The sequence below is a fragment of the Pseudophryne corroboree genome, chromosome 3, assembly GCF_028390025.1.
Source record: "Pseudophryne corroboree isolate aPseCor3 chromosome 3, aPseCor3.hap2, whole genome shotgun sequence".
NCBI lineage: Eukaryota > Metazoa > Chordata > Amphibia > Anura > Myobatrachidae > Pseudophryne > Pseudophryne corroboree.
In genome coordinates, this window is record NC_086446.1 from 767,654,102 (window position 1) to 767,726,190 (window position 72,089).

Sequence of the window (72,089 nt, forward strand, 5' to 3'; positions counted from 1 at the left end):
TGTGTAAGAGTTCATTCTGTCTCTTCCTCCATTCTGGACTCTTTGGTTCCAATGTCCTCTTTGTATCGTATCTCTCTCCTCCATGTTTGCCCTTTCCTGGTTCCAGGTCCTTTGTGCTTGCAGATTCCTCCTCTTTGGTAATTTTTCTGTGGATCTATATCCTTCTCTGCAATCCTGAACATCTCTCCTATATTTTCTTTGTTTTATTTGTATTACCTCATCCTCTATAGTGTTTAAATGTTTCTGTGTCAATTCTTCTAAGTTCTTGTACTCCTCCAAATGTTGGACCGGTAATAGTTTATCCTGTACCTCTTTGATCTCCTTTTCAATTCCCTTTATGGTCCTTTGTCTGTCTTTAATAATCAACTCCATCAATTTATAGGAGCAATTATCCAGTATTTGGTTCCATTGAGTTTCAAATGAATCATCGTCTGAGATAAACGAGGCCTCCTTTTTGATCCGCAGTCCTCTTGGAATTAGTTTTGCTTCCAAATATTTTGTTAAAGTGGTGGCGTCCCACCATTGCTTTATCTCAGATATGAGTAATTTCTCATATCTGAAAAAAAGAGAACATACATTATCCATTTGGATAATAGGTTCCAGTGATTTTTCCTCTTCACTGAAAATATCCTTTAGTTTACCCATTCTTTCTTGCCTTAAAATGAGCATTTTTCCGTGATATATTTGTTTCTCGGGGTGCAGCTGATAGTGGTTAGGGTTAAATGATTCAATTGTAGGGACAAATACTATCTGCGCAAACCCCTTTTGTTTAGGAGAACGTAGGTTTGGAAAAAGTGGGGAAGGGGATAGTGTGAAGGACAGAGAAAAATAGAAAAGTTATAAAGAATAGATAGTGAGAGAGACAGTGGTGGTCAAGTGCAATGGTTTGTCGAAGTGGTGCAGCCGACAGATAAACTAGTACCCTTACTAAACAACAGCAACAAAATCCCGGCGCCTTTATTGCCCAGAAAAAATCTAGCAGCCTTCCCAGGGGTGACTGGTTTAAAAACCCCTTATACCAGAAAAAATAGAAAAAGACAATAGGAAAGCGCAAATTTAATCTGTTTGTAGATTTTATGAAATGATTATTATTTAAAACAAACATTCATACCGGCCAGTATGCATAAATAAATTACATATATTTAAGAATATCTATAAAGATAATAACCTAAAAGAACATAGTATAGCTCCACATCAAATCTCTGTTAAGTGTATTTTAGGTGATACTTTGTATTACCTCCACTGGTAACACACTTGCTGTCTAGTGAACATATACCATGTAACCAATTAGATATGCACTTCTGAGACTCCTTCCTATATATTTGGTAATAGCCTGTAATTTATATACTGCGGTTAATGGCTTGTTATTAGACAGTTTAAATGTCACATGCAATGATTACATGTATTCCTGCATGGCCATGCAATAAATTTGTAGATAGTTCAGAGCTCCTATGCACCAATCCAAATCACAGCGTAATGATACTCAGTGGGCAAACCTGTCACGACTCCCAGCAGGGTCAGATGTTCGTCCTCCCGGCTATTGCTCTCACTTTCAGCCTTGTCTGGAGTTTATAAGACAGCTCACTTTGGGTGATGTTCCTCCCGGCTGTTTGTGTAGCCTCAGCCTTATCCGGAGTATACGTGCACTCCTCCTCCTCTGATCCCTGTTAGCAATGGGGTCTATTCTCAGCCGGCCGGCGAGTTTGGAAGGCGTTTCCCCGCCTTCCAAACTCGGCGGCTTCCTCACTGAGGAAGCCACCGAGTTTGAAAGGCGGGGAAACGCGTCTGTGTTTTCTTCTCCCACTGACGGGATCGAGTGCTGCATACCTACTAGCCGGCCGGCTGAGAATAGACCCCATTGCTAACAGGGATCAGAGGAGGAGGAGTGAACGTATACTCCGGATAAGGCTGAGGCTACACAAACAGCCGGGAGGAACATCACCCAAAGTGAGCTGTCTTATAAACTCCAGACAAGGCTGAAAGTGAGAGCAATAGCCGGGAGGACGAACATCTGACCCTGCTGGGAGTCGTGACAGGTTTGCCCACTGAGTATCATTACGCTGTGATTTGGATTGGTGCATAGGAGCTCTGAACTATCTACAAATTTATTGCATGGCCATGCAGGAATACATGTAATCATTGCATGTGACATTTAAACTATCTAATAACAAGCCATTAACCGCAGTATATAAATTACAGGCTATTACCAAATATATAGGAAGGAGTCTCAAAAGTGCATATCTAATTGGTTACATGGTATATGTTCACTAGACAGCAAGTGTGTTACCAGTGGAGGTAATACAAAGTATCACCTAAAATACACTTAACAGAGATTTGATGTGGAGCTATACTATGTTCTTTTAGGTTATTATCTTTATAGATATTCTTAAATATATGTAATTTATTTATGCATACTGGCCGGTATGAATGTTTGTTTTAAATAATAATCATTTAATAAAATCTACAAACAGATTAAATTTGCGCTTTCCTATTGTCTTTTTCTATTTTTTCTAGTACCCTTACTAGCATTAACTGGAATCAAAACAAGGAAATATCTTGGCGCACCAGGGGTTACAGAGAGAATACCAGAAAGAGTAGGTCAGACTGATTAAATCTAAATTTATTTATTTATTTAAAACATAATAAAAAGATCATGAAATTCCATTCAGAGCGTCAACATGATTCTATCTTTGCATCATCTAATAAACAAAGTGGTGCATAAATTATGTCAATTTACTGCCGTTCACAGACAATCATATATTGGTGCTAATGTACCAATGCCTTATACCGACATGATTCAATAATCGCCCCAGAGGCGTGGAAAAAAGTCCCGAGACCTGCTCATCCCACGTAGATGAAACTTAATGTCCCTTAAGAGAACAGTCTCTATTTGTGTGGACTTTTTTCGCCGTGTGCCGCCTTGTCCCCGCAGCTCAATTTGGTAGCTCAAAAACCTTTTAAAGCAGTTTCGGGTCACTTCACCCTTCTACTGCAGCCGTTCTTAATGTACAGGTAGCTCCCAGCACTCTCCTATATTGCCCACTGTAAGTGTGTGAGCTGGCGCTTGTTAGGTGATGGTACCTGTAGGTTATTTAGTTTTGAGTCCTCCGTCCCCTCCTCTCCCGAGTCCGTGCCTTATTTCACCTCGTGGACCTCCGGTGGGGCCGGCCAGCCGATTCCCAGAGCTTCGATACAACCTGTATCGCCTGGCCCGCATGCGTGGAACGCAGGCCAGTGGCTTCCGGTTTCGCGGCTTCCGGGGATACGTCTCGTCAGCAGGTCAGCAGCAGGTCAGATTAGGCTCCGGCTCCTGTGGTCAGCATGCAGCGACCAACGCGTTTCTCCCATAAAGGGCTTCGTCAGGGATAGATGCCATGCCATAGAGAATGTCTTATATACCTAGAGCTTCCCAGTGATTGGTCCTCACTATGGGATCCTGTTTTGTATACATTAACTCTTTCCTCCCTTGCAAGGGTGAAGTTCTCATTGTATATAATAAGAGAAACTCATGTTGTAAAAATATATTAAACTTATAAAACAAAGAGAACTGATCATATATAAATTTTTCACAATTGTATTTATATAAAATATATAAGGTTATAAATATTCATAAATTATCTGTATTTAAATGGTCATAAAAAATCATGAAAAATCAGTCTGACGAAATGATGAATAAAAAAGAAGAAGAAACAAAGTGAAAATGAAGAAGAGAAGAAAAGGGGGAGGAGATAGGGGAGAGAAAGATGGAAAAAGGGCAGAAAAGGATTTCTCCCTTTATCCTATCTATAAGGAGGTCTGAAAAATCTGTGCTTATATGAGATGTGGAGCTGCTCATATAAATCATCTGGACAAAGTGTAATTCCAGAAAACTCGCCAAGTCGAAGTCTATGTTGAGGCCCTTTGGAGTAATGGTGTCCATTTGGTAAATCCACTTCGCTTCTTCCTTTGAGATTTCCACCACTTTATCACCACCTCTCCAGTTGTTTTTGATTTTCTTTATACCAATGAATTTTAGACATGTGGGGTCACTATTGTGGTGATGTGCGAAGTGTATTGGGATACTGTGGGTCTCCACTTTGTTTCTGATCTTTCTAATATGCTCTGAGATGCGATTCTTCAAAGGCCTGATGGTCCTCCCTATATACTGTAGTCCACACGGACACTCCAAGAGGTACACTACACCTTTCGTGTCACACGTTATTTGTTCTTCTATCCTGAATTCTTTCCTGTTGGTCTTGGAGGAGAAGGTTTGGATATTTTTGGTACTAGTGTGTTTAGTGTTTTTGCAATTCTGGCATCTCAGACAATGGAAAAATCCCTTTGTTCTTTTTCCTTTTTCTAACCAGGTAAGTCTCTCTTCTTCCTCTGTCCCTATTTCTATTGGAAGGGCACTTTTTACTAATGATGATCTGATATTCCTCGCCTTCTTGTATATCACCTTTGGTCTTCTCGGAAGGATTTCACATCATTTTTCATCCTTTAGTAGAATAGGCCAGTATTTATTTAGAACTCCCTCCATTTTCTTCGATTGTGAGCTGTATTGAGTGATGAAGGTTATCTCATTCTTCATTTTCTCCATATCCCCCTTCTTTGACTCTTTTGGGATCATGAGGGTGTTCCGTTCTAGATTCAGGATCTCTTCATAATCGTTTCCAAGACTTATTTCATCATATCCTTTTTCAATGAATCTACTTTTCATCTCCTGTGCTTGTTTCTCATAATCTTTTTTCTTCGAACAGTTTCTTTTTATTCGCTTGAACTGTCCCTTTGGGATGTTCCGAAGCCAGTTTGGATGATGAGCACTTGTCTTTTCAATATAGGTATTGCAATCTACCTCTTTGATGTGTGTCCGTGTTTCAAGTGCATTTTCTTCCACATAGATCTCCAGATCCAAAAAGACAATTTTATCTTTACTGTAATTCACGGTGAAGTACAGATTGAGTTCGTTCTGATTCATATATTCAATGAAAGTGTCCAACTCCTCTTTGCTGCCGGACCAGACAAATAGAACATCGTCTATGAACCTTTTCCACAATCTTATCTTCTCCAACATTGGATTAGTGTTCCATATCTTCTGGTTCTCCCACTCCGCCACGAACAGATTCGCATACCCCGGTGCGAATTTCGTGCCCATCGCGGTTCCACGCACCTGTCTATAATATTCTCCTTTGAACCAAAAATAATTGTGGTCTAGGATAAACTTGATTGTTGCCATTATAAAGTTTATTTGGCGATGATGTATGTCACTATCCTCACATAGGATTTTCTCCACATATTCACATCCTACTGTGTGTCCGATCACACTGTATAGGGAAGTGATATCACAAGTTACCAGAGTGTATCCTTCTTTCCACTCGAAATCTTCCAGGATGCGTAGAATGTCCATTGAGTCTCTTAGGTAGCTTTTTTGTTTTGCTACTACTGGTTGGAGGAATCCGTCAATGTACTCTGACAGATTGCACGTCAGAGACTTTATTCCGGCCACTATTGGCCTGGCCGGAGGATTCGTCTTATTCTTATGGATCTTGGGCAGGATGTAGAACACCGGCAATGTTGGGTATTCCTTATTCGTATACTCAAACTCTTTCTTGTCCAGGATTCCTATAAGGAGTGCTTCCTTTAGTAACTCCTCCATTTCTGCCTTATATTCTTTCGTGGGGTCCTTGGATAGTCGTTCGTAGGTTGTGGTGTCCTGTAATATCCTATTCGCTTCCTTCACATACTGTGACCTATCCATCACCACCAGGGCTCCTCCTTTATCTGCAGGTTTAATACAGATCTCTTTGTTGGCTTCTAGCTCTTTCAGCGCTTTATATTCCTGTTTGGACAGATTGTGATATGTGTTTTTAGTACTCATATCCTCTATTTCTTTTTCCACCATTCGTTGGAATGTTTCCACAAAAGGACCTTTCTGATGGCTCGGATAGAACTTAGACTGTTTCCTCAAGGCTGTGTGTTGATATATTGGAACTGTTTTCTCATTATCCTTTACTGTTTTTGTTCCCATGTAGTGTTTTTTCAAGGTTAATTTTCGTATGAACTTATGAAGGCTTATATACGTCTCAAATTTATTGAGATTTTTTCTTGGGGCGTATTTAAGCCCTCTGCCTAGTACTTTTTCCTGTTCCTTTGTTAAAGCCACACTACTGATGTTGTATATTCCTTCTGTTCTTACTTCCGTATTTTTGGTCTTGCTCCTTGTGAGAATTCCTCCTCTTCTTCCTCGTTTTGTCTTAATTTTCTTTTTTGCGTTGGGTTCATTTTCCAGTCTGGTTTCTTTATGGTGACATCCTGTTTTGCAAGCCCTAAAAAATGGTCCATATTTTCATCTGCGCTGCCGTATTCCTCTTGCTCCCCTCTCCTTTTTGAAACATCCATTTCTTTCTCCTTTCCTTTAGTGTATTTTTCTATATTTGAAAGGAGTTCTCTTCTTGTTGTTGCGCTTTCTTTTTTCGCGTCATATACTCCTTTCCGATAGCCCTCCAGTGCCCTAGTAAAATGTTGTTGGTAGCTAGTTCTTTTCTCCTGATCATTCCTCTGGTATTTATAACCCGATCTTTTTCTATTCCTTCTATATCCACCCCATCTTGTGTCTTTGTTTCCCCATTCATTCCGGTATTGACGCCCTCTCATTCTGGAGTGCTGTCTTCCCCAATTATCCTCATAATCATTTCCGTTCCTGTTCCAGCGCTTCTCATTTCTTCTGGGGGCATTTCTTGTGTAAGAGTTCATTCTGTCTCTTCCTCCATTCTGGACTCTTTGGTTCCAATGTCCTCTTTGTATCGTATCTCTCTCCTCCATGTTTGCCCTTTCCTGGTTCCAGGTCCTTTGTGCTTGCAGATTCCTCCTCTTTGGTAATTTTTCTGTGGATCTATATCCTTCTCTGCAATCCTGAACATCTCTCCTATATTTTCTTTGTTTTATTTGTATTACCTCATCCTCTATAGTGTTTAAATGTTTCTGTGTCAATTCTTCTAAGTTCTTGTACTCCTCCAAATGTTGGACCGGTAATAGTTTATCCTGTACCTCTTTGATCTCCTTTTCGATTCCCTTTATGGTCCTTTGTCTGTCTTTAATAATCAACTCCATCAATTTATAGGAGCAATTATCCAGTATTTGGTTCCATTGAGTTTCAAATGAATCATCGTCTGAAATAAACGAGGCCTCCCTTTTGATCCGCAGTCCTCTTGGAATTAGTTTTGCTTCCAAATATTTTGTTAAAGTGGTGGCGTCCCACCATTGCTTTATCTCAGATATGAGTAATTTCTCATATCTGAAAAAAAGAGAACATACATTATCCCTTTGGATAATAGGTTCCAGTGAGAGTCAACATGATTCTAATTTTGCATCATCTAATAAACAAAGTGGTGCATAAATTATGTCAATTTACTGCCGTTCACAGACAATCATATATTGGTGTTAATGTACCAATGCCTTATACCGACATGATTCAATAATCGCCCCAGAGGCATGGAAAAAAGTCCCGAGACCTGCTCATCCCACGTAGATGAAACTTAATGTCCCTTAAGAGAACAGTCACTATTTGTGTGGACTTTTTTCGCCGTGTGCCGCCTTGTCCCCGCAGCTCAATTTGGTAGCTCAAAAACCTTTTAAAGCAGTTTCGGGTCACTTTACCCTTCTACTGCAGCCATTCTTAATGTACAGGAAGCTCCCAGCACTCTCCTATATTGCCCACTGTAAGTGTGTGAGCTGGCGCTTGTTAGGTGATGGTACCTGTAGGTTATTTCGTTTTGAGTACTCCGTCCCCTCCTCTCCCGGGTCCGTGCCTTATTTCGCCTCGTGGACCTCCGGTGGGGCCGTCCAGCCGATTCCCAGAGCTTCGATACAACCTGTATCGCCTGGCCCGCATGCGTGGAACGCAGGCCAGTGGCTTCTGGTTTGGCGGCTTCCGGGGATACGTCTCGTCAGCAGGTCAGCAGCAGGTCAGATTAGGCTCCGGCTCCTGTGGTCAGCATGCAGCGACCAACGCGTTTCTCCCATAAAGGGCTTCATCAGGGATAGATGCCATGCCATAGAGAATGTCTTATATGCCTAGAGCTTCCCAGTGATTGGTCCTCACTATGGGATCCTGTTTTGTATACATTAACTCTTTCCTCCCTTGCAAGGGTGAAGTTCTCATTGTATATAATAAGAGAAACTCATGTAAAAATATATTAAACTTATAAAACAAAGAGAATTGATCATATATAAATTTTACACAATTGTATTTATATAAAATATATAAGGTTATAAATATTCATAAATTATCTGTTTTTAAATGGTCATAAAAAATCATGAAAAATCAGTCTGACGAAATGATGAATAAAAAAGAAGAAGAAACAAAGTGAAAATGAAGTAGAGAAAAAAAGGGGGAGGAGATTGTGGAAAAGGTTCATAGACGATGTTCTATTTGTCTGGTCCGGCAGCAAAGAGGAGTTGGACACTTTCATTGAATATATGAATCAGAACGAACTCAATCTGTACTTCACCGTGAATTACAGTAAAGATAAAATTGTCTTTTTGGATCTGGAGATCTATGTGGAAGAAAATGCACTTGAAACACGGACACACATCAAAGAGGTAGATCGCAATACCTATATTGAAAAGACAAGTGCTCATCATCCAAACTGGCTTCGGAACATCCCAAAGGGACAGTTCAAGCGAATAAAAAGAAACTGTTCGAAGAAAAAAGATTATGAGAAACAAGCACAGGAGATGAAAAGTAGATTCATTGAAAAAGGATATGATGAAATAAGTCTTGGAAACGATTATGAAGAGATCCTGAATCTAGAACGGAACACTCTCATGATCCCAAAAGAGTCAAAGAAGGGGGATATGGAGAAAATGAAGAATGAGATAACCTTCATCACTCAATACAGCTCACAATCGAAGAAAATGGAGGGAGTTCTAAATAAATACTGGCCTATTCTACTAAAGGATGAAAAATTATGTGAAATCCTTCCGAGAAGACCAAAGGTGATATACAAGAAGGCGAGGAATATCAGATCGTCATTAGTAAAAAGTGCCCTTCCAATGGAAATAGGGACAGAGGAAGAAGAGAGACTTACCTGGTTAGAAAAAGGAAAAAGAACAAAGGGATTTTTCCATTGTCTGAGATGCCAGAATTGCAAAAACACTAAACACACTAGTACCAAAAATATCCAAACCTTCTCCTCCAAGACCAACAGGAAAGAATTCAGGATAGAAGAACAAATAAAGTGTGACACGAAAGGTGTAGTGTACCTCTTGGAGTGTCCGTGTGGACTACAGTATATAGGGAGGACCATCAGGCCTTTGAAGAATCGCATCTCAGAGCATATTAGAAATATCAGAAACAAAGTGGAGACCCACAGTATCCCAATACACTTCGCACATCACCACAATAGTGACCCCACATGTCTAAAATTCATTGGTATAAAGAAAATCAAAAAGAACTGGAGAGGTGGTGATAAAGTGGTGGAAATCTCAAAGGAAGAAGCGAAGTGGATTTACCAAATGGACACCATTACTCCAAAGGGCCTCAACATAGACTTCGACTTGGCGAGTTTTCTGGAATGACACTTTGTCCAGATGATTTATATGAGCAGCGCCACATCTCAAATAAGCACAGATTTTTCAGACCTCCTTATAGATAGGATAAAGGGAGAAATCCTTTTCTGCCCTTTTTCCATCTTTCTCTCCCCTATCTCTTCCGCCTTTTCTTCTCTTCTTCATTTTCACTTTGTTTCTTCTTCTTTTTTATTCATCATTTCGTCAGACTGATTTTTCATGATTTTTTATGACCATTTAAAAACAGATAATGTATGAATATTTATAACCTTATATATTTTATATAAATACAATTGTGTAAAATTTATATATGATCAATTCTCTTTGTTTTATAAGTTTAATATATTTTTACAACATGAGTTTCTCTTATTATATACAATGAGAACTTCACCCTTGCAAGGGAGGAAAGAGTTAATGTATACAAAACAGGATCCCATAGTGAGGACCAATCACTGGGAAGCTCTAGGTATATAAGACATTCTCTATGGCATGGCATCTATCCCTGACGAAGCCCTTTATGGGAGAAACGCGTTGGTTCGCTGCATGCTGACCACAGGAGCCAGAGCCTAATCTGACCTGCTGCTGACCTGCTGACGAGACGTATCCCCGGAAGCCGGAAGCCGCGAAACCGGAAGCCACTGGCCTGCGTTCCACGCATGCGGGCCAGGCGATACAGGTTGTATCGAAGCTCTGGGAATCGGCTGGCTGGCCCCACCGGAGGTCCACGAGGCGAAATAAGGCACGGACCCGGGAGAGGAGGGGACGGAGGACTCAAAACGAAATAACCTACAGGTACCATCACCTAACAAGAGCCAGCTCGCACACTTACAGTGGGCAATATAGGAGAGTGCTGGGAGCTACCTGTACATTAAGAACGGCTGCAGTAGAAGGGTAAAGTGACCCGAAACTGCTTTAAAAGGTTTTTGAGCTACCAAATTGAGCTGCGGGGACAAGGCGGCACACGGCGAAAAAAGTTCACACAAATAGAGACTGTTCTCTTAAGGGACATTAAGTTTCATCTACGTGGGATGAGCAGGTCTCGGGACTTTTTTCCACGCCACTGGGGCGATTATTGAATCATGTCGGTATAAGGCATTGGTACATTAGCACCAATATATGATTGTCTGTGAACGGCAGTAAATTGACATAATTTATGCACCACTTTCTTTATTAGATGATGCAAAGATAGAATCATGTTGACTCTCTGAATGGAATTTCATGACCTTTTTATTATGTTTTAAATAAATAAATAAATTTAGATTTAATCAGTCTGACCTACTCTTTCTGGTATTCTCTCTGTAACCCCTGGTGCGCCAAGATATTTCCTTGTTTTGATTCCATGCACTACAGTGGGTGGCTGTGGTGGGGGTGCTGCATTAAAGGTGTCTGTGTGGTGGTGGTGGGGTATTCATATGTTATATGTAGGTCACTGATGGTCTCGGCATTATATGTAGGGCCAAATTAAGAACTTTAGAGTACCTGAGCCCTGAAAAGATTTTGGTGCCCTCATATATATCTCATTCAAAATATAGACAATAATAAACCAGAAAATATTTTTTTTTAAACAAAACAAAACTTACCATAACATTTATTTTTATATACTTCCACTTTTATTTATATTTGAAAAGTTTTCTCCAATATCTATGCGGCTCTCCAAGACCTCCCAAAGAAACGTTATCTCCAAAATTCTCAACCAAGGCCTTTAAAAAGCTACAATTTGGAGACCACCCCCAAATCTAGCAACAGTGTACTGAGCGCAGATGCACTCACTGTCAGTGGACGACTGAACGGAACAGCCAACATGACCAAGATCATGAGCCTCGGTACACTGTGTAGCAGTTACCAGATTCACATTTTGTTTTGCCAAGATTAATGTATCAGTTACTATTTTATTCTTTTTTTTATTCTTTTTTTATTATTGTGTGTGTGTGTGTGTGTGTGTGTGTGTGTATACAGTTGTGCTCATAAGTTTACATACCCTAGCAGAATTTATGATTTTCTGCCCATTTGTCAGAGAATATGAATGATAACTCACAAACTTTTCTTTCACTCGTGGTTAGTGGTTGGGTGAAGCCATTTATTGTCAAACAACTGTGTTTACTCTTTTTAAATCATAATGACAACAGAAACTACCCAAATGACCCTGATCAAAAGTTTACATACCCTGGAGATTTTGGCCTACACAAGTTGACACAAACGGGTTTGAATGGCTACTAAAGGTAACTATCCTCACCTGTGATCTGTTAGCTTGTAATCAGTGTGTGTGTATAAAAGGTCAGGGAGTTTCTGGACTCCTGAAAGACCCTTGCATCTTTCATCCAGTGCTGCACTGACGTGTCTGGATTCTGAGTCATGGGGAAAGCAAATGAATTGTCAAAGGATCTGCGGGAAAAGGTAATTGAACTGTATAAAACAGGAAAGGGATATAAAAAGATATCCAGGCAATTGAGAATGCCAATCAGCAGTGTTCAAACTCTAATTAAGAAGTGGAAAATGAGGGATTCTGTGGAAACCAAATCACGTTCAGGTAGACCAACAAAAATTTCAGCCACAACTGCCAGGAAAATTGTTCGTGATGCAAAGAAAAATCCACAAATAACTTCAGCTGAAATACAGGACTCTCTGAAAAAAGTGGCGTGGTTGTTTCAAGATGCACAATAAGGAGGCATTTGTAGAAAAATGGGCTGCATGGTCGAGTCGCCAGAAGAAAGCCATTACTTCGCAAATACCACAAAGCATCCCGCTTACAATACTCCAAACAGCACAGAGACAAGCCTCAAAACTTCTGGAACAAAGTCATTTGGAGTGATGAGAGCAAAATTGAACTTTTTGGCCACAACCGTAAACGTTACATTTGGAGAGGAGTCAACAAGGCCTATGATGAAAGGTACACCATTCCTACTGTGAAAAATGGAGGTGGATCACTGATGTTTTGGGGATGTGTGAGCTACAAAGGCACTGGAAACTTGGTCAAAATTGATGGCAAGATGAATGCAGCATGTTATCAGAAAATACTGGAGGAAAATTTGCACTCATCAGCCCGGAAGCTGCGCATGGGACGTACTTAGACGTTCCAACATGACAATGATCCAAAACACAAGGCCAAGTCGACCTGTCATTGGCTACAGCAGAATAAAGTGAAGGTTCTGGAGTGGCCATCTCAGTCTCCTGACCTCAATATCATTGAGCCACTCTGGGGAGATCTCAAACGTGCAGTTCATGTAAGACAGCCCAAGAATTTACAGGAACTGGAGGCTTTTTGCCAAGAAGAATGGGCAGCTTTACCATCTGAGAAAATAAAGAGCCTCATCCACAACTACCACAAAAGACTTCAAGCTGTCATTGATGTTAAAGGGGGCAATACACGGTATTAAGAACTGGGGTATGTAAACTTTTGATCAGGGTCATTTGGGTAGTTTCTGTTGTCATTATGATTTAAAAAGAGTAAACACAGTTGTTTGACAATAAATGGCTTCACCCAACCACTAACCATGAGTGAAAGAAAAGTTTGTGAGTTATCATTCATAGTCTCTGACAAATGGCCAGAAAATAACAAATTCTGCTAGGATATGTAAACTTATGAGCACAAATGTATATATATATATATATATATATATATATAATTTCTATTTTTTATTTGTGTGTCATTTTTCATTTATAGTAGGAACCCCGTTTTGTGGAACCTGGTTCTGCTGCACCATTTGTAGTTTTGCACCATATGGTCCATGGTAAATCTGGCAATGGAAAACTTGTGGTGCGCCCCATCCCTTGATGCTCTAAGCACGTGCTTATTTTGCTTATTGGTTAATCCAGCCCTGATTATACGGCAGTCACTGCAATGACTAATATGGCAGGCATTGAAACCTTTTTGCCACACTCCCTAAATCAGCTGACCACACTTCTTCAGCTTTGCTGCAACTCCCTTCAGTGGGCCCCCACCATTGATTCCCCCTGTGGGCCCTTCATGCCCCAACCTCCTCCTTCCCACGCGGGCCACTGTGGCCCATGGGTGGTACAGTCTCCAAAAAAGCAGAACTGTCCTGCCCAAGGAAGGACAGTTGGGAGGTATATATTTGAGAGAGATCACAAATATACATGTATACATGCTATATAGCCTGTTTTATCATTTGATAGCTCTTTGTAGTATGTCACCGATGTTGTGGTGTGTTTGGCTATGTGTCATTATTACGTGGTATTCAGTGTGTCAGACACATTTTCCTATTCTTTATTTATAATTACATTTAGGTGTAACTTTCAGGCAGTCAGTGTTCTCTCAGTATAAGACGTAATATTCTTACTGTCAACATCAATCGGGCTGACGGGCTCTTTCCACGTGGCGTAATATTTTGGAACATGTAAGCAGAGTATTATATAGATGACCAATAATAACAGCAAAACACACATTGTTACCATGCATTGGTTATGTGTGACCGGTGGTCAGGAGACCGCCGGTCACAATACCGATAGCAGGATACCGGCTGTTGGATGGCCGGCGGATGGGCAAGCAGAACAAACCCCACCCCCAAAAAAATAATAATTGCAAATAGAAATGGCCTAATGTATGCTGTATAAATTGCACACTCTGACAGGCTGTTTTATCCCATGGAGGTGAGTTACTACCTTATGCTAATGCGAGTTTCTATACTGCTAACATGAGGATCTGTAGGTCTAATTGCAGCATCAAGTGGGAAGCAGCTCCGCCCACTGTTTTCCTGGCCACACCCACCACCATCATTATTAGTTTCCCTTGCCCCATGCTAGTTGCAAGATCTATGTCAGTAACAGGCAGGGACGGACTGAAGCTCTTCTAGTGGCCGCATGTGACAAAGGCGCCATAATCAATTTTCATTTACAGTAGTTTATTTACTTATTATGTACGAACATAGAGTAGAAACTGCTACATCATAGGATTCCATTAAGCTATAATGTTTATATTATACAGCTGAGTATATACCTGTCCAAGCCACAGGAGATCCGACTCCACATCGACCAGTTTGTCCGACACTGAACAATTGAGTACCCCAGTGACCTACGGCGAGGTGGCTGGGGAGGCACACATGGGGATGGGTCTGAACACTGGGAGCCTATCTCACCCCCTACTCATGTAACGCTCCCTTCATTACACTAAGCTACAGTGCCCATTGAGTCTCCTACCTGCATCCATATGTTTTCTCTTGCTTCTGCCGTCTGAGCTCCGACTAGAGTGCACTTCCTGGTCACATGACACATCCAAGTGTCCATCAGTGCACAAGGCCCGCCCCCACACTCAGAGGCATGCCTCTACTAGCTCCCTTTCTGTGCAGCGTTACTGCCCGTGGTGTGGCCCCGCCCCCCAGCTCTGCAAGCAATGTCTGACTATACAGAAGCAAGGCTAGGGATCTAGGGATGGTCATTGTTATGTTCTACATTGATGAGAAACTCATTAGAAACCATTGATGGTATGTAACTATACTATGGCATACCATCAATGGTTCATGCCATCGGAGTTTTGTGCATGCGCAGAAAAGACGCTCGGTTCATTATAAGATACGCATTTGTGCCAAAGAAATGGCTTTCTGGGTGCTGACAAGCGCTGAAGGAAACCCCCTTGCCCATGGATATGACATGTATTACCCCATATACAGTGGAAAGCTTTGCATGGCTCTGGCAATACATGTTATACTCATCACTGAGACTGTAACACACGTACTGTATGATGCCATGTGGAGAGGTTTTACTGACTGTACGATACTACATTGGTCTCATGTAAAAGCACTGGGCGCGTCGTTACATCGTCTCTCTATGCAGGTAAAGGGCCCGGTTCTGGGTCACAGGCAGTGGTGATATGTGTGCTGGTGGCTGATGTGTAATAATAACTGCGCCTGCATCTAATCACTAGTGAGCTGCACAGTCCATGCGTCCTGCGGTATGTATGTGTCAGGCTCTGGAGCCTTACCTCCGGCGGGTGCTTTCGCGGGTTACCTTCCCACTGGTTGGCGCGGCTGCAGCGGCAGGGAGCTGCTGGCGGCGGGTCCTTCTGGACGGATGTGCGGCTGCCAAGGGCCGGGGGCCGACGGTCTGGAGATCCGGGCGCTGCGGCGGGGATCGCTACGGTAAGGTCCTCTAGTGGTGACACAGTATAGTGTGTCAGAGACAGAAGCTGGCTAAAGCTGTGTGCTAACAGCTAAGTATGTCTCCTGTGCTGGGGGCAGCCATGTTGGAGACCAGAGTATTACCAATGAAGTTCCCAATCTGTGTCCAGCCAATCCTGCGTGTTCTCCCCTTACAAAAGGGGGCTGGCTCAGAGGGAGAGTGCCAGTGCTTTATGTTACCTCCTTGTGAAAGGTTCTCCAGCTCTGTGCTCCCAGGTTACTTCTGGTTCCCTGGTACTGGTTGCTCTCATCCATCGGTTACCTAAACGCTGCTGCAGTTCTGCTGTCTAAGTCCGTTGCCACTCGTGGAAGCGCTCACGGGGTCCCAGGTCGTAGAGGAGCTCCAGGTGCTAACGGCGGTTCCCGCAGACGTCTTCCTTTCTTCAAAGTCCAATTTCTTCAGCCTCGTCTTTCAATCACAAACCACAGTCCTCATTTCTTCAAAGTCCAAGTTCTTCAGCCTCGTCTTTCAATCACAAACCACAATCCTCATTTCTTCAAAGTCCAAGTTCTTCAGCCTCGTCTTTCAATCACAAACCACAGTCCTCATTTCTTCAAAGTCCAAGTTCTTCAGCCTAGTCTTTCAATTACAAACCACAGTCTTCATATCTTCAAAGTCCAAGTTCTTCAGCCTCGTCTTTTATCATAAAACACAGTCTTCAGTTCTTCTTTACCGGAGTTCTTCAGCTTCACTCTTCAAGTTATTTAACCATAGACTCTAATTCTTCCAGTTTCTTCCATTGCTCCAATATTCGTGTACAGCCTGATTATTCATTAAAACTACAGTTATCTCCCTACGAAGTCCTCCTTTTCTTTATGCCCTCCGGCCAACGTTAACACTTAGTTAGGCTGCCACCCCATGAGGAGGAATTACATTCAGCCACCTCGTTTACTCTCCTCACAGGTAGCTGTCCCTTCAGCCAAAACTCAGTTGTCGGAACCCCAACTTACGCCGAGCGTGACAGTATATACTGTACAGAGGAGCAGTATTGGGTGTTCCTGGGTGGTGGCTGTCACACACATGGAGATGCGCTGTGTGATGAGCGTGTTACACGTGTGTTGCATAACAGGTTCTGAGCTCAGGGCAGTGGCGTAACTACTGCCCCCGCAGCCCTCGCGGTGGCTTGGGGGCGAGGGGCTGCGGGGGCGCCGCCACTGATTTAGAGCAGATTGACATGCGGACGAACGTCCGCATGTCAATCTGTTGTCACTAGCCCCCCGCTGTGAAGTAGGGACACGGAGGGCACAGCGTGCGCCTCTCCTGTGTCCCTCTGAGTCTCCGGCGTGTCGGGGGGCGTGTCATATGAAAAGGGGGCGTGGCTTCGCGGAGGACCCGCGATCGCGGGCCACGCCCCCGTTTCGTCACTGAGGGGGCATGCCCAGCGCTCTGTGAGCTGCTGGCATGTCCTCTCTCCCACTGTCTGCGCTGAATAGACGCTGTGCGCATGCGCACAGCGTCTATTCACTACTGCTCTGCTATGCAGAGCAGTGACTGTAGGAGCCTCCCAACTGCCCCCCCCATCGCGGGACACTGTGGGAGGTATGCATATATGGCACTGAGGGGGCACTGAGGGGGCATATATGGAACAGGGGGGGGGCACTGAGGGGGCATATATGGCCTGAGGGGGCATATATGGCACTGGGGTGGCACTGAGGGGCATATATGGCACTGAGGGGGCATATATGGCACTGGGGGCACTGAGGGGGCATATATGGCACTGGGGGGGCACAGAGGGGTCATATATGGCACTGAGGGGGCATATATGGCACTGCGGGGGGCACTGAGGGGGCATATATGGCACTGAGGGGGCACTGAGGGCATATATGGCACTGGGGGGCACTGAGGGGGCATAGATGGCACTGGGGGGCACTGAGGGGGCATATATGGCACTGGGGGGTACTGAGGGGGCATATATGGCACTGGGGGGGCACAGAGGGGTCATATATGGCACTGAGGGGGCATATATGGCACTGCGGGGGGCACTGAGGGGGCATATATGGCACTGGGGGGCACTAAGGGCATATATGGCACTGGGGGGCACTGAGGGGGCATAGATGGCACTGGGGGGCACTGAGGGGGCATATATGGCACTGGGGAGGCACTGAGGGGGCATATATGGCACTGAGGGGGCATATATGGCACTGGGGGGGCACTGAGGGGGCATATATGGCACTGGGGGGGTACTGAGGGGGCATATATGGCACTGGGGGGCACTGAGGGGGCATATATGGCACTGGGGGGCACTGAGGGGGCATATATGGCACTGGGGGGGCACAGAGGGGGCATATATGGCACTGGGGGGGCACAGAGGGGTCATATATGGCACTGAGGGGGCATATATGGCACTGCGGGGGGGCACATATGGCACTGAGGGGGCATATATGGCACTGGGGGGCACTGAGGGCATATATGGCACTGGGGGGCACTGAGGGGGCATAGATGGCACTGGGGAGGCACTGAGGGGGCATATATGGCACTGGTGGGGCACTGAGGGGGCATATATGGCACTGGGGGGGCACTGAGGGGGCATATATGGCACTGGGGGGTACTGAGGGGGCATATATGGCACTGGGGGGCACTGAGGGGGCATATATGGCACTGGGGAAGCACTGAGGGGGCATATATGGCACTGGGGGGGCACTGAGGGGGCATATATGGCACTGTATGTGTACCTGGCACATGGGGGGCTATATTTGGCACTGGGGGCACGTGAGCACCTGGCATTGTGGGGGAATATCTGGCACTGGGGGCATATGTGGCACTGGGGGGAGAGGCTATATTTGGCACTGGGGGCATGTGAGTACCTGGCACCGTGGGGGAATATCTGGCACTGAGGACATATGTGGCACTGGGAGCACAGCCCTAGCAACAAGCACTACCCCCTAGCAATGAGCATGACACCCAGTGCATGAAACCCCTGGCAACGAGCATGACACCGAGTGCATGAAACACCTGGCAACGAGCATGACACCCTGAGCATGAAAACCCCTGGCACTGTGCATGGAACCAAGAGCATGAAACCCCTGGCAACGAGCAGGTAATTTAAAAGTAATTAGAAGCCTTAATGTAGGACTTAATGTGTAATGGGCATTACGGTGTGTGGCATAATGTATCACGGACATTGCGGTGTGTGTCAGAATGTGTCACAGGCATTACGGTGTGTGGCAAACTATATCACGGGCATTGTGGTATGTGGTATAATGTCTCAGGGGCATTGCAGTGTGGCATAGGGTATAACGGGCATTGCGGTATGTGTCACAGGCATTACGGTGTATGGTATACTAGATCACGGGCATTGTGGTATGTGGTATACTGTCTCAGGGTCATTGCAGTGTGTGGCATAATGTATAATGGGCATTGCGGTGTGTGGCATAATGTGTCAGGCATTACGGTGTCTGTATACTATATCACGGGCATTGTGGTATGTGGTATAATGTCTTAGGGTCATTGCAGTGTGGCATAATGTATAACGGGCATTGCGGTGTGTGTCATAATGTATCACGGACATTGCGGTGTGTGGTATACTATATCATGGGCATTGTGGTATGTGGTATAATGTCTCAGGTTAATTGCAGTGTGTGTCATAATGTATCACGGACATTGCGGTGTGTGTCATAATGTATCACGGACATTGCGGTGTGTGGTATACTATATCATGGGCATTGTGGTATGTGCTATAATGTATCAGGGGCATTGCAGTGTGTAGCATAATGTATAACGGGCATTGCGATTCCTGTCATAATGTGTCACAGACATTACGGTGTGTGGCATAATGTGTCGGGGGCATTACGGTGTGTGCATATTGTGTCATGTGCATTATTGTGTGTGGCATAATGTCTGAGGGCCTTTGCAGTATGTGGCATAATGTATACTGGGCATTACTGTAAGGAGGAAAAATGACAAATAATGGAAGGGGCATGAATCAGGATTATTTTTCTTTCCTGTGGTGGCTAACGTCTGGGCGTGCAGGTTGCAAAACTGGGGTATAAGGTAGTCTATTCCTGCAATGCCACGCCTCTTTATGCGAAGCCGCGCCCATTTAAACAAAACCACGCCCCTTTTTAGGCGCCACGCGCCTTCGGCGCGCACATGTTTGTCCCTTTCCTAGTGCCAATTATGGGGGGGGGGGGGCGCCGAAGAATTTTTTGGCTTGGGGGAGAAAAATTTCTAGTTACGCCACTGGCTCAGGGGTTTAATCAGCTACATTGGAGGCCATACTGTGATGGAGATTCTGTGCCAGCAAGTTTCCATAATGGATCTGATGGAAGTGTCTAATGACGCAGAAAGTCCTTGCACAGTCAGATGCACGCCTGTATCAGATACACGCCTCTACGCCGGGGACAGGCGCCTCTACGCCGGGGACAGGCGCCTCTACGCCGGGGACAGGCGCCTCTACGCCGGGGACAGGCCTGTTACTAGCAATAGTATAAAGTCATAATCATGACTGCAGCAAAAGAGGTTCTGCATCAGCACCAAAGTACCTCTCAGGACTATAGTCATCAGCAAAGCAAATAGCTATTTCCACCTGACTGTACCCTGCTGCATGTGGGTATGTGTGGCACTATGGCATCTTCCTTATGAGTAGATAATGCTATGTAACCCAGGGAGGATAATGGTATATCATGCGGATCTATGCAGCCACAATTATGCTTGCACCTACAGTAAGTGTGAGTGTGTTATATGCACAATATATGATAGTGAGCAACAAAGGGCAGGTACAGTACAGAGCAAGTATTGCAGCACTTGTCACGTGATGGGTGGGGCTCAGTTTAGCTGCCCAGATGCCCACAGTACTGCCCCAACGCCGCCGGGTGCTGTTATTACACATTACATCTCCAGAGCTGTGTAACACATGAATATGGGTCACACAAATAGTAGTATGGGAAACACTCACATTATTACATAGAAGATCCAAATACCACACCAGCCACTGACTGACATGTCTCTCTTTTATTGTAGAAACACCACATACATACATATCTATTTGCATTTCTCTGTGTGTGTGTGTGTGTGTATATATATATATATATATATATTTTTTTTTTTTATAAATATAATTTGAGATACATAATTTGAGATAGCTTAGGCGACATGAGAAAAATGAAATTAGAAACATGACTTGAAAAAACCCGAAATTAGAAACATGACTTGAAAAAATCCGAAATTAGAAACAGGACTTGAAAAAACCCGAAATTAGAAACATGACTTGAAAAAATCCGAAATTAGAAACAGGACTTGAAAAAACCCGAAATTAGAAACAGGACTTGAAAAAACCCGAAATTAGAAACAGGACTTTAAAAAAACAAAAAACAAAATTAGATACACAACTTGAAAAAACTGAAATTGGATACATGACATGAAAATACCCATGACATTTGAAAAATGAAATTAGATACATGGTTGAAAAAAAAAAAAGAGAGACATTAGATACAGGACTAGAGATGTGTGACTTTCATGGTTGTTTCTCGCCTCTATATTTCCACCCTAGGCATCCCATCAGGCTCTGCCAGCATCCAGCAGCCAGAAGAGGCGTGTTTCTTGTTAATCATCTCCCTAAAAAAGAAAACTACGATCTGTGAATGTAATAAAAAAAAAAACAACACAAAAACTTTTGCCATCTGCAAGTACAGAAGAAGCGTCTCACAAAGGACCCGATTCTTAGTCGACACAATATTAATATATATGCAAATGGTCAGTGTTTTATAGCTTTAAACTAAAAAGTTGCACAGCGCATGTGGCCAGAGTCATGGTACTGAGTGACACACGTGGTCTGAGTAATGTATTGGCCATGTATTGGGTACTCCTGGGTGGTGGCTATTCAGATGTCTTGGGAGTGTCGTGGCCATGTCCCAGGGATGGGCTGCCATGGCTAATAAGAAGGTAAGTTGGAGGGGAAGGGGGTTGGCTCTTTGCAGTGACTGAGGAGGCTGGAGTGATGGGACAGGGGGCTTGAGTTACGGATCAGGTTGGCAGAATAACAGGGGGCAGGAGGCTGGAAAGGCAGGGGGATGGAGTGACAAGGGGCAGGAAGCCGGAGAGACAAGAGGCAGGAAGCTGGAGTGACAAGGGGCAGGAAGCTGGAGAGACAAGGGGCAGGAAGCTGGAGAGACAAGGGGCAGGAAGCTGGAGTGACAAGGGGCAGGAAGCTGGAGTGACAAGGGGCAGGAAGCTAGAGATACAAGGGGCAGGAAGCTTGAGAGACAAGGGGCAGGAAGCTGGAGTGACAAGGGGCAGGAAGCTGGAGAGACAAGGGGCAGGAAGCTGGAGAGATAAGGGGCAGGAAGCTGGAGTGACAAGGGGCAGGAAGCTGGAGAGACAAGGGGCAGGAAGCTGGAGAGACAAGAGGCAGGAAGCTGGAGTGACAAGGGACAGGGCACTGGACAAACAAGGGGCAGGAAGCTGGAGTGACAAGGGACAGGAAGCTGGAGAGACAAGGGGCAGGAATCTGGAGTGACAAGGGGCAGGAAGCTGGAGTGACAAGGGGCAGAAAGCTGGAGAGACAAGGGGCAGGAAGCTGGAGAGACAAGGGGTAGGAAGCTGGAGAGACAAGGGGCAGGAATCTGGAGTGACAAGGGGCAGGAAGCTGGAGAGACAAGGGTCAGGAAGCTGGAGAGACAAGGGGCAGGAAGCTGGAGAGACAAGGGGTAGGAATCTGGAGTGACAAGGGGCAGGAAGCTGGAGTGACAAGGGGCAGGAAGCTGGAGAGACAAGGGTTAGGAAGCTGGAGAGACAAGGGGTAGGAAGCTGGAGAGACAAGGGGCAGGAATCTGGAGTGACAAGGGGCAGGAAGCTGGAGAGACAAGGGGCAGGAAGCTGGAGAGACAAGGGACAGGAAGCTGGAGAGACAAGGGGCAGGAATCTGGAGTGACAAGTGGCAGGAAGCTGGAGTGACAAGGGGCAGGAAGCTGCAGAGACAAGGGGCAGGAAGCTGGAGAGACGAGGGGTAGGAAGCTGGAGAGACAAGGGGCAGGAATCTGGAGTGACAAGGGGCAGGAAGCTGGAGAGACAAGGGGCAGGACGCTGGAGAGACAAGGGGCAGGAAGCTGGAGAGACAAGGGGCAGGAAGCTGGAGAGACATGAGATAGGAAAGATGGAGCTGGAGTATTTTGTTCATTTGTTTTCATTTGTATTTTCTTTAATAAAGTGGGAGATAATTTTATGTACAAATAACAGCATACACTTTTTTTTACTGTAAAACAGCCGACCAGCCATAGCCTCTTCTCCTAGCAAATTCCCTGGTCTCCCTGGTCTCTAATACCCTTAGTAAATATGAATGTTCCCAACACATAGCCGCTGTGCCGCCTTCCCTACATGGTCATCTCATTATTTCCCGATACGTAGCTATCTAGCGTCTGGGCCGTGTTAGTGGCCTCTGCTGGATACAGTTATCATAGTGAAGCCTTTTGGACCAATATCTGATGAAAGTGACCAGGGCTGATGATAGGGGTGTAATATGACAATGACGCCTCACAAGGAGGACACTGTACAGGGTGTAAGACTTCAGAAAGGAAATAAATTCCTCTAGTTCTCCAATTTACAGGACTTCATACATACAGAGCACAGTGCTGCTGCGGGAAATGATCTCCCCCTATAGGACATGGATATACACTGTAGGCGGAGCTTCTGTAGCCGCCCAGGTGCCGGTAGATATGGAGATAATGTTTCTATAGGACACATGTTTGTAAGACAAGAGACCTGACATCTATCCCAGCAACCAGAGCATGGAAGACGCACGTATTCCACAGTACCTGACAGCAACTTACCTGCGAGGGAAGACCATGCTGGTGACTGCCGTCACATGATCCACCAAGATCACAGCAGGAGAGCCCGTGCTCTCTTCCACCCAATGGCTGCACTCGGGGATAGTCTCAAGATGTTCTGGCTCTGGCTCCTCAACTTCCTGTCGATGTTCAGGCTTACACACCTATGGTAACAGGTAACCAGCGAGAAATGATAAAGACAATGGAGACACAAAACTATGTATTCAAAATATAAGAGGGGGGAAAAAAAGAGCTATAAATCACATGGATTGCACACCATTCAGGTACGGCGGCCGTCCACATAACATGATGGTGTCATCAGAGGGTTCTCTGTATTTTTGGGCAATAACTACAATGATCTTGTATAGTACGGTGGTCACTGGGATGCTTTCTGTATTGTATGTAGTTCACTGGGATGCTATCTGTATATTATATTATTTAATGTGATGGTGTCTGTATAGTATATCAATAACAGGTATGCACTCTATATAGGATGTGGTCACTGGGACGCTATCTGTATATTATATTATTTAATGGGATGGTGTCTGTATAGTATGTCAATATCAGGTATGCTCTCTGTATAGGATGTGGGCATTGGGATGGTCTCTGTAATGTATGGTGGCCTGTGACCTGGGAACCTGAGCCTGCACTGACAGTTTGCATTCTCTGAGCTTCCGTTCCAATTTTATTAATTGATTAAAAATAAGATTTTACTTACCGATAAATCTATTTCTCGTAGTCCGTAGTGGATGCTGGGACTCCGTAAGGACCATGGGGAATAGCGGCTCCGCAGGAGACAGGGCACAAGAATAAAAGCTTTAGGATCAGGTGGTGTGCACTGGCTCCTCCCCCTATGACCCTCCTCCAAGCCTCAGTTAGGATACTGTGCCCGGACGAGCGTACATAATAAGGAAGGATATTGAATCCCGGGTAAGACTCATACCAGCCACACCAATCACACCGTACAACTCGTGATCTGAACCCAGTTAACAGTATGATAAAACGAAAAGGAGCCTCTGAAAAGATGGCTCACAACAATAATAACCCGAATTTTTGTAACAATAACTATATACAAGTATTGCAGACAATCCGCACTTGGGATGGGCGCCCAGCATCCACTACGGACTACGAGAAATAGATTTATCGGTAAGTAAAATCTTATTTTCTCTGACGTCCTAGTGGATGCTGGGACTCCGTAAGGACCATGGGGATTATACCAAAGCTCCCAAACGGGCGGGAGAGTGCGGATGACTCTGCAGCACCGAATGAGAGAACTCCAGGTCCTCCTCAGCCAGGGTATCAAATTTGTAGAATTTAGCAAACGTGTTTGCCCCTGACCAAGTAGCTGCTCGGCAAAGTTGTAAAGCCGAGACCCCTCGGGCAGCCGCCCAAGATGAGCCCACCTTCCTAGTGGAATGGGCTTTTACCGATTTTGGCTGTGGCAGGCCTGCCACAGAATGTGCAAGCTGAATTGTACTACAAATCCAACGAGCAATCGTCTGCTTAGAAGCAGGAGCACCCAGCTTGTTGGGTGCATACAGGATAAACAGCGAGTCAGATTTTCTGACTCCAGCCGTCCTGGAAACATATATTTTCAGGGCCCTGACAACGTCAAGCAACTTGGAGTCCTCCAAGTCCCTAGTAGCCGCAGGTACCACAATAGGTTGGTTCATGTGAAATGCAGAAACCACCTTAGGTAGAAATTGAGGACGAGTCCTCAATTCTGCCCTGTCAGAATGAAAAATTAAGTAAGGGCTTTTATATGATAAAGCCGCCAATTCTGACACACGCCTGGCTGAAGCCAGGGCTAACAGCATCGTCACCTTCCATGTGAGATATTTTAAGTCCACAGTGGTGAGTGGTTCAAACCAATGTGACTTTAGGAAACTCAACACAACATTGAGATCCCAAGGTGCCACTGGAGGCACAAAAGGAGGCTGTATATGCAGTACCCCTTTTACAAATGTCTGAACTTCAGGCACTGAAGCCAGTTCTTTCTGGAAGAAAATCGACAGGGCCGAAATTTGAACCTTAATGGACCCTAATTTTAGGCCCATAGATAGTCCTGTTTGCAGGAAATGGAGGAAACGACCTAGTTGAAATTCCTATGTAGGGGCCTTCTTGGCCTCACACCACGCAACATATTTTCGCCAAATGCGGTGATAATGTTTTGCAGTTACGTCCTTCCTGGCCTTGACCAGGGTAGGGATGACTTCATCTGGAATGCCTTTTTCCCTCAGGATCCGGCGTTCAACCGCCATGCCGTCAAACGCAGCCGCGGTAAGTCTTGGAACAGACAAGGTCCCTGCTGGAGCAGGTCCTTTCTTAGAGGTAGAGGCCACGGGTCCTCCGTGAGCATCTCTTGAAGTTCCGGGTACCAAGTCCTTCTTGGCCAATCCGGAACCACGAGTATAGTTCTTACTCCTCTCCTTCTTATGATTCTCAGTACTTTTGGTATGAGAGGCAGAGGAGGGAACACATACACTGACTGGTACACCCACGGCGTTACCAGAGCGTCCACCGCTATTGCCTGAGGGTCCCTTGACCTGGCGCAATATCTGTCTAGTTTTTTGTTTAGACGGGACGCCATCATGTCCACCTTTGGTTCTTCCCAACGGTTTACTATCAGGTGGAAGACTTCTGGGTGAAGTCCCCACTCTCCCGGGTGGAGGTCGTGTCTGCTGAGGAAGTCTGCTTCCCAGTTGTCCACTCCCGGAATGAACACTGCTGACAGTGCTATCACATGATTTTCCGCCCAGCGAAGAATCCTTGCAGCTTCTGCCATTGCCCTCCTGCTTCTCGTGCCGCCCTGTCTGTTCACGTGGGCGACTGACGTGATGTTGTCCGATTGGATCAATACCGCCTGACCCTGAAGCAGGGGTTTCGCTTGACTTAGGGCATTGTAAATGGCCCTTAGTTCCAGAATGTTTATATGAAGAGACGTTTCCATGCTTGACCACAAGCCCTGGAAATTTCTTCCCTGTGTGACTGCTCCCCAGCCTCTCAGGCTTGCATCCGTGGTCACCAGGATCCAATCCTGAATGCCAAATCTGCGGCCCTCTAGTAGATGAGCACTCTGCAGCCACCACAGAAGAGACACCCTTGTCCTTGGCGACAGGGTTATCCGCTGATGCATCTGAAGATGCGATCCGGACCATTTGTCCAGTAGATCCCACTGAAAAGTTCTTGCATGGAATCTTCCGAATGGAATCGCTTCGTAAGAAGCCACCATTTTTCCCAGGACCCTCGTGCACTGATGCACTGACACCTGGCCTGGTTTTAGGAGGTTCCTGACTAGCTCGGATAACTCCCTGGCCTTCTCCTCCGGGAGAAACACCTTCTTCTGGACTGTGTCCAGAATCATTCCTAGGAACAGTAGACGTGTCGTTGGAATCAGCTGCGATTTTGGAATATTTAGGATCCACCCGTGCTGACGTAACACTACCTGAGATAGTGCTACTCCGACTTCTAACTGTTCCCTGGACCTTGCCCTTATCAGGAGATCGTCCAAGTAAGGGATAATTAAGATGCCTTTTCTTCGAAGAAGAATCATCATTTCGGCCATTACCTTGGTAAAGACCCGAGGTGCCGTGGACAACCCAAACGGCAGCGTCTGAAACTGATAATGACAGTTTTGTACTACAAACCTGAGGTACCCTTGGTGAGAAGGGTAGATTGGGATGTGGAGATAAGCATCTTTGATGTCCAGAGACACCATATAGTCCCCTTCTTCCAGGTTTGCTATCACCGCTCTGAGTGACTCCATCTTGAATTTGAACCTTTTTATGTAAGTGTTCAAGGATTTCAGATTTAAAATTGGTCTCACCGAGCCGTCCGGCTTCGGTACCACAAACAGCGTGGAATAATACCCCTTTCCCTGTTGTAGGAGGGGTACCTTGATTATCACCTGCTGGGAATACAGCTTGTGAATGGCTTCCAAAACTGCCTCCCTGTCGGAGGGAGACTTTGGTAGAGCAGACTTCAGGAACCGGCGAGGGGGAAACGCCTCGAATTCCAGTTTGTACCCCTGCGATACTACCTGTAGAATCCAGGGGTCCACTTGCGAGTGAGCCCACTGCGCGTTGAAATTCTTGAGACGGGCCCCCACCATGTCTGAGTCTGTTTGTAAAGCCCCAGCGTCATGCTGAAGACTTGGCAGAAGCAGGGGAGGGCTTCTGCTCCTGGGAAGCGGCTGCATGGTGCAGTCTTTTTCCTCTTCCTCTGCCCCGGGGCAGAAAGGAGTGGCCTTTAGCTCGCTTGTACTTATGGGAACGAAAGGACTGAGTTTGAAAAGACGGTGTCTTTTTCTGCTGATGTGAAGTGACCTGGGGTAAAAAGGTGGACTTTCCAGCCGTTGCCGTGGCCACCAGGTCCGATAGACCAGCCCCAAATAACTCCTCCCCTTTATACGGCAATACTTCCATATGTCGTTTGGAATCCGCATCCCCTGACCACTGTCGCGTCCATAACGCTCTTCTGGCAGAAATGGACATAGCACTTACTCTTGATGCCAGGGTGCAAATATCCCTCTGTGCATCACGCATATATAGTAATGCATCCTTCAAATGCTCTATAGTTAACAATATATTGTCCCTATCCAGGGTATCAATATTTTCAGTCAGGGAATCCGACCACGCGACTCCAGCACTGCACATCCAGGCTGAAGCGATTGCTTGTCGCAGTATAACACCAGTATGTGTGTATATACTTTTTAGGATATTTTCCAGCCTTCTATCAGCTGGTTCTTTGAGGGTGGCTGTATCAGGAGACGGTAACGCTACTTGTTTAGATAAACGTGTGAGCGCCTTATCTACCCTAGGGGGTGTTTCCCAACGCGTCCTAACCTCTGACGGGAAAGGATATAGTGCCAATAATTTATTAGAAATTAGCAGTTTTTTGTCGGGGGAAACCCACGCTTTATCACACACCTCATTTAATTCATCTGACTCAGGAAAAACTATTGGTAGTTTTTTCACACCCCACATAATACCCTTCTTTGTGGTACTGTAGTGTCAGAAATGTTCAATGCCTCCTTCATTGCCGTGATCATGTAACGTGTGGCCCTACTGGACATTACGTTTGTCTCCTCACCGTCGACACTAGACTCAGTATCTGTGTCTGGGTCTGTGTCGACCCACTGAGGTAACGGGCGTTTTAGGGCCCCTGACGGTGTCTGAGACGCCTGGACAGGCACTAATTGATTTGCCGGCTGTCTCATGTCGTCAACAGTTTTTTGCAAAGTGCTGACATTATCACTTAATTCTTTAAATACGATCATCCAGTCAGGTGTCGACTCCCTAGGGGGTGACATCACTAACCCAGGCAATTGCTCCGCCTCCACATCATTTTCCTCCTCATACATGTCGACACACACGTACCGACACACAGCACACACACCGGGAATGCTCTGATAGAGGACAGGACCCCACTAGCCCTTTGGAGAGACAGAGGGAGAGTCTGCCAGCACACACCAAGCGCTATATATATATATACACAGGGATAACCTTATATAAGTGTTATTCCCTTATAGCTGCTGTTTATATTATTTTTAGCTGCCAATAGTGCCCCCCCCTTCTCTTTTTTACCCTGATTCTGTAGCAGGTCTGCAGGGGAGAGTCAGGGAGCCGTCCTTCCAGCGGAGCTGTGAGGGAAAATGGCGCTTGTGTGCTGAGGAGATAGGCTCCGCCCCTTCACGACGTCCTTATCTCCCGCTCTTTTCTGTAAAAATGGCAGGGGTTAAAATACATCCATATAGCCCAGGAGCTATATGTGATGTATTCTTTTGCCAACCTAAGGTATTATCTGTTTATATTGCGTCTCAGGGCGCTCCCCCCCCAGCGCCCTGCACCCTCAGTGACCGGAGTGTGAAGTGTGCTGAGAGCAATGGCGCACAGCTGCGGTGCTGTGCGCTACCTTAGTCTGAAGACAGGACCGTCTTCTGCCGCCGATTTCACCGGACCTCTTCGCTCTTCTGGCTTTGTAAGGGGGCCGGCGGCGCGGCTCCGGGACCCATCCAGGCTGAACCTGTGATCGTCCCTCTGGAGCTAATGTCCAGTAGCCTAAGAAGCCCAATCCACTCTGCACGCAGGTGAGTTCGCTTCTTCTCCCCTTAGTCCCACGATGCAGTGAGCCTGTTGCCAGCAGGACTCACTGAAAATAAAAAACCTAAAATACACTTTTATTCTAAGCAGCTCAGGAGAGCCACCTAGCCTGCACCCTTCTCGTTCGGGCACAAAAATCTAACTGAGGCTTGGAGGAGGGTCATAGGGGGAGGAGCCAGTGCACACCACCTGATCCTAAAGCTTTTATTCTTGTGCCCTGTCTCCTGCGGAGCCGCTATTCCCCATGGTCCTTACGGAGTCCCAGCATCCACTAGGACGTCAGAGAAATAAATGTACATTTTATAGGGTTAAACACATTTATACCTCAAAAGAAAAGGTAAAAAGGGAATACAAGCAGAACTGTATGTTACACACTGTAATAATGCCGGCTATGCCATCACATACCTCGTCCTCATAGGTGCGCTCATACTCAGTTATCTTAGCATAGCCCCTAGGCAAATCAGCCATGATGATATGGAGCAGCTTATGCAGTGTTCCAGCAGTGTCAGGAGCCCCACTATAAAGAGAGAGAATCGTTACCCCGACAGTGTCTGTATCCCAGATCCCCATAGAGTCATCTCCCCAGTTATACTGCAGCTGCCTATTCTGCACTGGAAGAGTTATGTTACCTGGAGACCACGGCCGGGATGTAATGAAGTCCCAGTACGATGTCTGAGCAGGATGCCGGCTGGACTCGGACGTTTTTTAAAGGGCAATCATTTACAAGGCATAATTTAGCCTTTTTAATGATTGCCCCTTTAAAAAAAAAGTCAGCATTTTGCCAGTATCCCGCACAACCGCCAAGCTCGGACTTCATTACATCCCGCCCTCATCTGGCAGGAGGGGGACTAGGAAGACACGTGAGTGGCCACTCACACTATTCCCTGACTCTGCTCATTTCACCATCCCCAGTCACCACTGCAGGTGCCCCTTGGGGGCAATTACCGCAATTTCCCAGCAGCCAGTAATATGGGACTACAATATATAAATAACTCAAGGAAACATCTAATTCTGCTTTAAAGAACAATATATTATATAGAAAAAAATAACATTTTGTAACATTCACATAGACTACAGGGGAGGAGAGTGGTCATAATCATTGTATATAGGCGGCTGTGTCCTATCATGATTCTTGCTAATGCTTGGGATCCAATTTATTATCCAAGGAGATCTCATAGATGACTGTGACCAGCGGCTGCTGCCTCCTTGTGGCTTAATGACAATAATTACTGGCCCCTACTTACAGTACAATAAGGAACGCTGACCTCTCTCATACTATACAGGAACACAGATAGATATAGATGATGTATGATGTCTTACTGGCAGCAGCTGGAAACAAATACAAGATCATCCTTCTTCAGGTCACTGAGTGGCACACGAAACGCTTTCCCGTAGGGCACAGTGCGCTGCACATGTCCGGGGTGCGTCTCTGCCACCTTCCTCCCCTTCTGCAGCCTGGCAGTCCTGCTTGGCTATAAGGAGCAGAGGAAGAGACATCATAAGCTGTGACTACATAAGACTCTGCAGTTCCAGCATTTTATTATTACCAGTTATTTATATAGCACACACATGTTGTATACCATGGAAGCAATAATGCAGAACAGGGCCGTGGAACCAGCTGTAGCTTCACCACTGTGGCCTATAATTTATTGTTATAACTATCAGTACTGATGACGTCCACAGTTATATATAAGATTACAGTGATGTATCAATGAGTAGAATACTGTATAATGACTGAGATAAGATCCTTTCAGCTTTTTTACTGGACCTTATATTAACTAAATGTCATATACTGTCAGTAATACGTAAACATTGTTAGTGTAACACCCTCTGGAGAGACGGAGTGACCCTGCCCCCTGGGCACCCGGGCGTATGAGCGTCAGCAGGGTGCATGGGCAGTTAGTGACAGTTGGGCGTGGCGTGAGGAGAAGAGGCATGAGGCAGCTGCTGGCAGGAGGAGGCGCACACGGCATAGAGAGAGGGGCGCCCCCAGGGGGAGCCTACATCTGTAACAGAGGCAGAAGTGCTGCTGAACCACAAAGCCCAGCCAGGGGTAGGGAGATGGACGCTGTAGTGTGAGGCTGATGGTGAAACGTGAGTGTTACTACACAACATGACCACATTATGAGACACGGCTGCTGGGAATTGTGCAGGGGGAAGCTATAGGAGGTGCACATAATTGTGAATGAGTCTGCACCCGTGTTACTATGACACCCGTACACTGCACCCCCCCCCCCCCATACCACCAATGTGTCCCTATATGAATGTTACTAGAAGACCCACATGAGCAGGACCCTATGGTCACCTAGGCCCACTCCCAAGAGCTAACATAAGTACAAAGGAGGAGGAACATCACCCACCCATGTACACCTGGTGCTACGTCCAGTGATAGGGAGCTACATTTACACAGTGTTTTCTTATATTTTATGTTCAATATATGTAAAAAAAAAAATTAATAATCTGCCCAGAAACACCCAATTTCGGGTGAGCTCCACCCCTATTGCAATCTGTGAGAATCCTCTATATGTGCAAAGTACAAGTAACAAATGTAACAGGGCACTTACCTTTCCCCTCGGTGCTGGGAGGCACATCTTGCTGCACAGGCAGCCCATCACTGCACCGTAATTAGCGATACGCCTATATACTCCACAATAGTGACAATTCACCACAATAATCAAAGTTATAAAGATAAAACCAAGAGAGCAGAAAATCTGCGTCTTGTCCTGGCAACAGTCGAGGTCCCAGGTGATGGAATCCCCGTGTCACAGATCCTTTATGATGTCATAGTGACTGTAGCACACGTGTGATGACGGATATGCAGCATAAATGTGAATGAAAAGAGTCTCAGATTGTATTTAGAGATAAGCGGGGGCAGAACAGCGCCCACCCCAACTGCCCTGATACCCCAGCTTCACAGGGGGAGGGGCACATTTATCAAAAATCAACTCTGCCTGAGGTTTTCAACTCTAAATTTCTGGATTTACTATTCAGCGGTTTGGAGAGTAATGGAAGGGGCGAGAGGATGAAGGCGTTATGTAATAATATTCAGAAAAAAATTGTGTTATAATGGAAGAAGGTGTTATGCCCTATTTATATATAGTAAATGTTATTTTACATGTTGGTAGTTTAGTTACTGATATATTTTGTGGGTAAAAAAGGTATTTCCAGTTTCTAATTCAGTTTTAGTGGCTATTACCCTAAATATCCACAGGTTTGTGCTACAACTGTTTGTGATACAATCGTGACAAGTTATCACACTTTCCAGCATTTGTGAGAATAGAATTTGGTGTATGGGAGCGGAGCGCCAAGACGCCGGCCTGCAATCCCTAAAATACACATTTTCAGGCAGGATTTCTGCACGTGTCAACTTATTTTACACAGGGACACATTGGGCCATATTCAATTGCTATATTGCGCCCGATCTCCCATCTAAAGTGACAGGAGAGTACGGGTGATAGTCAGTTGTTCCCGTTATCATGCATATCATGCCCATAGCAGTCTGGTGTAGCCGCGTAAAGCGGCAAAAACTCAACTAAACTGTGTGGACGATCCCAAAATATTGTGGCAATCGCATTAATTTCCCGGCATGGGGCATAATGATACGAGTAGCCCAATCCTGCCTCTGTCACCACCCAACTGCATCTCCTCCCCGGATTCTCCCAGAGAGGACAAAACCAAAATAGGGTTAGGCACTAGTGGGAGGTTAGGAATAGGCACTAGTGGGAGGTTAGGATTAGGCACTAGTGGGAGGTTAGCCACTAGTGGGAGGTTAGGATTAGGCACTAATGGGAGGTTAGGATTAAGCACTAGTGGGAGGTTAGGATTAGGCCACTAGTGGGAGGTTAGGAATAGGCACCAATGGGAGGTTAGGATTAGGCACTAGTGGGAGGTTAGCCACTAGTGGGAGGTTAGGATTAGGCACTAGTGGGAGGTTAGGATTAGGCACTAGTGGGAGGTTAGCCACTAGTGGGAGGTTAGGATTAGGCACTAGTGTGAGGTTAGGATTAAGCACTAGTGGGAGGTCAGGTTTAGGCACTAGTGGGAGTTTAGGATTAGGCACTAGTGGGAGGTTAGGATTAAGCACTAGTGGGAGGTTAGGTTTAGGCACTAGTGGGAGGTTAGGATTAAGCACTAGTGGGAGGTTAGGTTTAGGCACTAGTGGGAGGTTAGGCACTAGTGGGAGGTTAGGAATAGGCACTTGTGGTAGGTTAGGATTGGGCACTAGTGGTAGGTTAGGGTTAGGCACTAGTGGGAGGTTAGGCACTAGTGAGAGGTTAGGGTTAGGCACTAGTGGGCAGTTAGGGTTATGCACTATTGGAATTTTAGGGTTAGGCACTAGTGGGAAGTTAGGCACTAGTGGGAGGATAGGGTTAGGCACTAGTGGGAGGTTAGGATTAGGCACTAGTGGAAGGTTAGGATTAGGCACTAGTGGAAGGTTAGGCGCTAGTGGGAGGTTAGGATTAGGCACTAGTGGGAGGTTAGGGTTATGCACTAGCGGGCGGTTAGGGTTAGGCACTAGTGGGAAGTTAGGCACTAGTGGGAGGATAGGGTTAGGCACTAGTGGGAGGTTAGGCACTAGTGGGAGGTTAGGCACTAGTGCAGCGGTGGCCAACCCGCGGCTCTTTCATCCTCCGCATGTGTCTCGATCCGCTCCCAGCCACCGCTGCCCGACACAGCGCACTCACAGCAGGTCTCCAGCGACGGTGTCTAAAATTCGGCGCCGGCCTGTGAGCCAATCAGAGCTCGCGGACCGGCAGTTAAGGCTCCTGATTGACCGCAAGCTCTGATTGGTTCACGGGCTGGCGCCGAATTGAAGATTGACACTGCCGCCGGAGACTGAGGGGTAGGAGAGGCGCATACTGCGCTCTCCTTCCCCTCACAGCAGCAGAGCGGTAAGCAGCACTTCTTTTAGGGGGGGGGGGGGAGTGAGGCACTGTGGAGGCATGTATATCAGCACTGGGGGCATATCTGGCACTGTGGGAGGCACTGTGGGTGCATGTGTATCTGCACTGGGGCATATCTGGCACTGTGTGGGCATGTGTATCTGCACTGGTGGCATATCCGGTGCTGTGGGAGGCACTGTGGGGGCATGTGTATCAGCACTGGGGGCATATATTTATCTGGCACTGTGGTGGCACCCATTTTTTGGCATTTTTATATGTATGTGGCACTGTACAACATGACTAAACGGGGTTATGACACAAGGTCACACTCCTACAAACGTCATACCGAAAGGTGTGTGCACAAAAATGGGGCATGGCTTTGTGACAACTAGGCCACACCCCCATTTGGCGCACGCGCGCCGAAGGGATCTTTTCTGGCTCTTTGCCTCTGACTAATTGGCCACCCCTGCACTAGTGGGTGGTTAGGATTAGGCACTAGTGGAAGTATAGGGTTAGGCACTAGTGGGAGGATAGGGTTAGGCCCTAGTGGGAGGTTAGGGTTAGGCACTAGTGGGCGGTAGGGTTAGGAACTAGTGGGAGGTTAGGGTTAGGCACTAGTGGGAGGTTAGGGCTAGGCACTAGTGGGAGGTAAGGCACTAGTGGGAGGTTAGGGCTAGGCACTAGTGGGAGGTAATGTACTAGTGGGAGGTTAGGTCTAGGCACTAGTGGGAGGTAAGGCACTAGTAGGAGGTTAGGGATTAGTCACACTCACTGCCAGAAGCACCACACGATGAGCTGGAAGTCATCAGGGCCTCAACGCAGGACATAAAAGACACCGCTCGAGCCACCAGATCGGGTATATTACCATATGAGTGGGATTTGTCTCTTGAAGCAATCTGTAGAATTTTATAATAAAAATTGTAACATAAAACAGTTCTCTGTTATGTCTGTATTCAGGAACTGTGCATTCTGATGGCCAGGTAATGTTTATCTTATAAATAAATATATATATATATATATCTCCTATATAATAGCCCTATTCTGTGACCTTGTGATTCATTTGCTAACGCTGGGCGGAGTCACAACACTGGGCGGAGTTAGTCAAATGAGTCACAGAGATCTGGCCAAATCTACAGGAGACTAGGAGCAGAAGCAGATAGCATGGGCATTGGGCATGTCACAGGCAGGGGTGCAGACCTCCCAGCTTTCTGCAGGAGCTTTCTCCAGGCAGAAGGAGGGAAACATACTCGGCGAAAAGGGGGCGTGGCTTCACGGGAGGGCCCCGTTTTTGTCAGTGAGGGGTCATGCCCAGCGCTCTGTGAGCTGCTGGCATGCTCCCAGGGGCTGATTATGAGTCCGGGGGGCCCAGGGCACTTGAGACAGGGGAGCCCTATCTCATTGCTGTGCCTGCTGTGGGTTGGGGGCGTGGCCTAATCGCGCCGCGCGGCCACGCCCCCTTATGCAAATTCCGATTTTTATTTTTATTTTTTTAATGGGATTTTGGCCCTAGGCTCAGCTAGGGCTAAATCCAGAGGAGGTGGTCGCTCCCCCCTACACACCCGCACAGGCCTCCCTGCAACACCACAGACCTGCCAATATGCAGCAGCGTGTGCTGACTGTAGCACAATGCTGCCGCTGTTGCTGGCAGGACGGGGGGGGGGGGGGAGCTTCCGAGCTGGGACAGAGCTACTCCAGCCGGGGGGCCCCCTAAAAAAGGGGGGCCAACGGTACGTATCCCCTGCCCCCCCCCCCCCCTTAATCCGGCTCTGCTGCTGGAACCCCCCCATTAATCCGTACCCCCTGATGCCCCCTTTCCCTCTGTCTCCACAATTCACCGCTGCTCTGCTAAGCAGAACAGCGAGTACAGGAGCTTTCCAACTGCCCCCACCGCCGGACACTGCGACCCGTGGGTGGGACAGCGGGACAGACCCCAAAAAATGGGCACCGGCTCACTGTGTGCTTGACCCCCCACATCGGCATACTCAGCAGGGTCTCTCTGGTGCGGAGGAGCGTCACTTTCTGGCACACTCCACGCTTCTTAGCTGCAGTTTAGTGGGGCACCTGCCGCTGTGCAGGTTCCATACTGCCTCTGTTATCTCCAGCCCCGGCAACCCCACCGCTAGCTGCAGCGCTGTCACCCGCAGTGGAGTGCGCCCAGCTCATTCACACACTTTAGCTGGCGGGTAGCGCTGCAGAAATCCAAGCTGCTTGCAGGCTCTGACCCACTCCTCTCTCCAGCCGCAGCGTCTCCTGGGAGCTAACCAGTCACTCCCAGTCTCCCCTTACCACAGTGCCCGGAAGCCGTGAGGTCCGCGCCACGTGCATGCTATGACCCCCTCTTCCCTCCAGCCGCAGCATCTCCTGGGGGCTAACCAGTCATTTCCAGTCTCACCTTACCACAGTGCCCGGCAGCTGCGCGAGGTCTGTGGTGTGTGACTGAGGAGGGGGGGAGGGATGCGGACGGCCAGAGAAAGCAGGACTCCAGCCTGAGAGAGTCAGCCATGCCAAGTCTCCAGCAGCAGCAGATCCCAACAGGTTGGAGTGGAACAGCAGCAGCCAGCAGCAGTGACTCCGGTAAGACACATCTGTCTGTCACCACTGTTTTGTCCCTAATACCAATTTCTCCCGTGCCCTGTGTTCTGTCATGTCCCTGTCACCCCTGGCCTTGCCCTGCCACCCTTATCCTGGCCCTTTCACCCTTATCCTGGCCCTTTCACCCTTATCCTGGCCCTGTCACCCTTATGCTGGCCCTGTTACCCCTATCCTGGCCCTGTCACCCCTGTGCTTGCCCTGTCAACCCTATACTGGCCCTGTCCTGGTCCTGCCGCCCCTACCCTGGCCCTGTCACCCCTATCCTGTCCCTATCATTTCTGTCCTGGCCCTGTCACCCCTGTCCTGGCCCCGTCACCCCTGTCCTGGCCCCGTCACCCCTGTCCTGGCCCCGTCACCCCTGTCCTGGCACCGTCACCCCTGTTCTGACCCTGTCACCCCTGTCCTGGCCCCGTCAACCCTGTACTGACCCTGTCACCCCTTTCCTGGCCCTGTTTCTGCATATCCTCCAACTACCTTTTATGGCATGTACAGTACCCGCAGCGCCTCCAGACCTCTCCCCAATGCACCACACCTCCGCACCTTCCCCTCCACCACATGCGGCACTCCACCCCTCCCCCACATGCTGTGCCTCCAGACCCCCTACACCACCCGTGGCTCCCACTCCTCCACCCCTTCACCACCCACAGCACCTCCAGGCCCCTTCCACCATTCACCCCCCTTATACGTCTCCCCCCACACCTGCCCCCGCAGCATCTGCAGACACCCTCCTCCATCAGCGGTCCCCCCCTCACCCACCCCTCCCCCACCAATGGCACCCCCGCACCTGCCCCTCCACCACCTGCAGCACCTCCGGACCTCCTTTCCCATCCGCCGCAACACCCGTACCTGCCCCTACCCTACCCATGGTGCCTGCGGTCCCCTACCCAACCCCCGGCACTCCCGTCCCTTCCCATCCCACAGCACCTCCGGAACTCTTCACCCACCCACAACATCCCCACACCTGCCCCTCTCCCACCCGTGGCACCCCTGCCCCTCCCCCACCTGCAGTGCCTCCGGACCCCTCCCCCACTCCTCTGCCCCTCCCCCACGCGCAGCACCTCCCGAACCTTCCCCATCCGGGCCACACCCCCACTTCTGCCTCCCCTCCACCCGCAGCATCTACAGACACCATCCGCAGTCCCCCCCGCACCCGCTACATTCTGTACATCGTGCCCTGCAGGTGCTGTTCACGCCGTCGCAAGGGGCTGCGCCTCCTTCACCATCATTCATTGTGCAATATTTAACCACTAACAAAGGAATGCAGGTAATACTCCATATAATACAAATATTAAACCCCAGAAAGGCATGCAAGGGTTAAGGGGGCGTAGCCCCTTGCGACGGTGTGAAGAGCGCCCGTAGGGCGCGATGAAGCACCTAGTATATATATATATATATATATACATAAACAATCAAAGGAGATGGAACAAGCTCCTCATGGTGCAGTAATTTATCAATATGCTGAACATACACACTGTGCACGTATAGGTAATCTGCGAACCAGATAATAAGATCAATTGCGCATATCACCTCTAATGGTCACGTCACCAAACTTAGAGAATATCTGAAATCAATACAGATCAAACATACACCTCACGGTGCAGTACCTTTTAGAAACATGGGTATAAAAATAACCTTCCTATAGGTAATGTGTGTACCAGAAGGCGAGATCAATTGTGCATATCATATAAAAGTAACCAGATTTAAATCACACACAATGGCCCTCATTCCGAGTTGTTCGCTCGCTAGCTGCTTTTAGCAGCATTGCACACGCTAAGCCGCCGCCTACTGGGAGTGAATCTTAGCTTAGCAGAATTGCGAATGAAAGATTAGCAGAATTGCGAATAGAAATTTCTTAGCAGTTTCTGAGTAGCTCGAGACTTACTCCTACACTGCGATCAGTTCAGCCCGTTTCGTTCCTGGTTTGACGTCACAAACACGCCCTGCGTTCGGCCAGCCACTCCCCCGTTTCTCCAGACACTCCCGCATTTTATCCTGGCATGCCTGTGTTTTTCCACACACTCCCTGGAAACGGTCAGTTTCCGCCCAGAAACACCCACTTCCTGTCAATCACACTCCGATCACTTCAACGATGAAAATTCTTAGTTCGGACGTGAGTAAATCTACTAAGTTTTGTGCTAAAATACTTAGCGCATGCGCAATGCGTACCATGCGCATTTTTGCCTTAATCGCTCCGTTGCGAAAATCTGCAACGAGCGAACAACTCGGAATGACCCCCCATATTAGAATTCAGAGATCTCGGTTACATATATTTGTGCAAATGTATGAAAAAGTCCACAAGCCACGTCAAGGCCTCTCTGTATATTTAGGGTCCCTAGCACTATATCTAGGTGCAGGGTGTGGTACCCCAAAAAATTAGCATAAGCCAGAAATCCCAGGACAGCATACCAGGGAAAAAACTATAGCGTTAATAAATTAGTGTGAGGAAGCCGAAGCTATATACAGAAAGTGATGCAAAAAATGAGAGAAATAGTGTTAGTAAAGAAATTAGTAAGTGATAAGTGTTAATAGAATGTAAAGGTATGCCACACTAAAGCCATCCAGCCAGGGCCGCCTCCAGGCATGTTCGAATAGAGCGGCCGCATGGGGCGCTACCGTTAATTGGCGCTGCGTGCTGGCGCCGCCATATTCGTGCCTGGAGGCGTGCCAGCCTGCAGCGCCATCCGCCCGGCCTGCCCTGTTGTGTGTGCGCTATGCGCGCTGTGCGGTGCCGGCGTCTGACATCAGACGAAGCAAAGCGCACACACAACAGAGACAGAGTATGTACAGTCACTCCACCCGCGCCCTCAGCAGACTCCCCCCTCCCAGAAGCACCGCAGGTATTGGGCAGGGCACTGTGGGGGTCATATCTGGCACTCTGGGGGCATTTCTGCACTGTGGGGGCATGTATGTATCTGGCACTGTCGGGTCATGTATGTATCTGGCACTGTGGGGGCATATCTGCACTGTGGGAGCATGTATGTATCTGGAACTGTGGGGGCATATCTGCACTGTGGGGGCATTTATGTATCTGGCAATGTGGGGGCACTTATGTATCTGGCACTGTGGGGGCATATCTGCACTGTGGGGGCATGTATGTATCTGGCACTTTGGGGGCATGTATGTATCTGGCACTGTGGGGGCATGTATGTATCTGGCACTGTGGGGGCATGTATGTATCTGGCACTGTGGGGGCATTTATGTATCTGGCACTGTGGGGGCATTTATGTATCTGGCACTGTGGGGGCATATCTGCACTGTGGGGGCATTTATGTATCTGGCACTGTGGGGGCATATCAGCACTGTGGGGGCATTTATGTATCTGGCACTGTGGGGGCATATCTGCACTGTGGGGGCATTTATGTATCTGGAACTGTGGGGTCATTTATGTATCTGGCACTGTGGGGGCATTTATGTATCTGGCACTGTGAAGGCATATCTGCACTGTGGGGGCATTTATGTATCTGGCACTGTGGGGTCATGTATGTATCTGGCACTGTGGGGGCATGTATGTATCTGGAACTGTGGGGGCATATCTGCACTGTGGGGGCATTTATGTATCTGGCAATGTGGGGGCACTTATGTATCTGGCACTGTGGGGGCATATCTGCACTGTGGGGGCATGTATGTATCTGGCACTTTGGGGGCATGTATGTATCTGGCACTGTGGGGGCATGTATGTATCTGGCACTGTGGGGGCATGTATGTATCTGGCACTGTGGGGGCATTTATGTATCTGGCACTGTGGGGGCATTTATGTATCTGGCACTGTGGGGGCATATCTGCACTGTGGGGGCATTTATGTATCTGGCACTGTGGGGGCATATCAGCACTGTGGGGGCATTTATGTATCTGGCACTGTGGGGGCATATCTGCACTGTGGGGGCATTTATGTATCTGGAACTGTGGGGTCATTTATGTATCTGGCACTGTGGGGGCATTTATGTATCTGGCACTGTGATGGCATATCTGCACTGTGGGGGCATTTATGTATCTGGCACTGTGGGGGCATTTATGTATCTGGCACTGTGGGGGCATTTATGTATCTGGCACTGTGGGGGCATATCTGCACTGTGGGGGCATTTATGTATCTGGCACTGTGGGGGCATTTATGTATCTGGAACTGTGGGGACATATCTGGCACTGTGTGGCCATTTATGTAGCTGGCACTGCTGGGGGGCATGTCACGTGTAGCTGGCACTGCTGGGGGGCATACCATGTAGTTTCCAGCTAGGCATCTGTGGCTGGGCAATGTGTCTCAGTGCTCTACCTGGCGCAATGTGTCTCAGTGATCTACCTGGCGCAATGTGTCTCAGTGCTCTACCTGGCGCAATGTGTCTAACGTGCTCTGCCTGGCGCAATGTGTCTCAGTGCTCTACTTGGCGCAATGTGTCTCAGTGCTCTGCCTGGCGCAATGTGTCTCAGTGCTGTGCCTGGCGCAAATTGTCTAACGTGCTGTGCCTGGCGTAAATTGTCTAACGTGCTGTGCCTGGCGCAAAGTGTCTATCGTGCTGTGCCTGGCGCAAAGTGTCTAGGAGGTTCTACCTGGTGCAAACATTATGTGTATCTGGCACTATACTGGAGACATTGTGTGTATCTGGCACTATACTGGAGACATTATGTGTATCTGACACTATAATGGAGACATTGTGTGTATCTGGCACTATACTGGAGAGATTATGTGTATCTGACACTATAATGGAGACATTGGGGTAAATTTACTAACATTCGTAATTTTCGGAAAAAGGTCAAAGTTCAATCACGAATGACATCGAAAGTGTAAAACTGCAACTTTTTGAATTGATTACGACTAATTTACTAAGCTGTCGTATTCGGGTTTTTCTTTTGTTCCGATGTCGATGTCATTCGTGTTTTTTTTTTATATTTTTACGGCAGTGATTAGCAAAACACTGGCGACTTTTTAAAAATGAATCTCGGCCGGATCTGTGTGATCCGTGCTGGGGTTCATTTTTTTTTTTTTTTAAATGAAACAGTGTAAAATTAAAAAAAAAATTGCGTGGGGTCTCCCCTCCTAAGCATAACCAGCCTCGGGCTCTTTGAGCCGATCCTAGTTGCAGAAATATGGGGAAAAAAATGACAGGGGTTCCCCCATATTTAAGCAACCAGCATCGGGCTCTGCGCCTGGTCCTGGTTCCAAAAATACGGGGGTCAAAAAGAGTAGGGGTCCCCCGTATTTTTAAAACCAGCACCGGGCTCCACTAGCTGGACAGATAATGCCACAGCCGGGGGTCACTTTTATATAGTGCCCTGCGGCCGTGGCATCAAAAATCCAACTAGTCACCCCTGGCCGGGGTACCCTGGGGGAGTGGGGACCCCTTCAATCAAGGGGTCCCCCCCCCAGCCACCCAAGGGCCAGGGGTGAAGCCCGAGGCTGTCCCCCCCCATCCAATGGGCTGCGGATGGGGGGGCTGATAGCCTTTTGTGATAATGAAAAGATATTGTTTTTAGTAGCAGTACTACAAGGCCCAGCAAGCCTCCCCCGCATGCTGGTACTTGGAGAACCACAAGTACCAGCATGCGGCGGAAAAACGGGCCCGCTGGTACCTGTAGTACTATTACTAAAAAAATACCCCAAAAAACACAAGACACACACACCGTGAAAGTAAAGATTTATTACATACATGCACACAAACATACATACATACTTACCTTATGTTCACACGAGGGTCTGTCCTCTTCTCCAGTAGAATCCAAGGGGTACCTGTTGAATAAATTCTACTCACCAGATCCCGGGTCCCAGGGTCCTCGGGGCAACCATTTGTAATCCAGGTACTTGCATAAAATAAGAAAACGGAAAGCCGAGCCACGAACTGAAAGGGGCCCCATGTTTTCACATGGGACTCCTTTCCCCGAATGCCAGAAACCCACTCTGACTTCTGTCTAAGTGGGTTTCTTCAGCCAATCAGGGAGCGCCACGTTGTAGCACTCTCCTGATCGGCTGTGTGCTCCTGTACTGAGTGACAGGCGGCACACGGCAGTGTTACAATGTAGCGCCTATGCGCTCCATTGTAACCAATGCTGGGAACTTTCTGCTCAGCGGTGACGTCACTTTAGGTCAACCGCAGGGCAGAAAGTTCCCACCATTGGTTACAATGGAGCGCATAGGCGCTACATTGTAACACTGCCGTGTGCCGCCTGTCACTCAGTACAGGAGCACACAGCCGATCAGGAGAGTGCTACAACGTGGCGCTCCCTGATTGGCTGAAGAAACCCACTTAGACAGAAGTCAGAGTGGGTTTCTGGCATTCGGGGAAAGGAGTCCCATGTGAAAACATGGGGCCCCTTTCAGTTCGTGGCTCGTGTGTCCGTTTTTTTATTTTAATCAAGTACGTGGATTACAAATGGATTTGAAGAGGACCGATCTACACTGGATTTTGTGAGTATAATTTTTTCTACAGGTACCCCATGGATTCTACTGGACAAGAGGACCGACCTGCGTGTGAACATAAGGTAAGTATGTATGTATGTTTGTGTGCATGTATGTAATAAATCTTTACTTTCAAGGTGTGTGTGTCTTGTGTTTATTTGGGTATTTTTTTAGTAATAGTACTAAAGGCACCAGCGGGCCCGTTTTTCCGCCGCATGCTGGTACTTGTGGTTCTCCAAGTACCAGCATGCGGGGGAGGCTTGCAGGGACTTGTAGTACTGCTACTAAAAACAATATCTTCATTTACAACAAAGGCTATCAGCCCCCCCATCCGCAGCCCATTGGATGGGGGGGGGACAGCCTCGGGCTTCACCCCTGGCCCTTGGGTGGCTGGGGGGGGACCCCTTGATTGAAGGGGTCCCCACTCCCCCAGGGTACCCCGGCCAGGGGTGACTAGTTGGATTTTTGATGCCACGGCCGCAGGGCACTATATAAAAGTGACCCCCGGCTGTGGCATTATCTGTCCAGCTAGTGGAGCCCGGTGCTGGTTTTAAAAATATGGGGGACCCCTACTCTTTTTGTCCCCCGTATTTTTGGAACCAGGACCAGGCGCAGAGCCCGATGCTGGTTGCTTAAATATGGGGGAACCCCTGTCAATTTTTCCCCCATATTTCTGCAACCAGGATCGGCTCAAAGAGCCCGAGGCTGGTTATGCTTAGGAGGGAGGACCCCACGCAATTTTTTTTTTGGAAAAAAACCACTTTCCCACCCCTTCCCACTGATAGACATGCACGGATCTCATGGATCCCTGCATGCCTATGCAATCACGAATATAAAAAGCAGGTCTGCTTTTTTTTAGCACTTTTTTGCGATTTGTAATTTTTCACGACAGTGTTTTCCTCTTTGGAGATTTGAACTTTTTAGTAAATGACCGAGTTCTACTAATTTGCTGGTGTATTTTGACCGATGGTGTATTCATTCGTATTTTTTTACAACTACTTCCAAAAAAATACGAATGCCCTCATCTCTGCCGTGATTTGAGTTTAGTAAATTACCGAGATGACACTTTGAAGAAAAAACGGCATCTCGGTCAAAATCGGGACCTTAGTAAATTTACCCCATTGTGTGTAAGGAACACTACTGTGACTGTTATGTGTAAGGCTGCTAATTGTGTGTGTAGAGGGGGTGTGAAAATATATTTGTTTATAGTTTGATGAAGTTACGAGGCCACGCTCACTTTTCCAGAGGCCACGCCCACTTTTCCAGCGCGCATAGGGGGGGGGGGGGGGCACTTTTAAATGTTCTCGCTCAGGGTGCTAGTAGGCCTGGAGCCGGCCCTGCAACCAGCCCAGCCAATCCAGAGGCACAGCACCCCACACCTCCATTACCCCAATCTGGGTCTTCAATTAATCTGTAGGAACATCTCAAGGATGATCAGTGGAAACAGGATGCACCTGAGCTCAATTTTGAGCTTCATGGCAAAGGCTGTGAATACTTATGTACATATGATTTCTTAGTTTTTTATTTTTAATAAATTTGCGTTGTCATTATGGGATATTGTGGGGTATTATGGGGTATTGTGTGCAGTGGCGTAACTAGAAATTTTTCTCCCCCAAGCCAAAAAATTCTTCGGCGCCCCCCCCCCCCATAACCCCCCCCATAATTGGCACTAGTAAAGGGGTAAATCTGCACGCGCCACAGGCGCGCGCGTCGCCAAAAAGGGTGTGTGTGGCTTCATTGAAATGGGCGTGGCTTCACGTAAAGGGGCGTGACATTGCAGGAAAAGACTACCTTATATCCCAGTTTTGCAACCTGTACGCCCAGACGTTAGCCACCACAGGAAAGAAAAATAATCCTGATTCATGCCCCTTACATTATTTGTCATTTTTCCTCCTTATAGTAATGCCCAGTATACATTATTCCACATACTGCAATGGCCTTAGCCATTATGCCACACACAATAATGCACATGACACAATATGCACACACTGTAATGCCCCCGACACATTATGCCACACACCGTAATGCCTGTGACACATTATGACAGGAATCGCAATGCCCGTTATACATTATGCTACACACTGCAATGCCCCTGATACATTATAGCACATACAATGTCTGTGACACAGTATGACACACACCACAATGATCCTGAGACATTATACCACATACCACAATGCCCGTGATATAGTATACAACACACCGTAATGCCTGACACATTATGACACACACCGCAATGTCCGTGATACATTATGCCACACACCATAATGCCCATTACACATTAAGTTCTACAGTAAGGCTTCTAATTACTTTTAAATTACCTGCTCGTTGCCAGGGGTTTCATGCTCTTGGTTCCATGCACGGTGCCAGGGGTTTTCATGCTCAGGGTGTGATGCTCGTTGCCAGGGGTTTCATGCACTGGGTGTCATGCTCGTTGCCAGCGGTTTCATGCTCTTGGTTCCATGCACGGTGCCAGGGGTTTTCATGCTCAGGGTGTCATGCTCGTTGCCAGGGGTTTCATGCACTGGGTGTCATGCTCGTTGCCAGGGGTTTCATGCACTGGGTGTCATGCTCGTTGCCAGGGGTTTCATGCACTGGGTGTCATGCTCATTGCTAGGGGGTAGTGCTTGTTGCTAGCGCCGTGCTCCCAGTGCCACATATGCCCCCAGTGCCAAATATTCCCCCACAGTGCCAGGTATATGCCCCCAGTGCCAGATATTCCCCCACAGTGCCAGGTACATGCCCCAGTGCCAAATATATCCCCCCCCCCAGTGCCACATATGCCCCCTCAGTGCCTGCTCCCCCCAGTGCCAAATATTCCCCCACAGTGCCACATATGCCCCCTCAGTGCCTGCTCCCCCCAGTGTCAGATATTCCCCCACAGTGCCAGGTATATGCCCCCAGTGCCAGATATTCCCCCACAGTGCCAGGTATATGCCCCCAGTGCCAGATATTCCCCCACAGTGCCAGGTATATGCCCCCAGTGCCAGATATTCCCCCACAGTGCCAGGTATATGCCCCCAGTGCCAGATATTCTCCCACAGTGCCTGCTCTCCCCTTCCCCCCCCCCCCCCGCTCCTTTGTGTTCGGGGACACGGAGGGCACAGCGCGCGCCTCTCCAGTGTCCCTCCTGGCTCTCTGGCCGCGCTAATAAATCAGAGCTCACGAACGGCACTTCCTTTAATAGACCGTCCGGAGAGCCAGGGAGGGACACAGGAGAGGCGCGCGCTGTGCGCTCCGTGTCCCTCCTTACAGCAGCGGAGGGAAGGAGACCGCGGATTGACATGCGGACGCTCGTCCGCATGTCAATCTGTGCAAAGTCAGTGGCGCCCTCGCAGCCCCTCGCCCCCAAGCCACCGCGAGGACTGCGGGGGCAGTAGTTACGCCACTGATTGTGTGTAAAATTTTGAGGGGAAAAAATATTTATCCCACTTTGGAATAAGGCTGTAACATAACAAAATGTGAAAAAAGTGAAGCGCTGTGAATACTTCCCGGATGCAGTGTGTACATCGGCCCCTTAAGGCACATGGAGAGGTTGGGGTCGCTATGCCGGTGCTCTGGATGCCGGTGGTCAAAATCCCAACTGTGGAATCCTGATGGTGAGAATCTTATCAAAGGCAAGGTAAGTATATTTACCTTTCCCCAAAGGATCCCTAACCCTCCTTGTCTGCAGCCTAGACCTACATAGCCTAATCCTAACCTTGCTCCCCCCTCCCCACAGCCTAACCCTAACCCTGCAGCCTTAACCTAACCTCCCCTGCTATGGTAAGAAGCCTGAGACAAATCAAGTGATTGGCTGGGGTGGGAAGGGAGCTGGTTATGAATGTAGCCCCAGCTGCGTTTGCAGGGAGGTTGGAGCTTAGCGTCAGCTACATGTAGCGGTTGATGAAGAAAGGGAGGAGCGGGAGTGGAGTGAGGAGAGATGTCAGAAGGAGAAAGAAGAACTGTGAGGGGAGCTGTAGCTGTGGGAGGGCGTCAGAGGAGAACCCTGAGTTATATAAGAGGAGTTGAGAGCAGTAATAGAGAGTGCTGACAGAGATGTAGGTGCCTTCTTTACTGATGATGACTTCTAATTAGATATTTCTGAGTGGAACCTCAAAGTATTCATTCGCACACTCTGATATAGTTAAGTGACGACCTGTATGGTCATTCATGAGCTGATGATACCTTGTTAGTTTGCAGTAAAATTGTCCCTCAGTGGGAAGACTCAGAAAGTAAGATGAGTCCTCTATGAGTATTAGCCAACTGGTACCTGGTGCCTCTTTCACCCAAAGAAACCTTTTCTCTACTCTAATTTCAGGACTATTTCTTTGTCCAATCATGTAGATGATAGACTTACTGTTGGTGTTTAAATTAGGTAAAATAGTGGGATCTGGTCATGCCCCAATCTGTTTTACAGTGGCCTTGGCTGAGCCCCCACACCCACACCCAGGCACTGGACTTGAAAGTTTAACAAACAACTCATCCAAGATACGTATTGCAAAGCGACACTAGACGAAGACATCGCCTTAGATGGTAATGGTGAAACTTCTAAGAGCAGGTTTTTGGAGCCCAACAGGTGTGTAATTTGGGTAATTTCTCAAAACCAAAAAGAAGCCAGAAAAGGAGACCCTACTGTACTTCTTAAATCCAAATCCTAATCTACACATTCTAAACCACACCACGGTTGGATCATAGGTAAGTACATGGGGAGATTCCAGTTGCCCAGAAACCTCCCGTGGCCAGTAGCTCCAATCATAACCATAATAGCAGTAGTATTTAATATGATATTACTAGAGCCGCGGCCACACCACACAGTTTAAAAGGACAGAACGCAGCTGCTGCACGTGCCCAGTGGCAACAGCTTCTCCTACCAAAGGGTAAATGTTATAGCCTGCGATTTGCAAAGTCTTTTGTCACTTGCAAAACTGCGTAATGCCATTTATTTCTCCAGTGTTCAGCGTTTGGTAAATTTCCTGACATCAGCACAATGTCTGAGCACGACACATCGCGCCCACCAGCAGCACAAGTTTCCTCTCTCGCCCCGTAGTTTACGAGAGAAAACTTGCAGAGTCAGCAGTACCATAAGTGTATGATAGGTGCGCAGCTCAGCATCGCAATGAATTGAGTTTCCTTCCCCCTGTTAAAAACTCAGGGAATCAGGCTTTTCTTAAATGTATAATTTGACCCCGGTGCTACGTAGTAATAGTAATAAGCTTCATAAAGAAAGATTATCATAGATAGCAGGACAGCCCACATTACCCAGAGCCACCGGTGACACAAGGACAAAGTTCTGTTTCCCCCTGACATATACATTATCTGCACTACATTACTGTGAGGGAATACAGATGTCATCTCACTTGTGACTGATGACCGTGTCTGGTTGAGCTGAAATTGCCGGCAGCACTACAGATACACCCGGGATCTGAGTCTGTAATATATGCTGTCTGAGTGACAGAGGGGTTTCAGAGATCATCATGTCTGTGTGAATTGTTTTACTGACCTCATATCTGGTTACAAATGTCTGTTAAGACTGATCGCCTGTCTTCTTAAGTTGTGTTATCCAAAAGAACACTTACACCCACCAGGGTTGTATCTATGTTCCCTTTGTGATCAGGACCTGGAAGTGACATAACGAGAGGCAGGAGAGAACTTCCGCACTTACAGCACCTAAATGTTTTCTCTGTTCTCAGTTCGGTTGAGGTTATTTTGTTGTATCTATGCACCACTAGACCCTCGCGGGCTTGCGTCGCTCGCTTCGCTCGCCACAGGTTACTAAAGGTTGAGTATCCCTTATCCAAAATCCTTGGGACCAGACGTATTTTGGATATGGGATTTTTCCGTATTTTGGAATAATTGCATACCATAATGAGATATCATGGCGATGGGACCCAAATCTAAGCACAGACAGAATGCATTTATGATTCATATACACAGTATATACAAAATGAAGGTATTTTTAGCCAATATGTTTAATAACTTTGTGCATTATACAAAGTGTGTGTACATTCACACAATTAATTTATGTTTCACATACACCTTATACACACAGCCTAAAGGTCATTTAATACTACATTTTTAATAACTTTGTGTATTAAACAAAGATTGTGTGTACTGAGCCATCAGAAAACAAAGGTTTCACTATCTCACTCTCATTCAAAATATTCCGTATTTCGGAATATTCTGTATTATGGAATATTTGGATATGGGATACTCAACCTGTATTCCAAATAGTTTGTGGCATGGACCCAGGGGCTTATAGGAAAGGTCCTCTCCACGAAGGGAAAGTAGACGCTACCTACCAACCAGGGCCTTAACTCTCAGAGGCAATGAATGGAGTTGCCTGCCTCCAGGCTCCAAGCCCTCCCGGAGGGGCACCTGCATGCAGATCCGGATTAACAATGGGGCGGGTGGAGCTGCAGTTCCAGGCCCCCCATGAAAATAGGCCCAGACGGTGCTGGTAGACCTTGGTGACAAGAAAAAATATTTTTTTCTGTCACAAGCATCAGTGGCCGTCTGAAGTCCCGCCCACTCCCTCCCTCACCCCCTCCACCCCAACTAGTGCCCACATACACTTCAGTAGTGCAGCGCAGTTGAATGCACTCCCTGCGCCTCTACAGTGCTAAGAGACGGCCCAGACCCTCCCCCCCACTCATGTGCCCTCCCCCTCCTGCTCTCGGACACTGTTGTGTGCTGTTGCGGTGGCTTAATGCCTCAAGATCAAAATGATGGGCACCCACTGCTGCCGGTGCCAATGACAGGGACCTGCTGCTGTCAGCGCTAATGACGGGGACCCGCTGCTGCTGGTGCTAATGATGAGGATCCACTGCTAATGAAGGTACAAAGTGCCGTCTGTAGGAGGAGGGGGAGGGGGGATTAGAGATGTCTGGTGACATGTTAACAAAGTTCCATTTGTATGGGCGGTATGGGGGGGGGGGTTAGGGAATGCCTGTCTCAATCCTTTCTCTGTCTCCCCTAAGAATGCCAAATTGATTTCTCACAAATATTTAAAATGCCCGCTCTAATATATATTGTAAATGCCTGCATCTCTTATTACCATATCCCATGAATGTGTGCTATACATCGCAAAACACTGCATCCCATAAGAGAAAACAATACACCCACACATTATCTGAGTTCCAAAGCTCATTGATGTATATATTTGTTATTAAAAGGATATGGATTCAATATATATTACAAAGTACAGTATACCTATAGTTACATGGTTACACTCACACAGCAAGCAGTTAATACATATACTTACATATAGTTACATGCATTACATACAGTTTCAGTTACAGGCCAGCGATACAATTACCATTCCCTCCAATGCATCTTATGTCTCCCTCTCTCTGTAAATAAATACAGGAACTGAACTGGCAGCAAGTCCATCATCCTCTGAGACAAAAAAGCAAGTCCATCATCGTCTCAGACCTTACAGCCACTGAGCTCCTTTGTGATCAATAAGTGTTATCTAGTTTCTAGGGGAGGGATTCACAATGAGTCACCAGTTCCTTTGTATATGCTAATCAGGTTCAGTCTTGAAGACATCCAAAGGGCTGGCCTGAGTTTCCTGTTCATTACCTGTTTGGAGTATCTATTGTTCTAATAAAAGTGATTTTAGCTTTTATACATTTAATCATAATTCCGTGTTGCAATGTCCTACAACTTAATAACAAGTATCAAATTAATCTACACATTAAGCTGGTTGTTTTAATAGTAAATATGACAGGTCTATCTTGCTTCGTTCAAATAATACACATACATGACATTACTTCCTTAGATATAATTTTAAATCATCATGATGTCTGGCGCTTGATATTATTATAATTATGTACTGTATGAAATAAGTGTCAAATCCATCTCTGTGGCATGTCCGTGTAAATGCGTGTGTTACCATATATTGCTGTGCTCGCTGCGCGTATTTGCAAGTATAGCGACTTATATGTGTGTAGTTTGTATGTTCTCTTTATGTAATATTTTTTTGACTTCGACAGTCCACCCTTTGGCAGCAAACAATAACTGCCATCAATTATTAACATCACAAAAAAATATTTCATACCATAATCGGTGACCTAGACACAAGTATGTATGCATTTCGCAAATCAGACACTTGACTATATTTGGGGAAGACAGGGAGGAGGACGAGACATCCTCTATATGCACTCGGCGGTCACGGGACCACTGGTTGGGTGTGGGACAACATTCAACCTATAGAGTATGCTGGGACAGTGCTTTGGCCTATAATGTCTGATTTGCGACGAACATTTCACACATACATGTACCTACGTCTTTGTACACTGATGTTTGGATTCGATTGAGGTTCTGCTGGGTAGATGAAGAAGACACAAACAAATCGTGACAGTGACATATAAAATTTTCATGATCTAAATGTTCCTATCATTTTCTGAACATTGTTTCCATTTCTGGAACGTATGCTAGGTCTGTTTAATAATTGAACAAGGGTTATAAGTAGTGTCCTTCCTAAATAACATAAACCTTCGGAGTTCGGGGATAGCCACTCATAAACCTTTCTTCCACATATATTAATGAGCTCTTTATCTGCAATGTGTGAACTGCCATTGTCTGATTTTTTTCTGATTACCTCTGAACTCCATAACTACTAGACCTTTGATTTTTCTCTGATTTTAACAAACTGATCGGCTAATCCTGGGATCCTATAAGGAGATCACTCCTTCCTACAGAAGCAGTTCCAGTCCCACACTCGACTCCTCATAAAAAAACCTCGCAAAAATAGAATATCCTGAAAGAAAATGTTTGTCAGCGGGAAAGAGAGAAAAGAGAAATAGAACAAAACAACTCTTGTTCATAACAAATCAATTACAATGACTGGTCTTTCTGCAATCCTTTAGTACGCTCAGGTTGTGTTCAACAGTGCCGCCTCTCAGTCTTCACGGAACAGAGTCTCTGGTGATACGAGGTTCTCTTCGCCTTGCTCTTTGGACACACAGTTCACTTTGAACACACAGTTCACTTTGAACAAACAGTTCACAAACTCGATGAATGTGAGCAATAAACTACTTTGTCACGAGTTCTCTCCGGGTCAGCGACCTTCTTGCAGTGGGACGAGTGGACCCAAGTCTTTCTTTTGGCGACCTTTAGTGCTGTCAACAAATCTTGGTATGGTCCTTCCCACCTGTCTATTAGGCAACCTGAGCGTAAGAACAATCACACAGTCTCTTGGTTCACAATCAAGACAATTAGTATTTGGCATACCAGCAATCAACAGTTTCAAGTTCTTTTGTCAAGTTCTCAAATGCTGGCTCATCTCAATAAAGTACTGTACTGTCACCTCATTGGTGTATTTCTGATCATTGTGCGGATCAATCAAGACATGAGGTTGTCTTCCAAAAACAACCCAAAAAGACACAAATACCAAAACAAAAACAAATTTCGAAGAGGGTGATTCGTCGAGTGAAGATCTGGGAGTGGTTCCGAAGCTACATAATACTAGTGGCAGTATCTATGATCACAATAGTACAATTTCAATCTTTGCTCCTACTTCTAGGGGTACCATTATCTGCACACAAATTTCTGCACAATTTTCCTTTGCGGTAAACACAGCAGTATCCGTGGCGGCAGGAAATGCCTCTACCCAGTTTGAGGAAACATCAGTGCACACCAATACATAACAATAATTCCTAAAGGGTGTTAACTGTACGAAGTCGATTTGTATTTCCTGAAAAGATCCGTCTGCAGGAGGGATATGGGATGGCTCTGTTGGTATTGCTTTACCAATATTCTTCCTCAAGCAAGTAAGACAGGTCATTGCTCTCTTACCTGCATGAGAATAGAATCCTGGCACATACCAGTAGGCTCTCATCAGCCTGCACCTACCCTCTTTGCCTAGATAAGTCAGACCATGTGCCACCTCAGCTAGACTTGGAAGGTATGCTCTGGGGGCTACTGGCTTACCGTGTCTACCTGCCCACAGTCCTGAGGACTCCTGGCCATACCCATTTGTCCTCCAGACTGCCTCTTTCTGCAGGGAACACAAAAAATTTTTGTATCTTAATTTAACTATCATGTGTTTGCAATGTAGAGTACCATGAGCATAACTCAAAAGAAAAAGAAAAAAGAAACATCTCTAGAGGAGAGAAGGAAGAAGAAAATGAAAAAGAAAATGTCAGGTTTGTCATTCACCAACAGGCATATCAGTGTCTATACAAAATTTCCCTACACCAGTATTCCCATTCTCCACCCTTTGTGCATTGTGCATGACAAGGCACACTGCAGTAAAACTGGGCTCATCGTGCTGTTGAGATATACTGGGTTCGGGCAGAACTCTGAAGGACCTAGGCATGTGGAGTTTGAACTGTACTTGGGTCCATGTATTGTACCACCCTGTGTGAACGCAAAAGATGAAGAGGAAAACTGTAGAGAAACAGAATAGAGGTTGGTGACAGATGAGTTTGTAGAGGTGGAGAAGATTTTATAAAAATTTGACAAATGGATTGGGCACTACGGGGAAGTGATTCTCTACTTGGTCTACTCCCCTTAAAAAAAATTCTGTGTGTCTTATCTCTACTGGGACTATCCCAGCCATCAATCCAGTGTCCTGTCCATCCTAAGTTCATAGGGAACCCGGTATCTGTGAGATAATTTCCTCTACCTGTGATGGACATGCATCAAGAACAGTAGAAATGTAACATTAGTCTTCAAGTTTTGTCAAAGGGTAATGTTGCATTTATTTTGTTCTTCCCATTAGCCGAATCTGTGTTTTCTATATGGCTTATGATTCCTTACTATATGTCCCTTGGTCCCGTCTATGGCCCTCATTCCGAGTTGTTCGCTCGTTGCCGATTTTCTCTATATTGCGATTAGTTGCTTACTGCGCATGCGCATGGTTCACAGAGCGCATGCGCTTAGTTATTTTACTCAAAAGTTAGGTATTTTACTCACGCCATAACGAGGATTTTTCATCGTTCTGGTGATCGGAGTGTGATTGACAGGAAGTGGGTGTTTCTGGGTGAAAACTGTCCGTTTTCTGGGCGTGTGCGAAAAAACGCAGCCGTTTCTGGGAAAAACGCGGGAGTGGCTGGAGAAACGGGGGAGTGTCTGGGCGAACGCTGGGTGTGTTTGTGACGTCAAACCAGGAACGAAACTGACTGAACTGATCGCAGTGGCAGAGTAAGTCTCGAGCTACTCAGAAACTGCAAAGAAATTTCTTTTTGCAATTCTGCAAATCTTTTGTTCGCAATTCTGCTATGCTAAGATTCACTCCCAGTAGGCGGCGGCTTAGCTAAAAGCAGCTAGCGAGCGAACAACTCGGAATGAGGGCCTATGTGTTTAATAATGTGGCTTGTGTTTTCTGTCTAGGGGATCTATATTGACTATGTGTCCTACTACTCCTACAATCTCTGGCAAAATGCCCTTCCTTCCTACAAGTGAAACATATTATTGACCATTAGGGATCTGGGGTTTGGACTGATGGGTCTTTCCTGTATGTGCCAGTATACTTACCATCCTCAACCTCTCCACCTGTTGTTCTCTGCGCCTAGCACTATTCTTGTGATGTTCAATAGCACACTATCTAAGATTAGCTACTGTGACCCCTTTCCAATTTTGCAAGGAAGTCTGCACCCTGACACTCAATGCCTTATTGAGCCCGTCCATTTGCACAGAGACAGCCACCTCCCATTTGCCGAATTAGTGTTTACCAGTGGTCTTATCCAGATGGACAGTTTTCTATTACTGCAAGAGACAAAAACAAAAAAAAGTTTAACAAGCTTCTAGGTCATGCAAAGTATTTCATTCAATCCTTCTCATCCCGTACTAGGGGTCTGTACGTGGTCCAACAAACTTTTCCAAGCTCATCTTTACTAGGGGCATTACTAGGAACGAATACTTCTTATATGGTAACTAAAAGAAATACCCTGGGGTTACCTTGTCTCTGTCCGCTTTCCTACTGGCAAATACTACTGTGCGGACAGATTTTTTCTCCATTTCTGACGTTACTTTCTTGATTTTTTTAATTTTTTTTAATTTTTGGGGTTTTTTACTATATATGTACACGAATGATACCATACTTACCTGTTCCACTGGTCTCAGCCACTTCCCCCACAGGCTACTGCTCTTCTTTTACCGGTTGGATACTCCTCTGGGTGCATGAGAAATGGCTGAAAACGATCAGGTCACCTTCTCCTCCTAAATAAAACTTCAACATTCATTAGTACATATATAGGTTACAGTCATATTTTTCATATTTTTATTATTTTCTATAGTTTGTATGCTGGCCGTAACTGCTTCCACATCTACATATGGCGGTGTACTTGCATTCTCTTTTTTTTCTCAAACTTATTTATTGTTGCTACAAGTTCAAACAGTTCTTATATTTCCATTCTTGTCTTATATGACTTTGGTTAAACATACCACCTGCAATACCTTAGGGTCAAACTCACCAACTCACCAACTCCTCTTGCTGTCACAGGTTTAAACAATTTGTATGTCTGACCCTTTGTTTTCGTGATCCTTATCCTTAAGTTCTGCAATACCTCTGGTTCAAAGCTGCCCACCCTAGGGAATGGTACCCTATCTTTGTCAGTCATACATTCCCATTCAGACAAAAAGTCTTCAGCGTGTGGACCATATTTCCCACACATAATAACTTCGCTGACCCCCTGGGCCGCGGCTCTTCAACCTGAACCCTGGTTAAACGTCCCTTACCTGAGCAACTGGCTCCCATAATTGTGGGCCTTTTCCCACAAACACCAAAATACTCAATATAAGGCGACGGTGAAAGTTATCCGAGCGCTTCAACCCTCTCTCGCCCACGATGGCCAGTACTACCATACACTGTTGATAGCGAACAGTGGCGGATCTTGCCACGGGCAAGCAGGACTTTTGCCCGGGGCGCCGCCTTCCGGAGGTCGCCGGCGCCATACGGAGGGCGCCGCACCATGGCAAGATCCGCCACTGTGCAGTGTGCGCCCCAGCAGTGTCCCCCCGCTGTGCCCCCCCTCCCGCTGTGAGAAGGGAACCAGACGCTACGCGTCTGGTTTCCCTTCGTGGCGCTGGTCCTCCCCCGCTATGAAGGGAATCAGACGCTAAGCGTCAAGTTTCCCATCATGGAGAGGACCTTTGGTGTGCGGTGCGCGATGACGTCATCGCGCACCGCACAGCATTGTTGCACAGACGCTAGGGGTCATAATTGACCTCTAGTGCCTATGCTGTGGTATGGGAGAGACGTCATGACTGACGTCTCTCCCATAGATCCGAGGAGAAGAGCGGCGCCGGTCTGCAGGGTCTGGAATCAGGAGCGGGGTATAGTAAGTATACTTTTTTTTATTCTTCCCTTTCAGCGGCGCTACAAATGGGGGCGTGACTGACCACGCCCCCATATTAAGCCACACCCCCAACTTTTGCCCGGGGCGCCACAAGGGTAAGGACCGGTCCTGATAGCGAAGGCAATGTACCCAACTTAGGGCTCCTATCACACCTTACAACACCGTAATTTCTTTCGGTGGAAGTTCTGTTTGGAATATTTTCCTGAGAGAGGCAGGGAAAAATTCCTTTTCGGTATCTTTCAAGTGGAATTGTTTGCAGGGTGAAAAACAGAGAAAATAAGAATTTACTTACCGATAATTCTATTTCTCGGAGTCCGTAGTGGATGCTGGGGTTCCTGAAAGGACCATGGGGAATAGCGGCTCCGCAGGAGACAGGGCACAAAAAGTAAAGCTTTAGGATCAGGTGGTGTGCACTGGCTCCTCCCCCTATGACCCTCCTCCAAGCCTCAGTTAGGATACTGTGCCCGGACGAGCGTACACAATAAGGAAGGATTTATGAATCCCGGGTAAGACTCATACCAGCCACACCAATCACACCGTACAACCTGTGATCTGAACCCAGTTAACAGTATGATAACAGCGGAGCCTCTGAAAGATGGCTCACAACAATAATAACCCGATTTTTGTAACTATGTACAAGTATTGCAGATAATCCGCACTTGGGATGGGCGCCCAGCATCCACTACGGACTCCGAGAAATAGAATTATCGGTAAGTAAATTCTTATTTTCTCTATCGTCCTAGTGGATGCTGGGGTTCCTGAAAGGACCATGGGGATTATACCAAAGCTCCCAAACGGGCGGGAGAGTGCGGATGACTCTGCAGCACCGAATGAGAGAACTCCAGGTCCTCCTTAGCCAGGTTATCAAATTTGTAGGATTTTACAAACGTGTTTGCCCCTGACTAAATAGCCGCTCGGCAAAGTTGTAAAGCCGAGACCCCTCGGGCAGCCGCCCAAGATGAGCCCACCTTCCTTGTGGAATGGGCATTTACATATTTTGGCTGTGGCAGGCCTGCCACAGAATGTGCAAGCTGAATTGTATTACACATCCAACTAGCAAAAGTCTGCTTAGAAGCAAGAGCACCCAGTTTGTTGGGTGCATACAGGATAACAGCAAGTCAGTTTTCCTGACTCCAGCCGTCCTGGAACCTATATTTTCAGGGCCCTGACCACATCTAGCAACTTGGAGTCCTCCAAGTCCCTAGTAGGCGCAAGACACCACAATAAGCTGGTTCAGGTGAAACACTGACACCACCTTAGGGAGAGAACTGGGGACGAGTCCGCAGCTCTGCCCTGTCCGAATGGACAAACAGATATGGGCTTTTTTGAGAAAAAAACCACCAATTTGACACTCGCCTGGTCCAGGCCAGGTCCAAGAGCATGTTCACTTTTCATGTGAGATGCTTCAAATCCACAGATTTGACTGGTTTTAAACCAATGTGTTTTGAGGAATCCCAGAACTACGTTGAGATCCCACAGTGCCACTGGAGGCACAAAAGGGGGTTGTATATGCAATACTCCCTTGACAAACTTCTGGACTTCAGGAACTGAAGCCAATTCTTTCTGGAAGAAAAATCGACAGGGCCGAAATTTGAACCTTAATGGACCCCAATTTGAGGCCCATAGACACTCCTGTTTGCAGGAAATGCAGGAATCGACCGAGTTGAAATTTCTTCGTGGGGCCTTCCTGGCCTCACACCACGCAACATATTTTCGCCACATGTGGTGATAATGTTGTGCGGTCACCTCCTTTCTGGCTTTGACCAGGGTAGGAACGACCTCTTCCTGAATGCCTTTTCCCTTAGGATCCGGCGTTCCACCGCAATGCCGTCAAACGCAGCTGCGGTAAGTCTTGGAACAGACATGGTACTTGCTGAAACAAGTCCCTTCTTAGCGGCAGAGGCCATAAGTCCTCTGTGAGCATCTCTTGAAGTTCCGGGTACCAAGTCCTTCTTGGCCAATCCGGAGCCATGAGTATAGTTCTTACTCCTCTACGTCTTATAATTCTCAGTACCTTAGGTATGAAAAGCAGAGGATGGAACACATACACCGACTGGTACACCCACGGTGTTACCAGAACGTCCACAGCTATTGCCTGAGGGTCTCTTAACCTGGCGCAATACCTGTCCCGTTTTTTGTTCAGACGGGACGCCATCATGTCCACCTTTGGTAATTCCCAACGGTTTACAATCATGTGGAAAACTTCCCCATGAAGTTCCCACTCTGCCGGGTGGAGGTCGTGCCTACTGAGGAAGTCTGCTTCCCAGTTTCCATTCCCGGAATGAAACACTGCTGACAGTGCTATCACATGATTTTCCGCCCAGCGAAAAGTCCTTGCAGTTTTTGCCACTGCCCTCCTGCTTCTTGTGCCGCCCTGTCTATTTACGTGGGCGACTGCCGTGATGTTTTATCCCACTGGATCAATACCGGCTGACCTTGAAGCAGAGGTCTTGCTAAGCTTAGAGCATTATAAATTTACCCTTAGCTATATTTAAGTGGAGAAAAGTCTCCAGACTTGATCACACTCCCTGGAAATTTTTTCCTTGTGTGACTGCTCCCCAGCCTCTCGGGCTGGCCTCCGTGGTCACCAACATCCAAAACTGAATGCCGAATCTGCGGCCCTCTAGAAGATGAGCACTCTGTAAACACCACAGGAGAGACACCCTTGTCCTTGGATATAGGGTTATCCGCTGATGCATCTGAAGATGCGATCCGGACCATTTGTCCAGCAGATCCCACTGAAAAGTTCTTGCATGAAATCTGCCGACTGGAATTGCTTCGAAGGAAGTCACCATTTTTTTACCATGGCCCTTGTGCAATGATGCACTGATTTTAGGAGGTTCCTGACTAGCTCGGATAACTCCCTGGCTTTCTCTTCCGGGAGAAACACCTTTTTCTGGACTGTGTCCAGAATCATCCCTAAGCACAGGAGACTTGTTGTCGGGATCAGCTGCGATTTTGGAATATTTAGAATCCACCCCTGCTGTTGTAACAGTATCCGAGATAGTGCTACTCCGACCTCCAACTGTTCCCTGGACTTTGCCCTTATCAGGAGATCGTCCAAGTAAGGGATAATTAAGACGCCTTTTCTTCGAAGAAGAACCATCATTTCGGCCATTACCTTGGTAAAGACCCGGGGTGCCGTGGACAATCCAAACGGCAGCGTCTGAAACTGATAGTGACAGTTCTGTACCACGAACCTGAGGTACCCTTAGTGATAAGGGCAAATTTGGGACATGGAGGTAAGCATCCCTGATGTCTCGGGACACCATATAGTCCCCTTCTTCCCGGTTCGTTATCACTGCTCTGAGTGACTCCATCTTGATTTGAACCTTTGTAAGTGTTCAAATTTTTTTAGATTTATAATAGGTCTCACCTAGCCTTCTGGCTTCAGTACCACAATATAGTGTGGAATAATACCCCTTTTCTTGTTGTAGGAGGGGTAATTTAATTATCACCTGCTGGGAATACAGCTCGTGAATTGTTTCCCATACTGCCTCCCTGTCGGAGGGAGACCTTGGTAAAGCAGACTTCAGGAGCCTGCGCAGGGGAAACGTCTCGACATTCCAATCTGTACCCCTGGGATACTACTTGTAGGATCCAGGGGTCCTGTACGGTCTCAGCGTCATGCTGAGAGCTTGTCAGAAGCGGTGGAAGGCTTCTGTTCCTGGGAATGGGCTGCCTGCTGCAGTCTTCTTCCCTTTCCTCTATCCCTGGGCAGATATGACTCTTATAGGGACGAAAGGACTGAAGCTGAAAAGACGGTGTCTTTTTCTGCAGAGATGTGACTTAGGGTAAAAACGGTGGATTTTCCAGCAGTTGCCGTGGCCACCAGGTCCGATGGACCGACCCCAAATAACTCCTCTTCCTTTATACGGCAATACACCTTTGTGCCGTTTGGAATCTGCATCACCTGACCACTGTCGTGTCCATAAACATCTTCTGGCAGATATGGACATCGCACTTACTCTTGATGCCAGAGTGCAAATATCCCTCTGTGCATCTCGCATATATAGAAATACATCCTTTAAATGCTCTATAGTCAATAAAATACTGTCCCTGTCAAGGGTATCAATATTTTTAGTCAGGGAATCCGACCAAGCCACCCCAGCTCTGCACATCCAGGCTGAGGCGATCGCTGGTCGCAGTATAACACCAGTATGTGTGTATATACTTTTTATGATATTTTCCAGCCTCCTGTCAGCTGGCTCCTTGAGGACGGCCCTATCTATAGACGGTACCGCCACTTGTTCTGATAAGCGTGTGAGCGCCTTATCCACCCTAAGGGGTGTTTCCCAACGCGCCCTAACTTCTGGCGGGAAAGGGTATACCGCCCATATTTTCTATCGGGGGGAACCCACGCATCATCACACACTTCATTTAATTTATCTGATTCAGGAAAAACTACGGTAGTTTTTTCACATCCCACATAATACCCTCTTTTGTGGTACTTGTAGTATCAGAAATATGTAACACCTCCTTCATTGCCCTTAACGTGTGGCCCTAATAAGGAATACGTTTGTTTATTCACCGTCGACACTGGATTCAGTGTCCCTGTCTGTGTCTGTGTCGACCGACTAAAGTAAACGGGCGTTTTAAAACCCCTGACGGTGTTTTTGAGACGTCTGGACCGGTACTAATTGTTTGTCGGCCGTCTCATGTCGTCAACCGACCTTGCCGCGTGTTGACATTATCACGTAATTCCCTAAATAAGCCATCCATTCCGGTGTCGACTCCCTAGAGAGTGACATCACCATTACAGGCAATTGCTCCGCCTCCTCACCAACATCGTCCTCATACATGTCAACACACACGTACCGACACACAGCACACACACAGGGAATGCTCTGATAGAGGACAGGACCTACTAGCCCTTTGGAGAGACAGAGGGAGAGTTTGCCAGCACACACCAAAAACGCTATAATTATATAGGGACAACCTTATATAAGTGTTTTCCCTTATAGCATCTTTTTTATATATTTTTAACGCCAAATTAGTGCCCCCCCTCTCTGTTTTAACCCTGTTTCTGTAGTGCAGTGCAGGGGAGAGCCTGGGAGCCTTCCCTCCAGCCTTTCTGTGAGGGAAAATGGCGCTGTGTGCTGAGGAGATAGGCCCCGCCCCTTTTTCGGCGGCCTCGTCTCCCGCTCTTAACGGATTCTGGCAGGGGTTAAATATCTCCATATAGCCCCCGGAGGCTATATGTGAGGTATTTTTAGCCAAAAATAGGTTTTCATTGCCTCCCAGGGCGCCCCCCTCCCAGCGCCCTGCACCCTCAGTGACTGCCGTGTGAAGTGTGCTGAGAGGAAATGGCGCACAGCTGCAGTGCTGTGCGCTACCTTAAGAAGACTGAGGAGTCTTCATGCCGCCGATTCTGGACCTTCTTCTTGTTTCAGCATCTGCAAGGGGGCCGGCGGCGAGGCTCCGGTGACCATCCAGGCTGTACCTGTGATCGTCCCTCTGGAGCTAATGTCCAGTAGCCAAAGAAGCCAATCCATCCTGCACGCAGGTGAGTTCACTTCTTCTCCCCTAAGTCCCTCGTTGCAGTGAGCCTGTTGCCAGCAGGACTCACTGTAAAATAAAAAACCTAAGCTAAACTTTTCTAAGCAGCTCTTTAGGAGAGCCACCTAGATTGCACCCTTCTCGGCCGGGCACAAAAATCTAACTGAGGCTTGGAGGAGGGTCATAGGGGGAGGAGCCAGTGCACACCACCTGATCCTAAAGCTTTACTTTTTGTGCCCTGTCTCCTGCGGAGCCGCTATTCCCCATGGTCCTTTCAGGAACCCCAGCATCCACTAGGACGATAGAGAAATTAGATAACTATCCTTCACCCTTTCCAGTGAAGCCCACCAGGGAGATTTCCCGACGTTGTCAAAGAAAAACCCCTTTTGTCTATGCAACAACGTCTGCGTATGCTCTCCCACAGCGCATATGACACAATGGTATCACGTTGTGCTGTGCAGAACACACGGACATGCGATGCAATAGCACAGCCTATAGATACTAGTTATCTACTGTATATGCCCTACGATTGCTGTAGACCACCTAGCCTAGACCACTCCAAACCACTTCAGCACTTAGTTGTATGGGATCACTAACACCACTTCAGACCACATCAGTTCTAATCACGCAAGGTAGCGAACCCCCCCTCTCTCTCTCTCTCTCTGTGTTCACTCTTCTCTCTCTTTTTGTGTGTCTTCTCTCTATCTCTCCCCCTTTTTCTCTTTCTTTGTCTCCCCTTATCTCTCTCTCTGTTTCCCTCTTCTCTCTGTGTTTCACCCCTTCTATCCCTCCCTCTCTCTCTGTCTCCCTCTTTCCTTCTGTTTCCCACTTCTCTCTCTGTATCTTCCCCTTCTCTATCTCTGTCCCCCCTTCTCTCTCTGTGTCTCCTCCCTTTCTCTCTCTATCTGCCCCCTTTCTCTCTCTCTATCTCCATCACCCCTTCTTTCTCTGTCTCCCCTTTCTCTCTCTCTCCCTCTCACTCCCTCTCTCTTCTCTCTGTTTCCTGTCTTATCTCTCCCTGTCTCCTCCTTCTCTCTCTCTCTCTCTGTATCTCCCCCACAATCTCTGTGTGTCTAACCCTTCTCTCGCTCTGTGTCTCCCCATTCTCTCTGTCTCCCCCTTATTTCACTCTTTGCCCCTTCTCTCTCTCTGTGTCTCCCCCCTTTCCCTTTCTCTCACTGTCTACCCATCTCTCTGTGTGTGTCTCCCTCCTTCTCTCTCTCTCTCTCTGTATTCCCCCCTCTCTCTCTATATCGCCCTTTCTCTTCCCACTCTCTTTCCTCTTTGTCTTCCTCACTCTCTCATCACCTCTCTCCCCCTTTCTCCCCTCTCTCTGTCTCTACCTTCTCTCTCTCTGTTTCCTCCTTCTCTTTCTGTCTCCCCTTCTCTCCCTCTCTGTCTCCCCCTTCTATATCTGTGTGTCTCCCCCTCACTCTCTCTATGTATCCCCCTTGTCTCTCTCTCTCTTACTATATTCTCCTTCTCTCACTACAGTCTCTCTCTCTTTCTTTCATCACCCCTCTCTCCCCCTTTCTATATCACTGCACCCCCTACCTCTCTCTGTCTCCCACTTCGCTCTCTCCTCTGTGTCTCCCCCTTCTCTCTCTCTGTCTCCCTCTTCTTTTACTCTCTGTGGGCCTAATTCAGACCTAGTCACACGCAGGCTATTTTTTGCACTTCTGCATCCAGGTAATCACCGCCTACAGGGGAGGGGGTAATCGCTGTGCAGGGGTGCGATCGGTTGTGCAGTCAGCTGCACAAACAAAAGTTTGTGTGTGCAGTTTCTGCACAGCCCAGGACTTATTCAGCCGCTGTGATGATCCTGGAAGAAGCTGTCATCAGGAATCCTCCCTGGAAACATCCGGGCACGCCTGCGTTTTTCTGGACACTCCCTGAGAACGGTGAGTTGATGGCTCATGCGCATGTGCTGTTCAGACCCAATCGCACAGCTGCGAAAAGGAAGCGTGCGATCGGGTCTGAATTGTTTTGTTCATATGTTTGTAAATCCAGTCATAAGGATACAGAGACATGTGAGTTCACTGCTGTGCTGTTTATTCCATCACCAACTCCAGACACACTGCACACTGGACCACCCACTTCCCAGCATCCCCCTGGTCCTAGGGACCATCACTGAAGATTCAGGCTTACACCTATTAGTAAGGGAGTGTCTACAAATATTAAGCATTCTAATACACTAACATCACATCCTCTTTTCTTTAAAGATAAGCCCTATACGCTTCAATGCAACAATTAACAACGTCATATTAAGAACATCATCTAACACGTTTCAATGAGTCTCTCAGGTCTGCGTATTTCCCTTTTGGGCTTTTCATACACAGTCTGTGTTTCATCGACCATGTTGAACCTTTCTAGAATCGTGGTTGGTTCACCATTATCAGGATCATCATACATGTCAGATGAAGGGTATTCTTCAGTCATGTTGTCTTCATTATGGTTAGGTTGAGATCTTAAATCCACCCGATTTCTTCTTACTTCTGTTCCACGCTCTGTACGTATAGTATAAGATCTTGGTGCTACTTGTGCTTGCACAATACCTTTCTGCACCCAAATACCTTTCTCGTGATCTCTGAGACGGACTTGGTCACTCGATTTTAGATCAGATAAGCTTTTTGTTCGCCTGTCATGGAACAGTTTCTATTTCGCCTGTTGACGTTCCTTACTCAGTCTTACCAACGCTGAGTTATGTGTATTAAGCAGTTCATCATGTATCGGGAGATTTGCTCTAATCCTCCTTCCCATCAGCATTTGTGCAGGAGAAAGTCCATTCTGTAAAGGTGTACTACGGTAGATTAAAAGACTCTTTTAGAAATCTTCTTTACCTTCTTGAGCTTTTTTCATGAGACTCTTTACAGTTTTTACTGAACTTTCCACCAACCCATTTGAGCGTGGATAGTGGGGACTTGACGTAGTATGGACAAATTCCCACTCATCAGCAAATTGTCTAAATTCAGCACTGGAAAACTGAGGACCATTGTCAGTAAACACTTCCATAGGAACACCATGCCTTGCAAAGATTGACTTCATGCAATTGATTACGGCTATACTAGTAGTTGTATGTAGTGTCTTCACCTCAGGGTAGTTAGAGTAATAATCAGTCACGACAATGTACGTTTTCCCATTACAATCAATCAAATCTGCACCAACTTTCTGGTACGGTCTCTCTGGCACTGCGTGAGGACTCAGTGGCTCGACTTGTTGTTTTGGTCTATACGTAAGACATAATTCACATGTAGCTGTAGTCTGTGCTACGTCTTGGTTCATTCTTGGCCAATACATAACTTCACGCGCTCTCCGCTTACATTTTTCTTCTCCTAAGTGGCCTTCATGTATCTTGCACAGCATAGTTTTTCTTAGTCGTGCAGGTATGACAAACCTATTGCCTTTGTAAATAATAGCATCGACAACTGTAAGGTCACTGCGGTACATCCAATAATCATGGATAGACAGCGGGCACACATGTTTTTCTGCTGGCCAACCTTTCAGAATGATATCTTTCAACACTTTCATTGTGTCATCTGTCTCAGTTTCTTTCATAATCTGTTCTTGTCTTGCAAGAGACACTGGTAGAGAAGCTACGATCAAATTAACATAGGCTTCTATCTCTTCATCCATCAGACTTTTGAAACCTTCACTTTTGTCCGCAGCACGAGAAAGTGTATCAGCAATGTACATGTATTTGCTGGGACAGTACAGCAAGTGTACATCATATTTCTGTAGTCTGATAAGCATTCGTTGAATTCTCATGGGACAGTCATGTAATGATTTAGTCATGATAGCTACCAATGGCTTGTGATCAGTTTCCACTGTAAATGTTTGACCATACACAAACTGATGAAATCGCTCACATGCATATGTGATCACTAGAAGTTCTTTTTCTATCTGAGCATACCTTGTTTCAGCACTTGTCAGTGCTCTTGATGCATTGATTACTGGTTGCCATGTATCCTCATGTTCTTGTAACAGCACTGAGCCTAGGCCAAATTGCGAAGCATCTGCTGAAATTCTTATTCTTTTCACAGGATCAAAGAATTTTAGCACTGGTTGCTCTGTAATGATCTGTTTCAAGTTTTGCCAACTTTCTTCTTGTTCATGTGACCACATCCACTCGTTATCTTTGTCCAACAACCATCCATGAGAGGCTGTTCGTTCAGAGAGTTGAGAAATAAACTTTCCTAAGTAAGTAATCATTCCTAGGAATCTTCTGACGTCGTCTTTGTTGTTAGGACGTTCCATGTTCACTATGGCTGATATTTTCCTTGGGTCTGGTTTTACACCTTGATCCGAGACCACGTCGCCCATAAAGGTAAGTGTATTCATGCCAAATTCACATTTGTCCTTGTTTAGCTTTAGATTCACTTTCTTGACAAGTTCCATTACTTGTCTCAATCTAGAATCATGTTCTTCCTTTGTAGATCCCCAGACAATAATGTCATCCATCATTGTTTCAACACCTGGAATATGTTCAAAAATCATGTGTATCTTTTTGTGATATACTTCTGGAGCAGACAATATTCCATATGGTAATCGAAGAAATCTGTATCGACCTTCTGGTGTTTTAAATGTACAAAGCTTTGAGCTGGCCTCATCTAGCTTCATTTGCCAGAATCCTGAAGATGCGTCCAATTTACTGAACCATTTTGCTCCCGCAAATTATGACATGATTTCATCTCTGGTTGGTAGTCTGAAATGTTCTCGTTTAATAGCTTTGTTTAAATCTCTGGGGTCTAGACATATTCTGAGTTGTCCATTTTTCTTTTCAACAATTACTAAGGAGCTTACCCATTCAGTAGGCTCATCAACTTTCTGTATCACACCCAAGGCTTCCATGCGATTTAACTCTTGTTTCAGTTTTTCTCTCAGCGCAAACGGCACGTTTCTACAGGGGTGTATCACTGAAGAAGCTTGCGTGTCTATATTTATTTTATGCTCTCCAGGCAAACAACCTAGACCTTCAAACAAGTCTCTGTATTCTGTAAACATCGATTTTCAGTCATCTTCTACTTGTGATGTCACCATAAAAACTTTCTTTAGCAAGCTTAGTTTCTCACAGGAACTTAATTCTAGAATCGGTTGCACATTTTTATCCACAATCAGTAGAGATGTTTTAAACTGTTGTCCCTTATATTTCAGTGTCACTAAGCATGTACCTTTCACAGAAATTTCCTCCCCAGTGTACCCTGTAACTTTCACTTTGGCTGGATGAATTTTAGGTTTTACTCTAAAAATCTTATAGTCTTGAAACGATGTTAAATTCACCTGCGCCAGTGTCAAGCTTAAAGGGAATGACAATCTCGTTCACAGTTAAAGGGACAATCCATTCTTTCTTATCTGCACTGCAAAGTTCAATGCAATCCACAAAGAATTCATCTGTTTGTTTAACAGCATGCACTTTGGTTGTTTTACTTTTCATTTTACAGCATTTGGCAAAGTGATTAAGTCTACCCAGGGCCGGCGCTACCACTAGGCAGCTTTAGGCAGCTGCCTAGAGCGCCAGCCACTGGAGGGCGCCGCTGAGCCACTTAACAAAAAAAGAAAAAGAAAAAGGATGTCTGCTGTCCTTTCACACGGTGCTTGCGGCAGCTGCAGCCTGTGGGACTTATCAAACGCCCCCCCCCCCCCCCCCCTTCTCCACCAATCTATCCCTGACAGACGAAAATGTTTTTTTTATCTTCAATAAAAGAAGGTACCCACGGCACCCAAGTTAAGCTCCGCCCACTGTAGCGTTTGGCCCCGCCCCCTCTCCAAATACCCGAAAATCGCACTGCAAGGAACCTAATGGCTCGATACACCTGGCTCCCAATCCCATCAGTAACAGTGACCTGGCTCTCTGGTGTGGCTTTTCCTCCTGCTGACCTCACTGGTACATGTTAAGTAAGTTAAGTATGGGAGAAAAGGGTTTTATATGTGGATATATACTGTGTGTGTGTGTGTGTGTGTGTATATACATATATAAATAGATATGTGTGTATATATATATATATATATATATATATATTGTGCTTTAGTGATAGCATTACTGTGTTTAGACTTAAAAAATTGCAGCACTTCACCAGATCTAACACACATATATATATATATATATATATATGTAGTGTGTGTTAGATCTGGTGAAGTGCTGCAATTTTTTAAGTCTAAACACAGTAATGCTATCACTAAAGCACAATATATATATATATATATATATATATATATATGTACATCCAGCAGCAGCCGACACTTACATACATAGGACAACTTGTTTCGGTGCCAGATCTATGTGCAATAGCCCTCCAGAAACAAACAGCATTCAGAGACAACAAATATGATCAAAGTGATGTTATTCCATAGTGATGTTAATCCCTAATCCTATGGATTAACGTCATTTTGACCGTATTCGTTGTCTCTGAGTGCCGTTTGTTCCTGGAGGACTCTCTCTCTCTCTCTCTATATATATACATACTTTGTAGATTGGCACCCTGTGTTCAGTAGTACGACTGCTAATGTGCCCTCCTGGAATTAATACATGTGTCCATGTCCGGAATTACAGACGAGGCGGTAGTCCATCGGTTTTATATGAAAACATAAAAGTGATTTATTGCTCCATAGGGCACCGTTTCAAGACTGTGCAGCCTTTTTGTCAGGGCGTGGTATATCACGCCCTGACGAAAAGGCTGCACAGCCTTGAAACGGTGCCCTATGCAGCAATAAATCACTTTTATGTTTTCATATAAGACCGATGGACTACCGCCTCGTCTGTAATTCCGGGAATGGATATATATATATATATATATATATATATTACACACAAACATACATACACACACACACACACACACACACACACACACACACACACACACACACACTAACAGACTCTGTATATAATGGGTCACCTCAGTCACTGCCTCTCCCCATGCTTAGCTCCACCCTGTCTTTGGAACTCGTCAGTGGTTGGGATGAACAGGGGAGGGGGTTGAACATGCTGCAGCGGCTATTATATCCCCGGGAAGGGGAAGAGGGGGTGGCAGTGATGGTTGCTTTCAACGGTGGGGGCGGTACTATTAATCCTGGTGGCTGTGATGTCCACGGGTGGGCAGGGCCCATAGGCAACTGCCCATTATGTTCAATGTAAAAGATGGCTCTCTGCAAGGAGTGTAAATGCTATGGGTGCAAGAGGATTAGGGGTGGAGGGAGTATGTGGTGGGAGGGAGTAGGCAGAGGTTTTGCCTAGGGTGCCGAAAAACCTTGCACCGGCCCTGAGTCTACCACATTTCATGCAGGTTTTACCATAAGCAGGGCACATTTTAAAATTGTGAGCATTTCCACATCTACTACACATTTCCTTATTAGCCTGTGGCTTAGACTGCTTCATTCTTGAGAATGGAGGTTTGCTTGGCTCTGTTTTCTGCACTACATGGACAGCAGCATCAACTTCCTTGTGTAACTTTTTGGCTTGAAATCTAGTTATTTCTGCAAATCTGCACATAGTCACTGCCTTTTCTAGTGTTAGGTCTTGCTTTCTCAGCAGTCTCTCTCTGAGTCCATTATCAGGTATTCCACAGACAATACGATCTCTAATCAGTGAATCCTTTAAATCACCAAACTCACAGGTTTTACTGAGTGATTGCAGCTCTGTAACATATTGATCAAATCCATCTACAGACTTCTGATCACATGTGAAAAACTTATATCTTTCATATGTCACATTTTTCCTTGGCACAAAGTAATCTTCAAACTTTTGCATTATAGAAGATAGCACCATATTCTGCCCCTCATCAAACTGAAAACTATTATAAATGTCCAGCACATCCTCTCCTATCACATGGAGGAAAATGGATGCCTTCGTTTTGTCAGCCTCTGTATCAGCTCCACATGCAGCAAGATATATATTAAACCTTTGCTTAAATCTTTTCCAGTTTTCAGACAAGTTACCAGACATCAGCATGCCGGTTGGAGGAGCCAGTTTATCCATGGTTACTCACTGTTTGAAGAGAGGAGCACACGGCAGGCTTTGCAGACACTGAGTATCACAGCCTTACAGAATTCTGCAAGATTCTTTCACACTCTGAGAGCACTAGCAGTCCAAGTTAAACTTCTTCTGACACCATGTTTTGTTCATATGTTTGTAAATCCAGTCATAAGGACACAGAGACATGTGAGTTCACTGCTGTGCTGTTTATTCCATCACCAACTCCAGACACACTGCACACTGGCTCACCCACTTCCCAGCATCCCCCTGGTCCTAGGGACCATCACTGAAGGTTCAGGCTTACACAGATTAGTAAGGGAGTGTCTACAAATATTAAGCATTCTAATACACTAACATCACATGAATGACCCCCTGTGTCTCTTCCTTCTTTCTCTTTCTCTCTCTGTATCTCCCCCTTCTCTCTCTATCTCCCCTCCCCCTCACGCCCCTCTTTCTCACCTCTCTCTGTATCTTTCCCCTTCTCTCTGTGTCTCCCCTTTATCTGGTTGTCTGTCCCTTCTCGCTCTCTCTGTCTCCTCCCCTTCTCTCTCTCTTTCCCCTTTCTCTCTCTCTCTCTCCCTATCTCTCTGTCATCTGCTTCTTTCTCTCTCCCCCTCCTTCTTTCGCTCTCTCTCCTCTCTCCTTCTCTTCCTCTCACCCCCTCTCCCTGTCTCCCTCTTCTCTCCCTCTGTCTTATCCCTTCTCTCTCTCCCCTTCTCCCACTCTCTCTGTATCTTCCCCTTCTCTCTCTCTGTATCTCCCCCCTCTCTCTCTCTGCCTACCCTTTCTCTCTTTGGGCGGGATGTAGCAAAATACATTGCCACCCTCACCACCTATCGCAGCGATGTTGATCACATATGTACTAGCATATGTGATCAATATCGCAATGTGGTGACGGAGGCCCCCCGCGATACCTGTGAGGTGGTGTGCGGGAGATCTCCGTCACCTCCCTGGGATCTTCACCTGCTCCCCTGCCGGGAAGCAGACAGCAGGCTGTCCGCGGCGCCTCCTCCTCCCCCCTGCAGCTGGCAGGACCTCCAACTGCGTTGCTAGGGGGAGGGGAGGATATTACCTACCAGGTACAGGCTTCCTGGAGGAAGGTATGCCGGGGGGGGGGAGCATCTGCGGCGGGTTGCGGTGGCTGGCGAAAAGAAGCCCATAGGCTTCTATAGGGTATCGCCATCCAGAGATAGCGATACCCTCATCGGCAAAAACATGGCGGTCGGGTGATAGTACATACGAAAGTACATCCCACCCTTTGTGTTTCCCCCTTTTCTCTTTCAATGCATCTTTCTGTCTACCCCCCCCCCCCCCCACTCTCTCTGTCTACACCCTCCTCTCTCTGTCTACACCCTTCTCTCTCCTTTCACTAATATAAGTATGGCAGGGAGGGTTATGGTTAGACTGCAGGAGGGGAGGTTAGGGTTAGGCACTAGGGTGAAGGTTAGTGTTAGACTGCAGGAGGGGAGGTTAGGCACTAGGGTGAAGGTTATGGTTAGACTGTGGGAGGGGAGGTTAGGGTTAGGCACTAGGGTGAAGGTTAGTGTTAGACTGCAGGAGGGGAGGTTAGGGTTAGGCCCTAGGGTGAAGGTTATGGTTAGATTGTGGGAGGGGAGGTTAGGGTTAGGCACTAGGGTGAAGGTTATGGTTAGACTGTGGGAGGGGAGGTTAGGGTTAGGCACTAGGGTGATGGTTATGGTTAGACTGTGGGAGGGGAGGTTAGGGTTAGGCACTAGGGTGAAGGTTATGGTTAGACTGTGGGAGGGGAGGATAGGGTTAGGCACTAGGGTGAAGGTTAGTGTTAGACTGCAGGAGGGGAGGTTAGGCACTAGGGTGAAGGTTATGGTTAGACTGTGGGAGGGGAGGTTAGGGTTAGGCACTAGGGTGAAGGTTAGTGTTAGACTGCAGGAGGGGAGGTTAGGGTTAGGCACTA

General features: G+C 46.7%; 1 long non-coding RNA gene across 1 annotated transcript; it reads left to right on the forward strand.

Annotated features, from left to right (window-relative positions):
• The first annotated feature begins 31,373 nt into the window (after positions 1-31,373).
• On the forward strand, positions 31,374-51,020 carry LOC135056822 (uncharacterized). The gene is made up of 2 exons (XR_010244080.1): positions 31,374-31,636; positions 50,750-51,020. It is a non-coding gene; the product is annotated as an uncharacterized LOC135056822 (long non-coding RNA).
• Positions 51,021-72,089: the final 21,069 nt, after the last annotated feature.